The sequence below is a fragment of the Silene latifolia genome, chromosome X (genome assembly GCF_048544455.1).
Source record: "Silene latifolia isolate original U9 population chromosome X, ASM4854445v1, whole genome shotgun sequence".
NCBI lineage: Eukaryota > Viridiplantae > Streptophyta > Magnoliopsida > Caryophyllales > Caryophyllaceae > Silene > Silene latifolia.
This window is the reverse complement of record NC_133537.1, coordinates 92184075-92256163: the sequence shown is the minus strand read 5'-3', so window position 1 is coordinate 92256163 and position 72089 is coordinate 92184075. Positions and strand designations below refer to the sequence as shown.

Genomic DNA, 72089 nt, shown 5'->3' with positions numbered 1-72089 from the left:
CTGATTTCCTTGCCGAAAATCCAATTGAAGAAACCGAGGTAATCAACACTTGGTCATTTCCCGATGAGAACATAATCCATATCGAAGATGCTGTGTGGGACCTATATTTCGATGGAGCATCCAACTACATAGGACATGGAGTCGGAATTCTCCTCATTTCCCCAACAGGTGAACATGTGCCAGTCTCAATGAAATTGGACTTCAATGTCACCAACAATTCCGCGGCATACGAAGCATGTTTGCTCGGTTTGCGTTGCGCTCTAGACCAGGGCGTGAAACGACTTCTAGTGCACGGGGACTCGTCTTTGGTAATCAATCAAGTAGCCGGGTCCTAGAAAATCAAAAGTGAAAGTTTGGCTCCTTATCAAATAAGGATCGAGGAATTGGAAAGATTCTTTGATGATGTCAAATATGTTCATCTTCCGAGAGATGAAAATCAATTTGCCGATGCATTATCAAAATTGGCAACCTTAACCAATATTCCCGAGCATATGGATAGTATGCCCATTTGTATGGAAAGGAGATCCGCACCATCATATGTGAATGCAATCGACAATCCCGAGGAATGTGAAACCGATCTTTGGTATACCGCCATCTTGAAATACAAAGAGACGGGAGAATACCCTTCAGACCTCGACACACGAGGAAAGCGGGCCCTTCGAATGTTGGCGGCCTAATTTATCAAGACCGATGACGGGCAGTTATACAAAAAGACCGCCCAAGGACTTCTTTTTCAATGTATCGATAAATCAACTTCCGAGAAGGTTATGGAAGAAGTCCATGACGGAGAATTTGGGCCACACATGAACGCACACAGGTTAGGCCGGAAAATCATGAGATTGGGTTACTATTGGACCACGATGGAAGCGGACTGTCGGAAATATGTTAGGCACTTTCATAATTGCCAAATTATCGCGAATGTCCAACAAGTACCTCCTTCGATGTTGTACACTATGACATCTCCTTGGCCATTTCAACCTGGGGAATCGACATAATTGGAAAGGTAAACCCTTCCGGAACGGGAGGGCATTGCTACATTCTAGTTGTCATTCACTACTTCATGAAGTGGGTAGAAGCTAAATCTTATAAGGTTCTCAATGTAAAACAAGTGGCAAAATTCATTCAGAATGACATTATTTGCCGATATGGGGTCCCACACAAGTTCATAAGTGACCGTGGTACCCATTTTCAAGCTGAAACCGAACTTATACTTCAGAAGTATAAGATCAAACATCACAAATCATCACCTTATCGTCGACAGACAAATGGTACGGTAGAAGCTGCCAACAAGACTGTTGCAACTATTCTAAGGAAAATGACCGATAATTATCGGGAATGGCCTGAGAAGATACCCTTTGCATTATGGGGGTATATGACTTCAATAAGGACAGCAACGGGGGCAACCCCATATTATTTGGTGTACGGGATGGAAGCGGTTCAACCAGTCGAGTTAGAAATACCGTCTCTAAGAATCCTACTTGAAAGCGAGGTCCCAGAAGCGAATTGGGTCCAAGCCCGATATGATTCTCTAGTAAGCTCGATGAGCGCCATTTAAATGCCTTATATCATGTACAACTCTACCAGAAGAGGATAGAGAGGGCCTTTAACAAAAAGGTCAAACCCCGAGAAATCAAAGAAGGAGATTTGGTCTTGAAATCCATGGGTGCATTGTTGCCGGTAGACCCGAGAGGTAAATTCAAACCAAATTGGGTCGGCCCATATTTGGTCAAGAAGATTTTATCAGGTGGAGCCGTTCGATTGACAGATCTGGATGGGAACGACTTTGCAAACCCAACAAACTTAGATCAATTGAAGAAGTACTACCCTTGAAAAGGGACCTCATTCTCAAATGTTATGAAATAATATTTGAAATTGCAATGCATTTAGAATAAATCATAAGTTGTCGGTATTTGCCGACACTGGATTAAATACCATTGTAACCGGAACTACGGACTCAGTTTTATTCTGCGCAAGCAGATACGTAGGCAACTCTTGAAAAGAGTACAACCGAAACATCAATTTTGTAATACAAAAATGAAATTTTTTTAATGCAGAAATTGGGGATTCTTAATAAATAATAGTTTTATTTATTTATTTTTAATTCCGGGCGAAGCCCATTACAACTTTTATTTCCGAGCGAAGCTCATCACATAAACGAGAAGGAAAACACACAACATAATATAATTAATAATAGTAAAATAGACAAGAGTAAGTATCAAGCCTAGCTACAACCTGGGTCGCGCGGCCCATCACCACGAGACGATGTCTCACTTATCTTCCGTTTGGCCCGTTTCGCCGAAGGACCCACATCTTCTTCCCGCGGGCTTAGTCGGTCTCTCACACTCAGTCGAGGGCTAAGCCTGTCAGCTAGTGTCGGCCCAATTGTGGTCGATGAACCCAATCTTTGCCAAACACTTGAAGTCTTAGGGTCAGTCTTAGAACCCTCACCGGTCTCAGTTTCGGTCTCATCCAGATTCGGAAAAATGTCCTTGAAATAGGCCCGGTTCTCTAGTTTCTTTTAGCGATACTCCCAAGCTCGAACATCATCTTTCTGCAATTTCTTGCGAATCTCGAAGCATTTCTCAGTAGTCCATGCCGAATAAGGATTAGAAACCCATGTTGTCTCTGCGGGTTTCACCATAAGCCAAATGGTCCGTGAATGCCAAGCCCGCAACCAACTTTGACACTTAGAACGGCTAACATCAAAGATTTGGCCTCTAGCAGCTTCAATCTTAGGGACAATCTGTCGACGACCGAATTGGCGAAGTACTCAGTCTGGATAAATATAGGTCGAATGATATAAGCCTAGTAAGGTAGTATACCTAGTCTTATCCATATTAGAGAGCCCCGTAAGAGAGTCCAAAGATAGGCATGGCAAAGTCCAACGAATATGGGACCCAGCTCCGATAGTTATCACATCATGGCAATAGCTTGCGGTCATACCAAATCCACATCTTGGTGTCCGAGATGGAAAGCTACTCACTCGATACTTTTTTGAAGTTGGTTTATCAATCAATCCAAGCCTCTCGAAGAGTCGGGCCTGCCAAAAACCCGACATCAAAAAAATGGAAAGCCCGCTAAAAATAAAGGAGGCGGTGGCAAAAAAAAAAAGAGGAGAAAAAAAGCGAAAGAAAACGGGAAAAAAAGAAGAAAAGAAAAAAAAAAACGCCGAAAAATAAAAGAAAAAAGAAAAAGAGAAAAATCAAACCTAAAGAATTCGGGTTGATCCAGTATATGGCAAGGCAGGATTGCATTTCCGAGCATCCAATCCTCTTATGGTTTTAGCAAGAATAACCCAAGCTGGGTTTAAACCATTTCCCATTTGCTCAACAATCCAAATTAGATGGGCTTGCCCCTGGCCCGATAAGTCATTCATGCTACCTTCAAAACAATAAAGGTGAAGCAAGATAGGCCCAAATGCCCGTCGTCGGTAAACAGTAGCAATTTCGGGATCATTAGTCTCCTTAAACTTGGAAGCTAAGGCAAGTAGGTTAACTCGCCCTCCATCAATGATATTGTCAACCTCATAACGAGATAAGTTGAGGTAGTCACGGAATTTTGTTTTCCATCTTGATAAGAAATCCAGGATAGCAGGCTCTTGAGAAGGGTTCCACCCACCTAAAATGGTAAATTCCTCAGGAAGAGGGAAAATTTCCCCTTCGGGAAAGGTAAAGACATGATGGGTAGGATCCCATCTTTTCAAGCATTCATCTAAGAAGGCAATTTGAGGAGAAATTTGTCTAAAGACAAGGATTTGTTGAATCCCCATCTCCAAAAGTATTTGGGTATCATGTTTTCTAAAATCATTAGCCCAACCCTTCATAATTCCAATTAGTGAACTCATGTTTGAGGATTTTTTTTGTGAAAAAGATTGAGAAAAAAAGTTGCAAAAGATATGCAATTATGAAAGCCGTGATCCCCTTCATATAGAAAACAAGGGGATCTGTTTATGAAAACTCCAAGAGTTACCATTCATGGAGGCCGTATAGGCCTCGGACACGGGCCAAGCCGGGTCAGGCGGGTCGCCGTCCCTCTTCCTCCTCGAGTCGCATGTTTTCGCGAGTTTTTCAATTTATGTTCGGGCGTCGAATCGTCCAATCTACATTTATCAACCCCAGCAAGTCAATATTTAATTATAACCTTGCACATTTTATGAGTCATAAGCACGGGCTAAGCCCATTTCAATATCTTGAGTCGTGTCGGAGTCAAAATCTCATGTTCGACGATAGATCGGGTCAATGACCCAACATTTTCAAAATTACAGGCCTAAGGCCTAAAATCATTTTTTATAAAGATCGGTGATCCAAAAATATTTTTATCCCCAGCAAGTTACCAACTTTCAAATCTCGGGTCGACCGCCCGTAAAATTCAATTTTATTACAACTCCCCACCAGAGTTTCATTTTACAACTCCCCAGCAAAGTTTCATTTCAAACATTTCAAATCTTTCAAATCTTTCAATTTCAAGGATCTAAGATCCAACTACATGCTTTATGTGATTGTTATTGCTGCATGTGCCTTTCCTAATATAGCAGGAAACATTTCAACTGGGGGTTCTAAAGCCGTAGGCTTTAGAGACCTACTTCAAGAAAGTCGGAAGTCTCCGTCAACAGCAGAAGCAACGATTATCTTTTTGGAAATAAATCCGTTCACCCAGGCATACTAGCAAGAAATGTGTGCCCTTCAATGCCGAACTACGATCGCGGGTTTGATTCCGTCACAAACGGATACGTAGGCGCCTGAGAATAAGGCTCAACCCACCATTTATTCAAATATCAAGGTCGAGGACAACCAATCAGAAGCGGGAGAAACAAATCCCCACGGAGTTTCAGGTATGATCCTTCTTATGGCTGACGAGCTTATATACGTGGTCTAATGGACCTTAAATGTGTTGGGAAATGTGTCCTCAACAATAGTGCGATCACATGATTTAATATCATAATTAAATCTGATACTAAGAATACGTGAGGGATGATTCTTAATACAGTCGACTGACCGTCATTAATCGGTAATGATTGGCTAACTAGAGTTTGTCATTACTGTCGTGTGACGGTGGTGGTCAATTGATCCCTTTAGGTCACACCTATAGGATGAGGCCCAAATAGATAATTAATTAATTGTATGAGATACAGATTAATTAATTCCTTAATTATGAGAGTGCAAATTTTGTGTCTAATTGTAATGTGATTAAATAAGATTTAATTTAGTAATTAAGTGTTAAATTACTAAATTAGTTGAGGTTTTAATATAAGTTTTGAGGTAGAGGTAATTAGTTATTTAAAGTTACAAGAAGTTGTAATTTTAACTAACTAGTAATTATGGGACCCATTATATGTTGATATAATGGTAGTATTCTACTCAAAAAGTGGAGTGTATATTATATTAATAATTGTAATATTTAAGTGTTAAATGATTACATTAATAATTAAATATGTAAGATAGTTAAACATATGACTTATAAGCATTTGTGGGACAAATGACAAAAGGCAAAAATGGACCAAAAATGATCCAATATTTCGGCCAAAACAAGAGAGCACAAGATGCTCTTTTGTCTTTGTTTGTTTTGATAAAGCATGATAGTGACTTGTCATATGAAGCTTTTATCATGCTATATCTTACACTAGTGTTCCCTATACACTACTTATTCTAAACAGTAGCTAAAGACAAAAGGAAAAAGATTCCTACACTTGATGATACCACCGGTTTTGGCACATATAATGAGCATTTTTGTTGCTCATTTCTCTTGTTGTAGTCTTTGCTTGTTTTTTCTTATGCTTCTCTCTAACCTTCCTCACATGCAAGTTCATAAAACTCTCTAAATATACTAATACTCATAATCTATTACTAGAGGTAGTAATACAAGAACATTAGTATTATTAAGGTAATATTTCTACTACATATCTAGTTAATATTAGTAGAAATTTTTGGGATTAATCTTGGGTGCAATTTATTGGAGTGGCTTCTATACTTGGAGTCTTAGGAGGAACATCCACAATATTTAGCTCAAGAACAAGTGAAGGAAGGTGACCTTACTTGTGCCCACATATTTTGAAACACCTAACAATGTAAGGAACATTGTTCTTCTTATAAATCTTTCATTTTGTTATGCATGCACTAGATCTAAAGAAAAAATAATTAACAAGTTAATTAGTTCACTATTAGAGGAGTCTAATAATAGGTATATGAACCTAACAAGTGGTATCAGAGCATAAGGATATTGCATGCATAATCGGTTATTGTTTTTTCGAGTTAAAATGTTAACATATAAAACTAAAAATTTGTGATTTATTAGCATAAGCCACGAAATCACCATGTATGTTATATATTCTGGTCCTAAAATGGAAATTTATTGCTCATATTAATGATTTTTAGTGATTTTATTACATTTTTATGACTAAAATGGGAATTAAAATGCTAAAAATAGTTAAACTAAGTTTCTGACCTTGGAAATTTTATATGACCTCACATGCATGTTTTACAAGTTGTGTGTAAAAAGTCGAGTTAATTTGATTAATATTGCATGATTTATGATTTTTATGAAATAAAAATTGATTAAAAGAGGTAAAATGGTTAAAATTAGCTAAATTTCGAATTAAGACATGATATTTTAGTATGATGTCACATGAAATATTTACAGAGTGTATGTAAATTTCTAGATTAAAATATCTTTTTAGCATGATTTATGGGTTTTTGAGTAAAAATGGCATAAATAGTGACTATTTTAGCAAAAATTAGCTAAAACGTATTGCATGGCTTGAGAAAATTATTTTAAGTTGCATTAATATCCCACTTATCAGATATAAGGTTGTAAAAATTATTGGATTAATTTTCGGATGCTTTAAGTATTTTATGAGATAAAACCGATAAAATGCAACTATATTTTCTCAAAATGAATTCAAAAATTTTAACCATGATTTTTGACATTATGAGTGTCATGGAATTATTCCAGAATGTTCAAAAATTTAAAATTCAAATTTTGAAATTTTTACAATTTAATTTGGATTTATTACATATATAATATGATTTTAAGGTAAAAAAAGAACATAAAATTAAATCAAGTTGAATTATTGTCAAAAATTTAGTGATGACTAATTTTTGAGTCCTAAAAAGTGTTAGGATAATTAACTTGAGCTTAGATGTGATTTAATTGTTAATTAGTGATTTTAAAAGGTTATTATCACGCATTTCCATAAAACCGGGTTGTATGTACGACATAAGTTAAATAGGGCGATTTGGCACATGATTTTGCATGATAGGTACATATTATAATGCTGCATATTTAAATTGTTGAATGTCTTTTATTTATATAATTTTGAATTATGTAATTTTATCTTAGTATGGCCTTAGTTTTAATCGATATTACCCGTAATGAAAAGGGAATATTGATTCGGTTGTAATTTAATGTGATCTCGTATCACTTTTATTTTTATTTCATTAGTTTTTCCATTTTACAAATGTATAATAGGAATAGCTTTGTATTTTTATTATTATTTGTAATTATGGAGAATCTTCAAAGACGGTGCCATTCGGAATGGTGATCCGACGAAGACGGTGTCTTGGGAGGCGTGCCACTTGATGATTCAAGGGACCAAAGTAGTTGGTTTCCGAATATGTAATAGATTATTTGATTTTCTATTTTTAGGAAGGCCATACTAGGAATTTTATTTATTGCTTTGCATTTCTTTTAATATGTTGCATGCATTGCCAAATCGCCATAACAACACATGCATATCATATCGAGTCATCGACCGTGTCAATTATAATTATCGTAGTTCACCGCTTTAGTTCACTTAAAACGTGATAGATGATAAATTGACAAGACCTCTCACATATAATAATTGAGATAAAGCCTTACCAAATAGTAGAAACCATGAAGTACCAATTTCATAAGGGAGTTAATCCGGCTTCACCGTAATACAAACCTTGTTACGTTGGCGAAGTGGGGTAGTAAAATGTTATTACATCGAAATTTGGATTGAGCTCAACGGAAGTATTGTTGACCGTAGTCGCATGTGTTCCGGGCTAAAGATGGGAGTTAGAGTAATTTTTATCGACCGAGAGTTCTAAAAGTAGAATCGATTAAAGAGTTAATCCACCGAGTTATATTAATAAGGGATGAATCGGCTCACCGTGCCCGAGTTGATATGAATTTGGATCTCGGAATCATTTATGTAGTTGGGTGGAGGTCACTATATAAATGCAATGCTTGTAGTTAAATTTACGAGTATTATTAAAACGATAGATGTTAATTATTTCCTTCATTTCCGTTTTTGTAGTTAATTATTCGCAATGAATTCATCTAAAACTCCTACACCAATCACCGTTGAAACATGGCTCCAATCATTCGATGAAAAATGCTCCGAGTATGACAATGAAACGATTAGAGAATTACGCATTGGCATTGGTTAGGATGGAAATTTTTGCTTCTTTACCACCTCCACTCCACCCACTCCAATATTATTGCCCACCACCTTGAAAAGAAAGCCTTGTGAAGAAGATCTTATAAAACCCAAGAAATCCTTGTTTGGAAAAACAACGAAAAATATTAAATTCAGTGGGAGTTCTAGCAAGAGTGTCCTTGCAAATGAAAAGAGTATTGGTATTAATAAAGGGAAGGCAAAAATGGGCCAGAAACCCAAACCTGATTATAAATTGGAAATGGATAGTGGGACTACCAAGACCAAGACCAAGAAGGGTGCCAAATCCTATGAGGAATGTCATTATTGTAATGTCATGGGCCATTGGAAGCGAAATTGCCCCAAGTATTTGGAAGATATTAAAGTTGGACTTATTACTCCAAGTGGGACTTGGAAATGTGGAAAAGCTAAACAAGAGTGATATGAATCTCCGACAATGAAATGGAGCTCGGGTAGCCGCCACTTCAAGAGAAATTTATATACTTGTTTTTGCTAATAGCTTTGAGTTATGATTTACATAATTGTTATTATGTACCCACTTAGTCTAAAAGATTATTTCCATTTTTATGTGAGACATGAAAGGATTTATATTTTGTCTTCAAAGACAATTGTTGTATTTTGTTGAACATAGACATGGATGTGAGCCATGTCACTTATCTTTATGATACACAAGTTTTGGACAGTTCCAACTCATGTAAAGATATCTACATAATACATCCAAAAGACTCATAACTAGTAATCCAAATGATTTGTACATTTGATTTTTCAATTAGGTTACGTAAATGAGAAACGCATTAAACGCTAGTGTCGACTAGTATTATTGGACCATTTGATTCTCAATCATATGGAATATGCGAATCTTGTCTCCTTTGCAATATAATTCGTACTTCCTTTAGTAGTTAAGGAACACGAGCAAGTGATTTGTTAGGACTAATACATGCCGATGTATGTGGTCATACGAGCATCACCGCAAGGGGAATTTATGACTACTTCGTCACTTTTACCAATGATTCAAGTAGATAAGGGTATATTTACTTAATCAAATAAAAGGTGAAGCATTTGAGAAATTTGAGAAATTTCTAAAATGACGTAGAGAACCAATTGAATAAAGTTCTAAGCATTACGACCCAATCGTAGTGGCAAAGATCTAAGTAATAAATTTGATTTATTAAAGATGGATTATGACCTAGTGTCACTACCCATAAGATCAAACTAATATGAGTTGGTTTGAGTTGTTGAACTCAATTTTGGGAATTTGCAATCCAATACGGACAAATAATTCTAAACGAATGGTCAACTATGAGATACCTAGAATAGTGAGTCTATTAAACAGATGACATGGATAAGACTCGCACATTATCAAGCTGCCATGTTAGGATGGCCTTTTGAAAGCTAATTCACAGTCTAGATAAACTTCTTATACTCCACCATATAAATGTTTGTAACTCACAAAGCTATCTCTCAAGAAATAGATATATTTATGAGAGATAGAGTGGGAGTAGATTGAATCATCACAAACATCTCTTATACTTGAAATGTTACTTTGTGAAAGTAATAGAATTATAGAGTGGGAGTGTAGATGAACTATTATCTATGAAGATAGAATGAAAACATAGTTTAGTGGGAGTTTATCGCTCATGTCTTATTGTTTAAAAAAATATTGCTTTGTGAAAGTAATGGTATTATGACCTTATTCCAAATCGACCTTGTTACATACGAGTCATTGCATTACAATCCGAAAATTGTTACTCAAGAGTAGATTTACTTTAAGGCGCGGGTCTCCTCAAAAGTAAATAGAGCTCCAGAGTACACAAATGCATAAGATTTACTTGAAGATCTTGATCAAGATAAATTGTGTTAGGAATTGCCGCATTTCATTTTAATGAAGAATGGCAAATAGAATTCGCTTTTCTAAAATGGGAGTTTAGAGAAGGAAGTGTTTGAAACAAAAAATCTTAGATGAAGATCTAAGAATCCTAACATATTATACATAACTTTCTTAAGTGATCTTAGAATGATCATAAGCAAGCATTAAAGGATTATACTTTTCGTTCATGTGATTATAGTGAATTGTTTCATTCACATGATTGAAGAATCATGATATACATGAAGTTAAGTGGGAGCTAGAATTGTTTCTCCATGTCTTATATGTTGATAACATATTACTTATTGAGAATAATGTACCAATGCTCTCTTCTGGCAAGAGTGATTGGGAGACTAGGAAAAGGTGCAATATACTTTAGATTACCGAATTTATGTGAGAGTATATTGGCATAGAGTTGAGAGTCTTATGAGGATAAGATCTTTCGTATCTGTTGTACCATCAACAAGGTTGAATGACTTATTCATGATGATGAAAGTGGAATTACTATGATGGAATCATAGTCGTTCATTGAACCTATTATGTCGTTGATCGCATGAAATCGATTGCTAATGTTTCCGCCATTAGAATGATCATGTATGCCAACAGACGCACATGATATGGTGTGACATATGCTGAGAGCATAATAAGTCAATAACAAGATAATTCTCATGATATGGCTTGCGAAAGCCTTAAAGAACAATTGAGACTTGTTCATACGTTTGGATGATAAACTAAGTTACGTGTTGAAGGGTTGCACAAACTTTAGTTTCCAAACTTAAAGGGATTTGTTGAAATCGTAGGATGTCTTATTGACAAAGGAGTAAAAGACTAAGAAAGGTGTTTTAGTTCGCGCATTGCAAATTCTACAAAAGGATTCTAAGTAAATTGTGATAAAATGGTCAACGTAGGGATTAAGGGTGAATCCCTCTACAAATGACTTTATCACAAGTTATGCGATAACAGTGGGAGCATCTTTCATGATAAAGAGCCCAAATCTAGTAAGAAGTCTAGACATATACTTATATAAATTCAATTTATTAGAGATAACATCGAATTGAAGGAAATAACAATTAATAAAGTTGGAATAAATGGATATCGGGTATATCCACTTGCCAAGCTTGTATTGCATTTTAACTAGTGTTATAATATACTAAATATTATAAAATATGAAGTAGTATAGTGTATTGACTGTTCATAGGTGATAATCACATTTATCGTTTGAGTTTTATTAAACTCACCCGCTACCTTGTCGTATCCGAATGGGTTGTAGAGACAAATTGAACCCCATTAAAGTGAACTGGATTGACATGGTATTCGCCCCTAGTTACTTATATGAGGTGACATCTCGAAGTGACAAGAGTGTGATGCGATTGATGGCAAGTTCAAGTGCCATAGAGTCATATGGGATGACTAGTCGATCACATAGGCAGACTGTATGGGACAATCTGTCGGGCAGTGACCGCTTATAGAGTTCTGGTAATTCATAAAGCCTGGTCGTGGCAAGAGCTACTATAGTATTCTTATGAGTCAATTCTTTTGACTAGAGACTATTCGCCCAAATTGGCACAACTTCTGATTAGCTTTGATTTATACTCTACGGTTTCGTAAATGAGGTCAAACTGGGTATATTTTGGGTTATGATGGACTGTGGCTGAACGAAGGGAATAGGGCGATAGGAATTGTCCACCCCTTGTCAGGGTTGTTTGAAATCTCAAGGCCACTCGAGGAGTAGTTAACTGGAAATGCGTGGCCACGCTCGGAAGGTATCTCTGATAGATAATTCCGGTAAGACAGTTAATCTCCAGATCGAGAAAACCACTCAAGATATGATCAAATGTAAGTACGACCAGCAAGACACCTTGCATTGAGTGGGAGATCGTAATAGGACAAGAGAATTGGTGACGCATACTTGTCGAGGACAAGTGGGAGATTGTTGGGAAATGTGTCCTCAACAATATTGCGATCACATGATTTAATATCATAATTAAATCTCATACTAAGAATACGTGAGGGATTATTCTTAATACAGTCGACTGACCGTCATTAATCGGTAATTATTAGCTAACTACAGTTTGACATTACTGTCGTGTGACGGTGGTGGTCAGTTGATCCCTTTAGGTCACACCTATAGGATGAGGCACAAATAGATAATTAATTAATTGTATGAGATACAGATTAATTAATTCCTTAATTATGAGAGTGCAAATTTTGCATCTTATTGTAATGTGGTTAAATAAGATTTAATTTAGTAATTAAGTGTTAAATTACTAAATTAGTTGAGGTTTTAATATAAGTTTTGAGGTAGAGGTAATTAGTTATTTAAAGTTACAAGAAGTTATAATTTTAACTAACTAGTAATTATGGGACCCATTATATGTTGATATAATGGTAGTATTCTACTCAAAAAGTGGAGTGTATATTATATTAATAATTGTAATATTTAAGTGTTAAATGATTACATTAATAATTAAATATGTAAGATAGTTAAACATATGACTTATAAGCATTTGTGGGACAAATGACAAAAGGGAAAAATGGACCAAAAATAATCCAATATTTCGGCCAAAACAAGAGAGCACAAGATGCTCTTTTGTCTTTGTTTGTTTTGATAAAGCATAATAGTGACTTGTCATATGAAGCTTTTATCGTGCTATATCTTACACTAGTGTTCCCTATACACCACTTATTCTAAACAATAGCTAAAGACAAAAGGAAAAAGATTCCTACACTTGATGATGCCACCGGTTTTGGCACATATAATGAGCATTTTTGTTGCTCATTTTTCTTGTTGTAGTCTTTGCTTGCTTTTGCTTATGCTTCTCTCTAACCTTCCTCACATGCAAGTTCATAAAAATCTCTAAATATACTAATACTCATAATCGATTACTAGAGGTAGTAATACAAGAACATTAGTATTATTAAGGTAATATTTCTACTACATGTCTAGTTAATATTAGTAGAAATTTTTGGGATTAATCTTGGGTGCAATTTATTGGAGTGGCTTCTATACTTGGAGTCTTAGGAGGATCATCCACAATATTTAGCTCAAGAACAAGTGAAGGAAGGTGACCTTACTTGTGCCCACATATTTCGAAACACCTAACAATGTAAGGAACATTGTTCTTCTTATAAATCTTTCATTTTGTTATGCATGCACTAGATCTAAAGAACAAATAATTAACAAGTTAATTAGTTCACTATTAGAGGAGTCTAATAATGGGTATATGAACCTAACAAAACGACCCGTAATTCTCGGGACTTTGGACTTGGGGTATACTTTGACTAGCGCCTTGTCCAAGCCTCGGTCAAAGTGGGTGCTCAGAGATACCCGTATCTATCGATATTGGCATCTATAGAAATCCCGACCAACACCCGATGATGATAGGACGACATGTACACAATTGTTCGACTTAGTCATTATTCCGTGTTCATTTTCGATGTAGAATGGGCGTTATCGACGAGGAATTTAATTAATTTAAATGAAATTTAAATTAGTTTTCACATTTCAAATGAATTCATTTTATTTTACCTTAATTTGAATTTATTTACCCATATTTATTTTTATTGAAAATAAAATAAATATTATTTTTCGTCATTTAGTTTATTTTCATTTGAAAAATCATTTTAAATTGCATTTTAAATCTCGATTAGAAAAACTAGAGTTTCGTTACGATCTCTAGCTCGAAGCAGCTCGATTTTGGGCTCATTTTGATCCGATTTCGTGCCTCAAACCCTAAGCCGACCTGACCTAAATCCCAGATCTGAAAACTAGACTCTCTTAGGTTTCTAAAACATCTTTCGAATCTAAAATCGGATTAGTAACGAATTCACAAAGCTAAAAACATCGGTTTTGCAAACAAACTCGTCGAAGGCGGCCCCTCAAGACAATATCTACAATCGATTACGATACGAAGACTTTGTCAACGATTCATGTAGGTTGAGGGTGCAATAATCCCTTTCTCTTTTTCCTCCTTTATTTCGTTTTCTTCCATTATTATCATATATTGTTTATACCGTTAACTAACTCGTTTGCATGTTGAGTTCGATATTACTGTGATATAATTTATGTATAAAGGAGGATGGGATATCATATGTCGTTGTTAATGCCGATGGATGGATTATATTACATATGGATTTGTTTTATGTTAGGAATTAGAATGATTTCTGACAATCTTTTTGCACATATCGCATGTTTATTTCAATTAAGCATAGGACTTGTTTAATTATGTTCTTTTGTTAGATCTATCTTAGAATTCGTTGAGATCTGATATTTTTGACATGTTAACATATAAAAGATGAAATCTTTTTTTATTAATTCATATGTTTTGCTTTAATTAATTGGATATGATTAATTAGAATTGCATGAAATCGCATGAATAGAATTGTTTGTGTTGATTTGTTTTTCTCATATGTTTGAATCCTTCATAGGTCACGTTTTATTCTAAGACTAAGAATTAGTCTTATTTTCACATGATTACTCACATGTCTAATTTATTTATGAAATAATTAAAGTGAAGATTGCATGTTTGTTTTAACCAGATTAATTATGAAATAACTTAATCTAATTTGATTGTTTATCACATGTCATATGAATGAAACCCGACTTGACTTAGAATAGGTCTTGTACGATCCCAAATTGACCGAATAGGTCTGGACCAACCTCGTTATACATGCCCTCCTTGGTTTGCTCTTTTGCATTCGTTTGTTGTTTGATTTGCAATTGTTATTTTAATTGTTATGCAACTAATGTTCGCTAATATATCTTATGCTAAAGATAAGTAAACCTTCTTCTCTATCTCCTTTTTGTTTGTTTACTAGAATAGTTAATGAACTTCACATGTTAAATAACTCGATGAAGTTTAATTGCATTAAATCGACATAGAATTGACGTCACATGCTAGGGTTTTAAAACAACGATTGCACATATGAGCTCATAGCCAATATAGCCATTGTTTTCTATTAGTAGAGACCGTTATTGCAACGGCGGGGTAGGGTGTTAATTAAAGAATTTAATTAAACTTCCTAACACGTAAACTCAAACGAACCTAAATCTCTACTTGGTTTCTAAATTCCATTTGAAAATTTAGTGCTGACTCTAAATCACATATTCTCGCGTGGATGTAAATTTCCCTTGTCCACATATTCAATGAGTGAATTTTTTAACAATTTCTTGATTTGTTTCTTGACGAATTAAACATTCCTCATCGTCTACTTTTTCAGAATCAGATCCTCATAAGACACATCTCAACATGCTTGTTTCGTTTGTCATCTTTACTATCTGAGAATAGATCAAGGCTATGATTGCTCAAGCACTCAATTGTGACTTCACTACATCTGGATCTTCATCATCTTCTGAATCCAGATCCAGCTAAAAAGACGCTACTATGACTTGTTTATGTCATTCTTTTGTTTTCTCTCTTTTAACCTTATTTTTTATTTCTTTCCAAGTGGGGCGGTCTTTGATCATATGACCAGCTTCCCCACATTTAAAACAGCCTCTATTCGAAAATGATTGTTTTGAATCAATAGGGTTTCTATTGAATGTTGGTTTAGTTTGCTTGTTTCTAAAAAAGCTCAACCAAAAGATCAAGTATATCTGTAACACCCCCATCTACTAAAGAGCCTTACCAAGGCCTACTTTAGCAAATGGAAGCATTACCCTCTCGGTTATCCGAGGTAGTAATTATCATTAGACAATAAAAGAACAAATTAAATAACTTTAATAACTTCTTTATAAAAAAACTGATTACAACTCGTTACAAAACCAACTACCTAACAGCAGAAGAGTACAAACTAATCAAGCTACTGTCATCTGAACTAAGTGAACATCGAGGTGACTCGCTCCCTCCAAGGATCCCAGCCAAAGCTCAACAATCATCAAAACCTGATAAGACTACGTTCTCACCATTTGCCGGCAATACCAAATGGATCACCGCAGACACATAACAAAAGAAAACCACAACACAAAACCACACAAGGTCAGTAACAGTTATACAATGATACAACCACAAACAATTCATACGATAAAAAAAATACAACACCATAAACTACGATCCCCATAGTAACCAATATCTCTCATCGCAATGAGTGGCCGGGTTCCCATCACAATAGGTAACCCACCCCAACCAGTAGTAGACCGCAGCCTTGCCACCTAAAGCCCCGCTGGTCAGACTATCGGAGCTATATTCTATTTTTCGGAACAATTGTCGTTGCAAGTACCTAGACCAAAACACAATTTATAACTTCACAAAAAACTCTACAATTAGTAAAGAGGCAAGTAAAGGTCGAATCCCAAGGGACGGGAATTGAAATGAGATTTCTATTAAAACTAGTGGTGTCTTAGGGGTGTCACAATTTGGGTTGATGTAGAAGGTCACTAAACTAAATAGCAATGAAAGTAAACAAGCAAGATGAATTGAAAAGGGTTGTAAACAATGGATAAAAAGCACTAGGGTGTCATAGGGGATTCATGGGAATTGATCATACAAACATGTTCTCAAATTATAAGCAAGCAATTATTGTTGTGATGGATTGAGTTGGGTTATATCTTACAATCCTAGGAAAGTTTGGGTCCCGGAGCCGAATCGATTAGATTGTACAACACCTACAAGTCGACTTAATCTTCCCTACTCAACAACATGCATGGTCTAATGAGACTCGAGTTGGTTTATCTCTTACAAGTCTCATTGAAAAGATAAGTGATGGTTGTAAATGCAAGGATTCATAGGCTTAGCATTTCATCAAACATAACATGTGCATGAGTTGAGATCAAAACAAGCAAGTAAATAAACCATGAAAGCATATTAATTTAAGCATGAATCATTCCCCATGTTGGTTTCCCCTAATTACCCATTAACCCTAGCTATGGAACTACTCACTCATTATCATGTTGAACATGCTAGCAAGGTTGTCAATCATACCAACAAAGTGAAACATGATGAACAAATGAAAGTAATTAGCAATAATTAAAAAGGGATTAAGAGAATTATACCTACTAATGATTAAAATAATAAAACAAAGAATAATAGAAGTACTTGATGCTTGATTGAGAGGTTGTCAATCTCCCAATAATAACCCAAATAATCTTCAATTACCCAAAATAAAGGATGAACAAGAGAGAGATTAAGGAAATAAAACTTGTATTAAAACTTGATTAATTGTTGATTACAAAACTAAAGAGAGATTTGATTGATATTAACTACTCTAAGAATTGATAAGAAGAACATGCTCTTCTAATTAGACTAATGGGGTATTTATAGTGGAAATTAGGTGGATGCATTAGGGTTAACTAAGGGCTTAAATGACGATTAAGTCCCTACTTAGGGAAACGCCGGTATTTTCTGAAGGAAGGGCATCTTTCTTGGAGCTTGAAGAAACGGATTTGCACTGTCTTGGAATCCGTGCGTCTTAGGCACGGGACGGCCGGATTCCTGAGTCTCTGCCCGAGCGTCTTTTGGAGAAGACGGGCGTCTTCTGGGTGCTGCTGCCCGGGCGTCTTTGATGGAAGACGCACGGATTGTGGTCCTGGGGACGTGCGTCTTCAGGGCAATCCGCACGGGTTGCTGCTCAGCCTTGTTTCTTCTTCTTTTCTTCCCTTTTCTTCATAAAATCCTTGGGGATTTCCTTGGGGATGCAAGGATATTTCCTCATCATTGCCCAACTACTATAATATGTACAAAGGCCTTCTAATCTTGTCTCTCCTTGATGCTTGGTCATTGGATTCAATCAATTTAGTCTCATTTTGCCATGAAAATTCAAGGTTTGCACTCCTTTCCTACCAAGGACACAAAACCTCAAAGAATATGCAAAACAAAGAGCTAAAGACAATAAATGACCCAAATATGCGCTAAAAAGCATGGGAACAAGGCTAATTCGGGGACTAAATTTGCGCTAATTATGGCCACATCAAATATCCCCAAACCGAACCTTTTCTCGTCCCGAGTAGCGAGGTGACAAAGACTAGGACCATTATTTAAACTAACCTAATAGCATAGCCGACATGAGACAATTAGCGGGTCTCACTCCGCCCCTTCAACTCACAACAAGACAACCATGAGGTAGGATGCCTTCTTGCAAGGCAAGGTGGGTCTTGCCAAAATGGCGACACATCCAAACATTAAGCACACAAAATCAAATAAAGGATGCATCTTGTAGATACCTCATTTCTGCACCTCTCGCAAACCACCCGGTGATGATTGGGCCGCATGTTTGGTACGCGGAACGATTTGTGACAGTTCGTAAGTTTATCGTCAATTCATTGCTCAAATACTAATATCTACCTCTTAGTTGTCATCTACGTGCCGATACGGTTGTTTTGACAGTAATTAGAGTACATTTGGAGTCCGGGCCTAAAACCGTCTTCATTTTCTGATAACCGTTAAATCCCGAGTCATAATGTTCTGGAATGTTCCAGATATTTCTATTCCATATTTTATAAATATTTCACAATCTTTATCCTTTGGTAAACAATTTCCCGTAATATTCACAAAAAATATTAAGGAAAACCAAATTATTCCGTCCTACCATAACTTAAACACGAAAATCTTTCATCCGCAGGAGGAAACCACTTAGGAACAGACGCAGCAGGTGCTGCGCCTCTTCCAAGAGACGCAGTGGCTGCTGCGCCTCTTCCTAGGTCCTTTTCTGCGTAATTTTCGTATCTTTTGCATATCTTTCCGAGATTCACTTCCAAAGACTCTCTGAAACCCTATTCCTTCACGTGAGTAGTATAAATAGGAGCCTTCGCTCCTCATATTTCTCACGCGAGTGTCCGCCCTTCTCTTCTCCCTTTGCATTCTAGACCTTTGTTCTTACTTTTTGGCGTCTACGTGCTTGAACATTCGACCACGTAAGCTCGGATCCTTCTGAGTACTAGCCTCGTTTGCATGACCAACCAATTTGACCAACTACACATCAATCAACTTAATTAATCTAATCGTTTTCCTCTTACGAGGGCACTTTCTTTACATTCGCGTCGAGCATCACTAATCTATATCTTAGTTCATCTCGTTTCGTCAACATGTAAGTCTGAGGGTGTAAATCCTTCTTTTATATATTGTTATTTATCTTTTTGTAATCACTCATGTAAGGTTTATGTCGAAAATACCTCTTAAAACCGATTTCTAAAACTCTTTGTTAAAACCCTTTTTTTTTGGATTTCCAGAAGACTAACCGTCGAGAAAGGATGCAGCAACTGTTGCGCCTCTTCGAAGGAGCGCAGTGTCTGCCACGCCTCTTCGTGAGGCTTCCGCAGTTCCTGCTTCCTTTCTTCTTCCTTCGTCCTCTGTAATCCGTATGTTTTTATTTGTTTTCGTTTGTTTTCTCTAATTCTTTGTTATAATAGCATGATAATCTCATATGTATATTGTTCATCATTTATTAGTGTATAATTCATCGTTAAATTCGACTTAAATCCCTTATAATCTCATATTTGCGGGTTTCGTCATTAAATTAATCCGGGTTGTAGAAATTTGATTTGTTCATATTGAGTTTCTGGAATTCGACCTTTGGCATATTTTCATCTGTTTATTGTCATATTCATCGCATGTTCGTCGTCAATTCATCATGTTTAGTTTATTTCGTTCACCCATGTCACTAATCAATCCTTCATTCATGCAATTAATTCGTAATATTCCGTTTCATCCATGTTTTATTGTTTTATGACCCCTTAATCACATGTAATTAACCTATTAATCACTTTCATCCGAGTAAATAATTTAATCAATCATTAAATTTACCGACGAGTATTAACAACACGCAATTCCGGCTTCACATCCAGAATTCAGGTCAGGAACAGACGCAGCAACTGCTGCGCCTATTCCAAAGGACGCAGTTCTGCTGCACTTGTTCCGGGTTGAATTCTGCCTCTGAACTCCATTGTTGCCTTGACTTAGTTTATTAGCTTACGTATAATTGACTATTTTTCGTATTATCACCTTCTGTATTGTTCGTAGATTTATTCCTTTATTCGTTTTTCCAAACTATCCGTTTTAAAGGTATTTTCGACATAAATCGCCTATCCCAATGTAATTATTGTAATTTTCATTAATGTAATTTTCTTATTGTGTTTATCCTTGTATTTTGTATCATTTGTATGTTTTCACATGTAATTGAACATTAAATCCCTACTTCGACCCAATTGTATGTTAAACAAATTGTTCACCGACTTAGTTAATTCTCACATGCTAGGATTAAAACTTGGATGTTGCATTGCATGCATATAGCCGACGATATATCGAGTATAGATGATGTCCCTAATCATTAGTAGAGGCCGCTATCGAGGCGGGCGGGATTAGATGTTCGATCATAAGAGCTTCCTAATACGTACCCTCACCCCTTACTCCAGATCTCCGTGAACACCCGTGTTCATTGGCATCCACGAGAGTCATTCTAGACATAGAATGCTAAGGGTAACGATTGCTTAGTGTTCATGTCTCTACTTTGTGTCTTGACATGGCACGAGGTATTCGAACGGTTCCAATTTCCCATAAAAATTGGTGGCGACTCAAACAAAAATGCAAACGCTTGTTCTCTTCCTCCCAAGTGCCCCCGTGGGCCCCCCCGCTGTCCACAAGTTGGCGACTCCGCTGGGGATAATACACTTACGTGTAGCCAAGGGTGAAACTTGAACAAGGTTAGGGAATAATTTGTACAAGACAATTGTCGGTTTTCATAACTCGGTCTTCCTAGACCGTTTTATTCGGCCTTCCTAGGCCCAACCCAACCCATTCGACCAATCGTCCCGTCTAAACGGTCCTAATTCTTATTTGGGCCAAAGGATGGATAGCGATTGACGTCATCCATACCATGATGCTTACTCTTGTTTGTATCAAGGGCCTTCACTACTTGAGGAAATGGACTAGGAATCGACCTTACTCTTGTTTGGTACGAGCCTCTCCACAGACTTCGGGTTTGATGGTTCGGTATGGCAACCCACCCTTTAAACCAAAACCCTTTTAAATGCACTCAGCATCCCGTTATAATGCTTTTATAAATGTTTGTACCTTACGTGATCACCATTTCTAAACGAAACCATGACGATTTTTGTAAAAATCAAAATCCTTCTTTTTAATCAAAATTTCGAAAAAGGCCATTTGATTAGCGCAAAACCAAGTCAAAACTCTGTCCATTTGTCGAGTCAAAATCCGGGTCACAAGCCCATTTCAAAACCTCACTTCGAGTCCACTCCTACAACTACACTATAGTTGACTAGGATACACATTTTCAAAATCCCTGTCTTTCTTCAAAGCTCAATCAACACAAGTGGCACACACCCACTTTACGAGTCAAAACATTTCTTCTTTTAGCAAGTGTGTTAGGTTGGTCGATCGTGTTTTGATTCGTCATTGGTCTCTTATCCAGTTTTCAAGATGCCTGGATCCAGCGAAACAAACCTCCACCAACTTCAAGATGGTAATGATCGAATCCTAGCCGCGCTAGCCCAAATCCATGTTACCCAAGACCAAGTCCATGATCGCCATGAAATCATCGGGGGCCGGATCTATGCCGTAGAGGGGAGGTTGCCTCCTCATGAAAGTGAAGTAATAGGTGACTCCGCGGATGAATCCAGGGATGAAAATCCTCCCATAGGACTAACTGTAGCCGAGAAAAGACTCCAATACTTAGAGGAGCAATTGATGTACCTTAAAGGGGATGACATTTATAGGGAGAATAATCGTAAGTACGAGGCCGTCAATTCCAAATTGCCAACCAACTTCACCATGACGGATATCCCTAAATTCAAGGGGCACGAAAACCCTTTGAACCACATCCGTGCCTTCAAAGATTACATGTCTATCAAAGGCATCAAACCCGAGATGTTCTTAAGGATCTTTCCTTCATCTCTTGACACCATCCCGAAGCAATGGTTCTACTCCTTAGAGCACAAGAAGGTCGTTACGTGGGAAGATGCCGCGATCGAGTTTTCTAAGCAATATGCGGATAATGCCGAGATCCAAGTTAACATGCGCACTCTAGTGGTTCTTACCCAAAATGACAAAGAAGGATTCACCGACTTCCTAAGTAGGTGGAGGAAGACTAGTACCCAACTAGTTGAGCGCCCGGATGAGGCTACCCTTGTGGAGAAGTTTGTGGATAATCTCAAACCCATCTATGCCAATCATTTGAGATACCAAAAAATCAAGACTTTCAAAAACTTAACTTTACTAGGGACAAGGATTGAAGATGACATCCATAAAGGACTCTTGTCCAAAACGGTAGGCCGAGGATATCAAGGCTCAACAAGTCGTTCATACGGCTCCACTAGCAAGACCGATGAAGTTAACCTTCTCGAGCCATCCAAGAAGAGTACTCCACCAAGGAAATTCACAAATCTTGGGGACACTTACTCCAACGCTCTAAAAAGGTTAATGAAGCAAGGCAAACTTCAATCCATTGGACCTACTCCCGAACCGGAAAGGAAATCCAAATTCTGGGACGAGAACTCGTACTGTGAATACCATAGGGGTAAGGGGCATGACACAGAAAAATGCTACAAGTTGAAAAATATGCTTCAGGATATGATTGAAGATGGTCGACTACCAATACCGCCGGGAGGCAAACCTAACAACACTCAGAATCCTCTTGGAGTTCTAGTGATTACAAGTGATGAATCTACCTTAGATTGTTCACACCTCATTTCTCCAATTGAAGACGAAATCCATGCAATCGAGAGTGAGGGGTTCTACTCTACTATCTCCCCTACCATTGCCGACTTCATCACATGGGGAAGGAGTGTGGATAGGCAAGTTTGGGAATTAGAAAATGTGGTAACAACTTTACGTGATCCCAACGCAACACCCAAGGAGCATGTGCCACTAACCTTCTCTCAAAATGCTACTATGCAAGAAATAGTCGCCGTGGTTGATAAACTAGTCGACCAAATCATACGACTAGAAGATGAAATCATGAGAATGAGGGAACTAGCTACAATCAATGGAGTTTGGGCCGATGACGATGAGGACGAGTATCTCATTGAGAACTCCCTCGTCAAAGAAATAGTCCAAAATGGTGAAGACCAAGATGTGGACCACCTAACTCGTTCGGGACGTCCATATCAAAACACTACTCAAAATGGTCCAACCAATGTTATCACACTAAATGATAACGAAGAAGACTCCACTGACCATTTGCTCAAGAAATTACAAAAGACAAAGGCTGATCTTTCAGTCTGGCAATTAGTAACAAGCTTATTCCCACATCGCCAAGCTTTACTGCAAGCTTTGGCCAAACTAAATGTAGCACATAACTCGATACCCGAAGATGTAGTCAACTTGGTCTTCCAAGAATCACCGAAGCTAGGTAATCCTATTACTTTCTCAGACGAAGATTTGCCGCCTTTTGGCGCTAGTCACAACTTAGCTCTTTACATCACTGTCATTTGTCTAAAGAAAAATGTGCCAATGACCTTGGCAGATGATGGCTCCGCGGTCAACGTCATACCCCTCAAAACGGCATACAAGTTAGGCATGAAAGAATCGGATTGCACCCCTACCAATCAGGGTGTGCGTGCATATGATGGTACACGACGAAAGGTAGTAGGACTTGCTAGCCTAACCATAGCCACAGGGCTAATTTAGCGAAAGGTTAATTTCCAAATAGTGGACATCGAAGCTTCCTTCAACATACTCCTGGGAAGACCTTGGATTCACGCTTCCAAAGCGGTAACATCCACCCTTCATCAGAAGATCAAGATCCCACTAAATGGCAAAGTAGTGACGATCACTTCGTCACCCATCAAGGCAATAATCGAAAAGCAGTCGAACAATCAAGTCCTTGCAGATCTAGTATATGAACTTGGGGGCTTCCAAAGCATAAGTGTCATAGAAAGCGAATTGGCACCCTTATACTATGATCCCTACTCCAACTTGGTGGTCAACCACATACTCATAACCCAGGGATACTTCCCTGGAATGCCTTTGAACCCTACTCGAAGAAACACCTTCGCACCATACAAGGAAGGCAACTAAAAAAGGATACCACTTGGACTAGGGTACAAACCCACCAAAGAAGAGGTTCTCGAAATGCTCGCTCAAGTCCAAAACCGTAAGCATGTAGGAGTCCAAATGCGACCCTATCTCCCTACCCTAAATGGGTACTTTGTCAAGGAAGGAAGTCTAGAACTCTTTCACGGATTTCCCGAGCCTTGGCATTATCTCGAAAAGAAGCTAGCCGGAATCGAGATCTTTCACGATTGCTACTTCATCCCTCCAGAAACGGTTCCTACCGTCAAAACCTGTCAAGCACCTTGCTTAGACGAACAAGCTGTTAGTCTATTGTTCGGAGATGATCGATTTGTTAGGGTCGCGCAGGATGAGATCATTACCATGATACTTCAAGACGATCGCTTCAACCCCACCGCGTTAATCACAGAAACCAACGCAAGTCAGCAAAAAGGATGGAGAAAATCAATCAAGTGGACCAACAATCAAGGAAGACTCTTCAAGCTCACCACTGGAGAAGGAGAGATGTTCAAAGGAGAACCGAAAGACGATGAGTTCGAGTTCGAGTCGGAGTCAGAGTCGGAGTCTAGAGAAGTCATTAGAGAGTCTCCTCCCGTCGTCATCCCCACTCCCTTTGTTTCTCCTAGCTTAGCCTCGAGTAGTCACGAGTTCGGAAATGTCCCAACCACTCGTCCCTTTGCCGCCACTGACCATGGATCAGATGACTTCTTTGTTTCAACTTTACTCAAACCTTAATATGAATAAATCAGGTTCTGCTTACTCTTTGTGTTATCTTGAGTGCAATTATGTTTACGATGATACTGAGGATGACCAGGACCCAGACTCGATCGAAATACCTCCCTACGTATCCAAAGAAATACTACAGGAAGGGGAAGGGGGACCAGTAATAGAGGACACCGAACCCATCAACGTAGGAACCGAACTAGAACCCCAAGAACTTAGGATAGGGACTACCTTGAGCTCTACCGAAAGGGCCGATTTCATAGACCTCCTAAACGAGTTCAAAGACGTTTTCGCTTGGTCCTACAAAGACATGCCAGGGATCGACAGGGATATCGCCGAACATAGAATCCCGATTAAGCCAGGTTTTAAACCTGTAAAACAGAAGCTTCGACGAATGAGGACGGAATGGGCTCTCAAGATTAAAGAAGAAGTTGACAAGCAGTTCAAAGCCGGGTTCATCAAAATTTCCGAGTATTCTTACTGGGTGGCCAACATAGTACCTGTACCCAAAAAGGATGGGAGAATCCGTGTTTGCGTTGATTTTAGGGACTTAAACAAAGCAAGCCCCAAAGATGACTTCCCTCTACCACACATCGACATATTGGTGGACAATACTGCAGACCACGCATTACTATCCTTCATGGATGGGTACGCGGGTTATAACCAAATCAAGATGGCCATAGAAGACATGCATAAGACCGCCTTTGTCACTCAATGGGGAACCTATTGTTATACGGTCATGCCATTTGGATTGATCAACGTCGGAGCTACATATCAACGCACCGCAACTACATTCTTACATGACATGATGCACAATGAAGTTGAGGTATATGTAGATGACATGATTGTCAAATCCAAGGAAAGAGAGGGGCATATTGCGAACCTTCTCAAATTTTTCACAAGGCTAAGAAAGTACAACATGAGGCTCAATCCTTAGAAATGCACATTCAGAGTAACATCTGGCAAACTCCTGGGATACGTCGTTAGCCAACGAGGTATAGAAATAGACCCTTCCAAGATCAAGGCTCTGATCGAGATGCCACAACCTCAAACAGAAAAAGAAGTCAGAGGCTTCCTGGGAAAAGTGCAATATATAAGTCGATTCATATCGAAACTCACCATGATTTACGAGCCTATCTTCAAGAAGCTCAAGAAAACAGACCACACCATGTGGGATGATGATTGTCAAAAGGCATTCAACCGAATCAAAGAAATACTGGCTAAACCACCAATGCTCATGCCACCTCAACGAGATCAACCTCTTAGTTTATATCTCACAGTAACCGAAACAGCCATGGATGCCATGCTAGCTCAGACCGTAGGAAGTGAAGAAAGGGCTATCTACTACCTTAGTAAGAAGTTCTTGGAGTACGAGTGCAAATGCTCACAACTCGAAAAGACGTGCCTCGCTCTTGTGTGGGCGACGAAGAAGCTAGTCCTTTCTATTTGACCTACGGCATGGAAGCTGTACAACCAGTCGAGCTAGAGATACCATCCTTGCGTATTTTACTCGAAAGTCAAATCCCAGAAGCCGATTGGAAGAGGGATAGGTATGAAGAACTCATCCTCCTGGATGAACGTAGGCTACGCGCTTTGCATAATGTCCAAACATATCAAGCACGTATCAAACGAGCTTTCAACAAAAGTGTTAAGCCAAGAAAAATCAAAGAAGGAGACTTAGTACTCAAATCGGTCAGATCTCTTCTACCTATTGACCCACGGGGAAAATTCAAACCTAATTGGGCCGGACCATTTCTAGTCAAATCCATACTTCCAGGGGGTGCGGTTAGAATCACAGACCTAGACGGGAATAAGTTTTCCAACCCAACAAACCTCGACCAACTAAAATGGTACTATGCCTAGAATAGAAACAAAAAACGCGCCTCGCGTAACCTCACGTGTCGCTCTTGTGGCACTAAATAAACGGCCCCTGGTTAAACTGAAATAAGCTAATGTCACTTTGCTCTTGCACTTTGGCAATTTTTGTCATCCTCATATCATCAAATAAACTAAATTCGCACCTTCAGAGTAAGCAAAAAGCTCATGCTTATTTTTCTAAGTTCACTACAAGATCTTGCTTAGAACAATTATTCTTTTACATTTACTCGAACTACGCGCAAGGGTTTGATTTCATTTTTTTTAAAGTGAATACGTAGGCAATCCTTCACAGGATACAACCTACTATTTTTTAAAATGTAAATAGAAGGACATTTGCATTGCATTTGGAATTCGACAAGAATAATAAATAGAAAATCACAACGGTTTCACAACCATTTAACCTTTTTTATTTCATTCATTTTCTAATAGTAATAATACGCTACATAATAAAAATAGGCTAGGATTCTAAAAACCCAACCTTTTTATTACAACAATAATAATAATAATAATAAATAATAAATAAAGACTTGGGCTATTCTTCCATCTTCCCTTTGCCCTTGTCATTCTTGTCATATTTCTTGTCACGACCTCGAGCCGGACGCTGACCTCGAGCAGGACGCTCTTGCGCCACTTCGGACCTAATCACTAACGGTCTTTCTCGAGGCCTAGACTTCCCATTTTTTCCAATCACCATCTCTACGACAGGAGAAGTCTTCGGTTTCTCCGAAGGATGAACAACTCGAAACCCGGCTTCTTCCTCTCCCTCAGTCAAATGCTTTTCTTTCTCTTTCTCCACCTCGCGCACCTTGTAGTCAACGGGCTCGCGCTTTCTCAGTCTCTCGCGCTCTTCCGGAGTAGTAGCTTTCCTCCATCGCAGATAAGAATCTGACACCCATAAGGCATTCGCAGAAGAGTTCAAGAACCATACATTTCTTTGAGCCCATTTAATGGCCCACTCCCTTCGACTCTCTATAGTAAGCGCCACAAAGAACTGGGGACGGTGTCAAGCTTCGGATCGTCTGTTTTAGTCCAACTTGTCTCATCGACCTTTCTCGGGAAAATACACAAAGATAAATTCCAAGCCAGGAATGCGCACGGACCGAGTAGGATCCAAAGAAGACACGCCAAAGGATGTGATTTGAGATGCCACCATGGCACAATCCACCTAATCAACGGGCCATCATCACTCTTCAGTTTGTTCTCCCAATAATTGCAGACTCGGGTGAAATCTACCATGTAAAGCCTGGTCCTCATCGCAATTGAACGAGCATGATAGGAAGGAACATGAACTGGGGGCTCGATCAATCGAAGCCGTTCCATAAGCCAAACCTACCAGAAGCGGGTATTAGACATCGAAAAAAAAAAAGAAAAAAAAAAAGAAAAAAAACGAAAAAAAGAAGAAAAAAACGAACAAAAACAAAAAAACGAAAAACAAAAAAAAGAGAGAAAATGCTCTTTTACCTGTAGAATGACGGGACTTCCCAAATACGGTAGGTCACGGTTGGCTTTCCTATTATCCAAGCCAAAAAGGATCTCTCCTAAGCATAAACAAGCTGCGCTCCTGCGCAGCTCCATTTTCTCAACAAGGCCCAGAAGACGGGGATCACCTCTCAAGTCTTCATCAACATGCCCTTGGAAGACATACACATGCAACAAGCAAAACAAATATTTTTCATTAATCGATGATCTTTCATCATAGTTCTCGAAAAATCAAGTAAAGAAGAAGAGTAAAGATACTCACCACTACCGGCCAGTACGCCAACCTCCCGTAGAGGAACGCCGAGTAGTCCTCGCCAGGAAGAAGGATGGCGTCACCACTAGCGCCAGCCAAGTCCGCCTCCCACTCAGCCTCAGAAGGCTTCCTGAACATCGTCCTGGGAGGATCGACAGGAACCGTCAACACGTCCCGATAGCACTGACAAGCCAAACGATCTCATATAAAGAATACGTAAGGGATGATTCAATTATATAGTCAACTGATCAACATTAATCGGTAACGATTGGCTTGCTAGAGTTTGACGTTACTGTCGTGGGACGGTTGTGGTTAGTTGATCCCTTAAGGTCACACCTAAAGGATGATGCCCTTATCTGTAAAGTTAGTTAATTGTATGTCGATACAAGTTGATTAATTCCTTAAATATGAACAATTTATATCTATAAGAGGAAATATGTATCTTATAATAATGTGATTAAATAAGATCCTATTTAGTGAATTAATATGTTAATTTACTAAATTATGTTGAGGTTTTATAAATGTTTAGAGGTTGAGGTAATTAGTTATTTACATTTACAAGAGGTTGTAAATTTAACTAACTACCTATTATGGGACCCATTATATGTTGATATAATGATAAAATATTACTCAATACGTTGTGTGAATATATGATTATTAATTTGTCACATAATTGTTGTATGATCAAATGAATATTTAATTATGTAAGATAATTAAACATGAGGCTTATAAGCATTTGTGGAACAAATATTATAAGACAAAAATGGACCATAATAAAGAGCATGGCACCGGTTTTGGAGGAGGAGGGACACTTGTCCTAAGTCTTCTATTTTGTCTTAAAAACTTATGACACCAACTACACTTGTCATGTTAACTCTACCATATATGAGACTATCAATTAAGCATTTTGCATGAGATTTTTTGAGAAGAATAATTGCTCTAAAAGAGCATGAGTGGCCGGACCACACATGGGAGAGAGGAAAATTTTTGTTCTCATATTTTTCCACTCATTCTCTCACAAGATGATTTGCATGCAAACTCTCACACATATTCATTTCTTCTCCACCAAAAACATGAGAAATTTGATTCCAATTGTTCAATATGATTACTAATATTATTAGTGTAATATATGAGTATTAGTAATCAATTTTAAGGTAAACTACTAAACAAATATCTAGCACATATTATTTAGTAGAGATAAGGGATAAGCTTGGGTGCAATCAAGAGGAGTGACTTCTATACTTGAAGTCTTTAGAGGATCATCCTATTACTCACCATAGCTCAAGAACAAGTGAAGGTAGGAGACCTTACTTGTGCCCATAAACCGAAATTTACAATGTAAAGGACATTGTTTTCTTATAAATCTCTTATTTTGTTATGCATGCACTAGATCTTAAGAACAAATAATTAAAATGTTAATTAGTTCACTATTAGAGGAGTCTAATAAGAGGTAAATAATCCTAACACTTAGATCCAATGATTCAAGATTCACAAAAATTCAAGAAGCTTTAAGAAAAAAGTTTCAGATCTTCGTACTGTTTTTGTTTTGCTCTAATCAAACAAATGATAATAGATCTAAAAAAATTTCTATTAAAATTCTTGATTTAGACCATCATTCTTTAGATATTATGACTCAAGAAAAGCTCTCCTATGCCAAATTGGATAGCAAAAAGAGTCAAATCTTAGAGAGGTAGAAATCAAGAAATTTGACTCAAGAAATTTCTAAAGAAAAAAGAGGAAGATATTAGAAAAAAGAAAAAAGAGTAGTATTGTACTCTAAGTGTTGAGCACGGTTCTTTGAACCTTTGACGATATTGATATTGAGATTGAGATTGGTTACTAGTATTGAGTTGTGGGGCCTTAGTGCCGAGTTATGTTTATGGTCAAGTGTGACCATGGTTACTGAGTTATATCATTTGAGTTTGATATCGACATTGAGATGGAAATATTGTTTTGCGGTTTATCCCGCCAGTTCACTCACCCCTTGTCATGGTCTTAGGGTCAACGATGAGAATACGATACTTGGTTAGTTTGAAGTATTATATTATGAGATAGAGTAATGAGTGAGATGGAGTAATGAGATTAGACTTGGTTAACTATTGGAATAAGAGAGTGTGTTATATTATGGAATTATAACGGAGTTAGTTTGAGGTACTGATTAGTTAACGGGGGAGTATTTTTATTATATTCTGTGTTTATTTTTCTTTTTAGGTGTGTATGGTTCTACGCCAGGACCAAAACTATTCTGCTTATATTGAGGTATTATTTGTTACTCAGCTTTATGGCTTACGTGTTTTCTCCCTTCGGGGCTACTCGTCATGGGGGTAGTTCCTTTCTGTCTTCTGGTTTTATTTTCAGGTTACTTCCACTGCAGTTCAAAATGGATTTTATTTCAAGTGAAGATTTTATTTAAAGGCTTTGTAAAAGTTTGTCTTATTTTATATTTCATTTTGTATATAGAGAGTTCATTTTGTAATAAGAGACTTTGTATATTAATTATAATATCCCGTATTTTGCCGAGTTTTATATGTAAAAGTTAGTTTTAAATTTAGTCAAAAATATGGGGTGTTATATGGGGGTTGTGCGGTTCTGAGTCTAAATCGAACAAAGTAAAATAATAACAGATTGGAGTAAATCAAATTATAGAAAGGTCTCGGATCTTACAATTTCAACAAATGATATAGGTTTGATTATTGACTTCTTTAGAATATAGTTACTCTTAAATACTTGGTTGTGAACAACATAGTTTTCTACTTCTCCTTACTTTTAGTTATTCACAGCGAAAAGCTCACATAAAAAACCCTTATTGTGATGAAAATTTAGTCCAAGCGTATATAAATCCAATCATGCCATAAATTAAAACTAGAGAAGCCAACAAAGCTGAACAAATGCATACACAAGCGGTTCTACACTTTAATTCATATGATTAATATTCTATTACAATTCAACAATGATGAAAAACATAAATTTGATGCACAATAGTTGTTGCTAATGTCTAGGCAAGTGAACAAAAGATTCAAATTCCTAAACTAGCAATAGATTAGTGATAAGACAAACCAGGTGATTAAACTCGTAAGAACTATCAATAATCATAATATTGAATTGAGAATAGAAATTAATGATCAAGAGATAAAAATATTGAGTAAAGCATTTTACAAAATACTAATTCATTTGCTTCAATTGTTTGACCCAAGATGAGGAACTTAGTCTTCCATACAAAAGTAGTCACTAAAATAAACTATAAATTGGAAATTAATTTGTGTTTCTAATGATTTAAAAGTAGAAGAAGTATATTGAAGATGATCCACAACATCTCCTTATATAGGTATTTAATGAGTATCTCCATAAAGCTTCATAAAGTATGAGCATAATTGCCGAAATAAAAGAGAAGTATAAAAGTGGTCGGAATCCAATACTGAGCCCCAGGGCCGTCTCGGGATTTTGGGGCCCCCCGTGCAAACATTAAATATGGGGCTGTATAAAACATTTTAAGAAACCAATTTTTAAAATAGAAGGGAATAAAAAAAAGACATAAATGTAACTGCCAAGTCTTAAACCTAAGATCTAGTGTTTGAAACTTAATTGTTATCCAACAAGACACTATCTTTCATTGAACATTTAGAGTACTACATTTATTTATTCATACAATTACTATGATTTCTAGCCCAAAAATTTGGGGATCCTGTGCAACCGTGCGGCCCACACAGGCCCAAAGACGGCCCGGCTAAGCCCTTCCAAACGGTTAGAAGATCAGGAGATTTTGCCGCTCCAAGCGGCTTTTTCTTGTGTCGTTTTCTCTTCTTCACTTGTTTCCGTGCTTTGACTTTGATGTTTTGGACCTTGACTTGTCTTTAATCCACAAGCATTTGATTCTTATTCGCCCATTAGTTGGCATGTGTTTGGTCCAAGACATAAGTCTAAAAATGTCCAAGTCACTTTTCAAACTCATAACGCGATCCTCGATCACGACACCTACACATTAAAGCGAAATTGCGTTGAAACACATCCAAACAACGCAGGTACTACCAAAATGCATCATTGAGCTAAAATAATAATTATTAACAATAATCGGGGCTAAAGTAACTAAGAATTGGGTTGGTAAAGACGGTATAAAATAATTGTATCACACCTCAACATAATGTTGTTTCTTGATATTAATCAATTCGAACTTCAAATCTTTCAATTGATGTGTGAGAAAATTAGTTTTCTCCTTTAGTTCTATAGTTACAGCTTCATGAGCTATAACCTCGGATTTTAGAAGGTTGTTTTTCTCTTTTAGATCTGAAGTTATAACATCATTAACTATAACCATAGATTCCAGAAAATCATTTTTCTCTTTTAGATCTGAAGTTATAACATCATTAGCTATAACCATAGATTTTGAAATAACTTTTTGAGATTGAACTGATTCTAAGGTTATAGCTGAATCAGTTGTAACCTTAAAATTCAACTTCTTAACCTTCGATTTTAAAACTTGATTTTTTTTGCAATATCAAGAATTTGTTCTTTCAAATCAGTTAATTCAAGATTTTGTTCATGACATGATCAAGAGTATTCTCAAAATATTCTGTAGATACCCGTATCTGTCGATATTGCCATCTATAGAAATCCCGACCAACACCCGATGATGATAAGACGACATGTACACAACTACTCGACTTAGTCATTATTCCGTGCTTATTTTCGATGTAGAATGGGCGTTATCGACGAGGAATTTAATTAATTTAAATGAAATTTAAATTAGTTTTCACATTTCAAATGAATTCATTTTATTTTACCTTAATTTGAATTTATTTACCCATATTTATTTTTATTGAAAATAAAATAAATATTATTTTTCGTCATTTAGTTTATTCTGAATTGAAAAATCATTTTAAATTCCATTTTAAATCTCGATTAGAAAAACTCGAGTTTTGTTACGATCTCTAGCTCGAAGCAGCTTGATTTGGAGCTCGATTTTGGGCTCATTTTGATCCGATTTTCAGAAAGATTTCTAACCCATTTTCATCTATAGTGAGTCTAGTATTCAAATATCCTTGCTCGAAACCCAACCGACCATTTTTAGCCCACCTTATACCTCCCATCGACACAACTACCCAAATCAAGCCCGAGCACGACCTTTGCTCACTTACGGTCAGATCGACCTACCCTAGGCCTCGAAGCTCGAGCTCGAACCAACACCTATCCAAAATAGACACTCAAGCCTACCCATTAAGCCATATCCAGTTAAAAATATCAGTCAAATATTGCTCCTAATTCGTTGCCAAAACCGTGAATTACAACCTCTTAAGATGACCTCTTAAGATGTTGTTATTCTTCCTTCCATAAATTCAATCCAAATCTTCCAATTCTAGTAGGAATTCTATCTATAATATTAATAAGACTAATTAATATTATTTTAGGAGCTTCCAACTCCGAAAATAACCATAAAAAGCCTCCAAAATTTTGGACAACACAAACTGCCAAAAAAGAGTTTATTTCGCTTTTCTAATTTCGATCCAATCTTTCTTTAAGGTAAAATATTTGTCGGTATCTTTTCCATACCTGATAAATTTGTCTTTTAGAAAGTTATAACTCATTAAAATAAGCTCGTAAATCTCGTTCACGTTGCTTATTCCAAACGTGTGAGAGTAAGACTTCCTTACTTTCCATAATTCAATCAATATCTTTTCTTTTGTTAAGAGAATGTATCTGAATCTGGAAGGAGTTAAAAAATTTGAAAATACTCTTTATTTTTTTGTGTGAACCATCCAACCCACCGAAAACCTTCCCCAATCAAGCCTTTCACTATAAATACCCTTCATTTATCCTTCATTCAAGGGGATTGAAAGCTAATACAATTAAAAGTTTAAAACCCTCATCAAATCACGAGACACCGAGACACAAACCCTCAAATTTCATGCCTCAAAACCTAAAAAAACCGGACCTAAATCCCAGATCTGAAAATTAGACTCTCTTAGGTTTCTAAAACATCTTTCGGATCTAAAATCTGATTAGGAACGAATTCACAAAGCTAAAAACAAAATCAACCTTTATTTTCAAAGAAGATTTCGGTTTTGCAAACAAACTCGTCGAAGGCGGCCCCTCAAGACAATATCTACAATCGATTATGACACGAAGACTTTGTCAAAGATACATGTAGGTTGAGGATGCAATAATCCCTTTCTCTTTTTCCTCCTTTATTTCGTTTTCTTCAATTATGATCATATATTGTTTATATCGTTAACTAACTCGTTTCCATGTGGAGTTCGATATTATTGTGATATAATTTATGTATGAAGGAGGATGGGATATCATATGTCGTTGTTAATGCCAATGGATGGCTTATATTACATATGAATTTGTTTTCTGTTAGGAATTAGAATGATTTCTGACAATCTTGTTGCACATATCGCATGTTTAATTCAATTAAGCATAGGACTTGTTTAATTATGTTCTTTTGTTAGATCTATCTTAGAATTCATTGAGATCTGATATTTTTGGCATGTTAACATATAAAAGATGAAATCTTTTTTATTAATTCACATGTTTTGCTTTAACTAATTGGATATGATTAATTAGAATTGCATGAAATCGCATGAATAGCATTGTTTGTGTTGATTTGTTTTTCTCATATGTTTGAATCCTTCATAGGTCACGTTTTATTCTAAGACTAAGAATTAGTCTTATTTTCACATGATTACTCACATGTCTAATTTAGTTATGAAATAATTAAAGTGAAGATTGCATGTTTGTTTTAACCAGATTAATTATGAAATAACTTAATCTAATTTGATTGTTTATCACATGTCACATGAATGAAACCCGACTTGACTTAGAATAGGTCTTGTACGATCCCAAATTGACCGTAAAGGTCTCGGCCAACCTCGTTATGCATGCCCTCCTTGGTTTGCTCTTTTGCATTCGTTTGTTGTTTGATTTGCGATTGTTATTGTAATTGTTATGCAACTAATGTTCGCTAATCTATCTTATGCTAAAGATAAGTAAACCTTCTTCTCTATCTCCTTTTTGTTTGTTTACTAGAATAGTTAATGAACTTCACATGCTAAATAACTCGACGAAGTTTAATTGCATTAAATCGGCAGAGAATTGATGTCACATACTAGGGTTTTAAAACAACGATTGCACATATGAGCTCGTAGCCAATATAGCCATTGTTTTCTATTAGTAGAGACCGTTATTCCAACGGGCGGGGTTGGGTGTTAATTAAAGAATTTAATCAAACTTCCTAACACGTAAATTCAAACGAACCTAAATCTCTACTTGGTTTCTAAATCCCATTTAAAAATTTAGTGGTGACTCTAAATCACATATTTTCGCGTGGATGTAAATTTCCCTTGTCCACAATTTGGCGACTCCGCTGGGGACTTAAAGCTTGAAAATAGAAAATAATGGCTATTAGTTTTACCTAGTTTATATTTTATTTTTGTTTATCATGCATAAACCCTAATTGAGACTTTAGGAGGACCATCAAGCCCGTGTATCGATTGCATTGTTACTTGATGACGTCCACTATTCCGGTTTAAAGACCAAGGTGGTTTCGTGGAGGTTAGCAAGTGGATTCCCGACCATTTTGTACAATACTTATGGCGGGTCTACTCTTCCCTAATGAAGCGGAATCATTGACATAGACCCACTTTAGAAGACCGACCGAGACTTAGAAGAGTTTAGGCCATGCATAGCATCCATAATATGTGAATGACTACGTGATTGCTTGATCCCGAGTCATGTTTTTCAAACCTATTTTCGAAAATCGATTGTCTAGAATAGGCTTCGTTTTCGAAAATTCAAATTAATTTCAATCGTGCAAAAATTTTGGTCTGCCTTGTTTGCCCAAATTTCAAAAAATTACATACCCTATTTCAATCCCGAGTCTTTAAACTCATCAGCTTTTGAAATAAAAAAGATCCATTTTCCAAGGCGAAATAATGCCCAAATAGAGTTAAGATTTCATCCATATTTTAACTCTATTTACCAATCCCGAACTTTCGAAAGAATCACTTCCTAAGCGAAGTAATAGAGTTAAGATTCTTACCCATATTTTAACTCTATTTTCGATCCGGAGTTTTGAAAATAGCATTTTCAATATTTCGATTTTCAAAAACGATCTAAAAAGGACATTTTTAGGCCGTTATAATGCCCAATTTGATACAACTTTTTTTTTTTCAAATTAATCCGACCCATGTAAATTCCCGATTCTTAATCAAGCATGAGATTGAGTCGAGTCTAAGGTAGTATCTTAACTATACAAGGTCATCTCCCCCATATCCTAAAGAATCTAGGATATGACACATTTGGATCACACAAGTTCAAATCTTGGGTCCAAATCACATGAGTCCAAGTCAAACCACAAGGAACGCTTCAACTAGCCCACATAGACGTCCCTCCATCGAACCCATGGGCCGTACACGGTCCAATCACGGGTTTGGTGATACCTAGCCCAGTCTAAAATTGAGTCGCTATGCCGTCGAATCTCGTTAAAATCCCAAGTTTGGGTCAAACCGATGTCTAAAGTCAACCATAAGTCTAACCCATGTCAAAATGAACCTAGGGGTCGAACCTATAGTCTTGTTCAAGTCCGAGTCTTCTCATATGGGTCATGTTTTTGGGTCAAGTCCAAGGTGTGCAGGTTTTATCCAAAATATTGATTGGTGCGGGTTTTCTTGTAGAAAGGCCGCCGAATACCTGACTTAAAGTAATGGAAGACGCAATCAACAAGCTTAGTGCGACAATGGAACTTATGATGACTCGGATGGAGAATATCGAGTCCAAGCTCACCGACTCATCCGTCCCATCTCAATCCAATTTGGAGAAATGGTTTCAGTTTATCGAATATAGATTGAAATTAGACCAAGGGAAAAGTATCCATTTCTAAAATGCAAGGACCTATACTCTAGTTCTAGACAAGCTATCCACAAACTTTGCACTTACTGATATTCCAATGTTTGAGGGCACTGAGGATCCGGTCCATCATGTTAAGTCATACAAGGATTACCTAGCTTTGAAGGGAGTACCTGCTGAAATGCTCTCTAAAATATTTGCTCAATCCTTGGGTACTCACCTAAAAGCATGGTTCTACAACTTAGACCTAAAGAATTTTCCCACTTTTGAAGACGTCACAGTTGAATTCTGCAGACACTATGCTGATAATATGGAAATCCAAACCCTTATGGGAACATTAGAGGTGATGACCCAAAAAGAAAAGGAAGGTTTCACCGAGTTCTATTCAAGGTGGCGTGGTGAAAGCGTGAAGCTAGCTAAGAAGCCCGGTGAGGTTGAAATGGTGGATATGTTCATAAATAATTTACCACCCGTCTACCGAAATGCTCTCAAGTACCATAACTTCAATTATTTTAAAGAATTGGCCCGAAGTGGAAGGAAAGTCAAAGACGATCTTAGAGCCACTGAAGTCGAAAAACCTAAGGGATACCCGGGATCATCTTCTAAGAGTAAGGCTCTCACAACTACTAACTTTGTGGAAGCCATTAATGCACTCGAAAATGGGTCCAAAAGGCCACAACGCCAAAGCCCAAGAGTATTTACTGATATTGGGTGTACCTATGCTTATGCTCTTCAAAGACTAATGGCCTAAGGAAAGCTAAAGCCCATTGGTCCAATCCCCGATATACCGGTTGAACAACGAAAGAAATTGTAAAAACCCGATGCTTATTGTGCCTACCATCAAGGAAAGGGTCATGACATCGAGAATTGCTTTAAGCTAAAGCATGAAATCCAAGATATGATTGAGAACGGAACGCTCCCAATCCCGACTACAAAGCCCAACAACGTCACTAACCCATTTGGTGACCATGTCAATTTCATCACTGTCGAAGACAATGTTGATCATTTCCGTCCCACTCGCTCGTGTTATCTAAAGGGGTGTACATCGGGAATATATTTGTGGATTTCTCTAAGTACCTACCAAGCCCAAAGAATGAAATTCATATTGGAAATTTTGCTATAGATTGAACTCCTTATCTCTCCGAAAATACTAACGAAGTTAACGGTATTTGAGCCGATGATGAGGATGATATATACCTTACTAAGGGTGCTACTGTTCCTCACACACAAGCAGAAATCCAACGACTAAGGAAATAAGCCCATGAGTCTAATCATTTGACTCGATTTGGGCGCCCATTTCGCGTCGAGAAGGCAAGCCATGCCTCTAGTTCTAAGGACATCCCTGAAAAAGTATTTTCCAAAGACCCTGCAACAGTCGAGGTTCTTGGTGAAGGGACGACCTCCGAGGCTTCCCTAATCAAGCAACTCCAAAATACTAAGACCGATGTATCCATTTGGTAACTCATGTTGAGTTCATTTGAACACCGACAAGCTTTACTTCAAGCTCTTATGAATATGATCGTGTCAAAAATGTCACTCCCGACAACATGGTTACTTCCATTGTCCAACCAAGGCTCACCAATGCCGTGACATTTTCAGATGGGGATCTTCCCCCGTTTGGGCCTCAACACAACTTTGCCCTTTATATTGCTATTATATGTCGGAACAAACACATTCCGATGACTTTAGGGGATGACGGGTCCGTTGTAAATGTCCTTCCTTTAAAGACCGCTCACATTTTTGGCCTTGAAAAGAATGATTTCATACCAACCAATCAAACGGTTTGGGGTTTCGATGGTACAGTACGTCGAGTGTCCGGACTAGTCAACATAATGATTCGGGTTGGATTTACGGAACGAGAAATAACATGTCAAGTGATAGATGTCACTTCATCCTTCAATTTTCTATTAGGTAGGCCTTGGATCTATGCGGCAGGGGCCGTATCTTTAACATTACATCGAAAAATCAAAATCCCGTTCAAGGGTGAGGTCATTACCATCAATGATACACCAATTGTAGTGGCCGGAGGGGATATATCTTCCGCAGTGAGGGACGATCCCCCCCCCCCCCAACGATCCGTGTGGGTTCGAAGTAGCCAAAACCATCAAGCTCAATCCCGAGTTGGAGAATATGGACCTATACACAAATAGTCGCGTTTGCGAGGTCGTTTTCAAAACCGGAAAATACTTTGGTTTATCATTATACCCTCGAAGAGAAGATACATTCGAAGTCAAACTACCCATGGACAAAGGGATGACATTTGGGCTTGGATATAAACCCACCGGGAAAGATTATCTCAAGAAGAGTAAGAAACCGATCGAAGACCGGGAAATCGAAATGGAATCGTATCTTCTTACTTTAAATGGATACTTTACGAGGGCCGGCGAAGCCGATCCTTGTTTGGATTTTCCCGAACCCATTTATGATTGGAAGCGTAGGAGACTACTTCCCGGGATTGAAATATTCCAAGATTGTTACTACATCCCTGAGGACATCCTAACCGTAATGCCTGTTAAGACAAAACCGGCCCCAATCACTCATAATAGGGCTTTGGGCCTTCTCTTCGGAGAAGAAATGAAAATTGAGATACCGAACGAAGGTTTGGTAAACATGATCCTTAGAAGTGAAAGGTTCGATCTATCTACCCTCATTTCCGAGGTAGATCCTTAGAGGACTAGCTGGGGATGGCGGAAAACCATTAAATGGACCGACAACAAAGGGCTTTTATTCAAATTAACTACTGGAGAGGGCAAGATTTTCAACCCAGATGATGAAACTGATTCCGAGTCTGAGTCCGAGTCGAGTCCTAAGTCTGAGTCTATGGTGTCAAGTGTTGAAAACACCCCCTCCCCAGTCTTTCCTTCCCATGCTGGTATTCCGGGGCCTGTCCCGAATACCCCTATTCCACAACTGAATTCTGATCAGTTGGCCCAAATGTTATCGCATTTCGCGAATTTTCAAATTAATAATAAAAAGAACCAGTTTGCTTATGACTTGTTTTATTTACATTGCAATTCAATTTTTGAAAATGATTTTTTTAGTAATGACATTGAGAATGAGGCCGAAGGCGAATTAATTGAAGATGATGATGAGGTAAAACCGCCTCCACAATTGGTTAAAGGGTTGGAAGAATACGACCAAAGAAGCTCGGTAATCGAAGATACCGAAACCATTAATATGGGAACCTTAGTTGAACCGAAGGAACTTAAGATAGGAACTACCTTAGATCCCGAAGAAAGGCAAGGGTTTATGATGTGACCAATATTTGAGCATATTTAGTCCTCGAATTAGCCTCGTTCCTATGCTTTTTAGTGCATAATTGGGTCATTTACTATCTTTAGTCTTTCGTTTTGCATATTCTTTGAGGTATGGTTTCCTTGGTAAGAGAGGACAGCAAACCTTGCATTTTCATGGCAAAATGGAGCTAAATTGATCGAATCTAATAACCAAGCATCAAAGTGAAGACAAGACTAGAAGGCCTATGTAAATAATGGAGTAGATGGGCAATGATGAGAAGATCCTTGCATCCCCAACAAAATCCTTGAGGATTGTTGGAAGAAGAAAAGAAGAAATGAAGAAGAAGCTTGCTGAGCTACTATCCGCTCGTCGCAGCCTCGGGATAATCGTCCTAGCCCTCAAGAATCCGAGCGTCCCACCGCCCAGTCCACTCGTCCTGGACCTCCACAATCCGCTCGTCCCGACCATCTGGCGCCGTTGCTGGGGACGGTGTTAAGTTGATTTGATTTTCTTTGATTGTTCTTAGTTGTGTCTTTCTTTGCCTTGGGGAAGTAAAACTCCTCAAGGTCTGTTCAAATTATTTTCAAGTTGTTTGATATTTTGCATTTCTAGAAGATTACAAGGTAACTTGTTACCCATTGATCACGAAATTGAAAGAACTTTGACAAACAATAGAAGACTTGCTAGAAATACTTTGAGAGGTATTGGTGAAATTGTGGATATTCAACCAAATAAGATTGAGTTCATCAACCCTTTTGCAAGAGAAGGAGAGGAGAACCCAACACAAAATCCACCACAAAATCAACCCACAATGCCTAAATTTTCATCACATTCCCTACCAACTGAGGAGAACCTACCCAATGGTACTCCCACACCACAACATTTGACCGGTAATTTCATTGCAAAATCCGCATTTATCCAATTAGTCGAAAGAAGCCAATTTGGGGGAATGCCTAGTGAAGACCCTCATTCTCATATGGAGACTATTTGTGACTATTGTGATGCGATTTCTCAAACCGGAGTAACTCAAGGCCAAATTCGGTGGGTCTTATTTCCTTTTTCTTTGATTGGTACTGCGAAACAATGGCTAAAGAGCCTTGATAAGGCTACTCTTGGTATTGACTCTTGGAAGAAATTGGCTCTTGCTTTCTACAAAAAGTTCTACCCTCCGGAAAAGACTAACATGCTAAGAGCCCAAATCACGGGGTTTAAACAAAGGGGCGAAGAATCTTTGTATGAAGCTTGGGAGCGATTCAAAGGAACTTGTCGCTCATGTCCTCATCATGCACTTAGCGAGTGGTTCCTGGTACAACAATTTTGGAATGGCCTTTATGAAGACTCCCGAAACATTCTCAACATGGGATCAAATGGTATGTTCACCAAAGTTGACGATAATCAAACATGGAACAAGATTGAGGAAATGGCGGTCCATAACTCACAATATATTAGACCTCGGAATGCTACTAGAGGAGGAAAGCATGAAGTGGACTCCATTACTCAATTGGGTGCTCAACTTAGTGCTCATATTGATACCATCAATTTGAAGTTTGAGAAGGCTATGATGAAACTTGAAGAAGCCTCCAAATTACCAAAGCAACATGTTAATGCCATGGTGGCATCTTCATCCATTCCCAGTGGAATATGTGGGAATTGTGGAACTTTGGGACATGACCAAAGTGAATGTAGGGGAACAAGTGAACAAGTGAATGCTTTTCAAGCATACAAGAGTGGTACCCCTTATTCCAACTATTACAATGAAAACACCAAATTCCATCCAAATCTCTCATACAAAAGCCAAAATGTTCAAAACCCTCAACCAACATACACCCCACCTCCAATGAGAAACCAAAATCAACGACCCTTTTACAACCAAAACCAAGGTTACCAAAATCAAACTCCATACACTCAATCAAATGACCAAGGTTTTGATGTTCAAAAAGCGGTCCTCCAAATGCAAAAGAACCAACAAGAGTTTTTTCACTCAAATGCAAAAGGATAGCCAAGCAAAAGACATCACCATTAACAACATACTAGCTCACACAAAGATGTTGGAGACCCAAATGTCTCAATTAGCATCTTCAAGTTCACAAAGACAAAAGGGGTGATTACCACCTCAAGGTAATCCCCCAAGACAAGAATCGGTGAGTGCCATCCATTTGAGGAGTGGTACAAGGTATGAGGGGCCGAAAGGCCCGTTGATGAAGATGTTGTGAATGCTAGTGACAAGGAAAGAGTTGTTGAAAACTCTAAAGAAGAAGAACCCACCATTCAAGAGGTTTCAAAGAAAAATGAATAAAAGGCCAAAGAAAAGGAGCCTATTGTGATTAGACTTCCATTCCCGAGTCGTCAAGCTAAGCCTATGTTTGATGACCAACTTGGGAAATTCATGGAGATTGTGAAGAATTTAGAAGTCTCGCCCATTTACGGAATTAATCAATCATGTTCCGGCCTATGCAAAGTATATGAAACATATCCTTACAAAGAAGAAATCAATCTGGAAGCTTCAGACTATTGCTTTCACTAAAGTGAGTAGTGGCATTCTATATGGAAGTTCACCTCCAAAGCTCAAGGATCCGAGAAGTTTCTCCATTCCATGCACTATTGGTGACACTACAATCAACAAAGCTTTATGTGACCTTGGGGCAAGTGTTAGTGTCATGCCATATTCGGTGGGTCTTATTTCCTTTTTCTTTGATTGGTACCGCGAAACAATGGCTAAAGAGCCTTGATAAGGCTACTCTTGGTATTGACTCTTGGAAGAAATTGGCTCTTGCTTTCTACAAAAAGTTCTACCCTCCGGAAAAGACTAACATGCTAAGAGCCCAAATCACGGGGTTTAAACAAAGGGGTGAAGAATCTTTGTATGAAGCTTGGGAGCGATTCAAAGGAACTTGTCGCTCATGTCCTCATCATGCACTTAGCGAGTGGTTCCTGGTACAACAATTTTGGAATGGTCTTTATGAAGACTCCCGAAACATTCTCAACATGGGATCAAATGGTATGTTCACCAAAGTTGACGATAATCAAACATGGAACAAGATTGAGGAAATGGCGGTCCATAACTCACAATATATTAGACCTCGGAATGCTACTAGAGGAGGAAAGCATGAAGTGGACTCCATTACTCAATTGGGTGCTCAACTTAGTGCTCATATTGATACCATCAATTTGAAGTTTGAGAAGGCTATGATGAAACTTGAAGAAGCCTCCAAATTACCAAAGCAACATGTTAATGCCATGGTGGCATCTTCATCCATTCCAAGTGGAATATGTGGGAATTGTGGAACTTTGGGACATGACCAAAGTGAATGTAGGGGAACAAGTGAACAAGTGAATGCTTTTCAAGCATACAAGAGTGGTACCCCTTATTCCAACTATTACAATGAAAACACCAAATTCCATCCAAATCTCTCATACAAAAGCCAAAATGTTCAAAACCCTCAACCAACATACACCCCACCTCCAATGAGAAACCAAAATCAACGACCCTTTTACAACCAAAACCAAGGTTACCAAAATCAAACTCCATACACTCAATCAAATGACCAAGGTTTTGATGTTCAAAAAGCGGTCCTCCAAATGCAAAAGAACCAACAAGAGTTTTTTCACTCAAATGCAAAAGGATAGCCAAGCAAAAGACATCACCATTAACAACATACTAGCTCACACAAAGATGTTGGAGACCCAAATGTCTCAATTAGCATCTTCAAGTTCACAAAGACAAAAGGGGCAATTACCACCTCAAGGTAATCCCCCAAGACAAGAATCGGTGAGTGCCATCCATTTGAGGAGTGGTACAAGGTATGAGGGGCCAAAAGGCCCGTTGATGAAGATGTTGTGAATGCTAGTGACAAGGAAAGAGTTGTTGAAAACTCTAAAGAAGAAGAACCCACCATTCAAGAGGTTTCAAAGAAAAATGAATAAAAGGCCAAAGAAAAGGAGCCTATTGTGATTAGACTTCCATTCCCGAGTCGTCAAGCTAAGCCTATGTTTGATGACCAACTTGGGAAATTCATGGAGATTGTGAAGAATTTAGAAGTCTCAGTTCCATTTACGGAATTAATCAATCATGTTCCGGCCTATGCAAAGTATATGAAACATATCCTTACAAAGAAGAAATCAATCTGGAAGCTTCAGACTATTGCTTTCACTAAAGTGAGTAGTGGCATTCTATATGGAAGTTCACCTCCAAAGCTCAAGGATCCGGGAAGTTTCTCCATTCCATGCACTATTGGTGACACTACAATCAACAAAACTTTATGTGACCTTGGGGCAAGTGTTAGTGTCATGCCATATTCGGTAAGCAAGATGCTAGGAATGGGAGAGCTCAAATGCACCAATATCACGCTTCAAATGGCGGATAGATCCAAAAAGACACCTTTAGGGGTGTGGGAAGATGTTCCCGTAAGAATTGGCAAATTCTTCATCCCGGTGGATTTCGTTATTGTTGACATGGAAGAAGACTCCAACATTCCTATTATTTTAGGAAGACCTTTCTTCCACACCGCGGGAGCGGTGATCGATGTAAAACATGGAGAGCTCACCCTTGAAGTGGGATATGAAACCATTACTTTCAATCTTGAAAAGACTATGAGAGCTCCACGATTACATGAGCCATGTTTTATGGTTGATCACTATAGCCGGAAAGATGATAGGAAGAAGTTGGCATTTCAATGGAAGAAGAAAGTGGATGATGCTCCATCAAAAGAGCAAGGAAATTGCAACAATGAGAGCTTGAAAAGCTCACCCATGACAAGTGAAGAAGAAGGCCTCATTGGCCAAGAAAAGAAAGAAGGAGAGTTGTCTTCATCAACTCAAGACATTTTTAGTGATCAAGTAGACGCAGTATGCGGTCTTTGCGATGATGAGTTTGAAGGGATATTCAATCCCTATATCGGTAATGCTATAGCCCAAGACCATCATTCAGAACAAAAAGTATAAAGGTCTATTGAAGATCTTTATCATGACAATGAACAAGCTTTCGACTACTTCTTCAAGGTGTTGAGTAACATCAACAACACCTTGAACATGCCCCCTTGACATCTCATTATTGGATGAGAGTTTGGTGGAGTCCTCCCTAGACCACAATTTGTAAATATTCTAACTCTCTAACCTGCATTTTAATTATCGTATTGCATTTTTGTCATTTTTGGATTTGCATTTCTATGCCTTGATCAAGATTTCATCATTTTGAGAGAAGTGAGGGAGGGACTTATGAGTTTGTTAATGTGTAGTGTTTTGCCTTAGTGTGGGGATAGCAATTTCCTAGGCTATCTATGCCTTTGTAGTGCCCCCAGAATGAAGAACACAAGAATTGAAGAATGAAATGACACGAGTTATGAAGCACCCACAGATAGACCTGAATCCGTGTGGAAGAGGCAGAATCCGAGCGTCCCGAGGCAAATCCGCTTGTCTTGAAATGAACCCGAGCATCCAGTGCATAAGACGCTTGTCTTGTGAAGCTGCAGAATTAATTTTTGGGTCTGACTGAGAATCCAAGCGTCCCAGCAAGGAATCCGCTCGTCTCAGCCAGGACGGTCGTTCCAGAGGGAAGACGCTCGTCTTTGCACTGTCAATTTTTGCGATTTCTCCCTGGAAAGGAATCCGAGCATCTCCAGCATAGGACGCTCGTCCTAGCTCAAGAATCCGCTCGTCTTACCTTTGAGACGCTCGTCCCCAGGCGCTTTTCCTGAACCCAGAAATTGTAGAATCCGAGCGTCCCTACCCTGAAGCCGCTCGTCTCCCTCTGCTTTTCAAAAATTCAACGGGTCTTTTAAACCCTCCTTCCCAACTCATTTTCATTATTTCAAACACAAACACTACCCAAAGCCCCAAAACCCTCATCCTCTCCATCAACAAAAATTAAATTTCTCAACCAAAATCAACCAAATCAAATCCAAACTTCCTCAAAACAAAAATTAATCACTCCTTTAGCAACAACAAGTGATTAAAACACCAAAATCTTCAAGTTTTGAGTCGATTTTTGGGATACAAGGCAACATTCATCTATCCTAAACCGATTTGGGCATTACTAGAAATTGAAGATTTCAAGCTTTCATTGGTGTTACTAAGTAAAGGAGTATGGGCAAGAACTAAAGGAGGAAGCAAGGCACCCCAAAAGAAGAACCTTTCTAAGAGACAACAAGCTCTTCAAGACAAACAAGCATCAAAGGCATTGGTAGTTCATAATACAAGGTTGGAGATTCAAGAACAAAATCCTCCTATGGAAGCTACTACTTCTACTACTCCGGTCATTGAACAATTAGCCGATTATCCAAAGGTAATTTTCACTTCCGACTCCCATAGGAAGAAATTTATTCTCTTTGCTAAGAAAACCATCATGCCTACCAAGTTCATTTGTCAAGATGCATTGTCAAAATTGGGTGTTCTTGAGCAAACAAAGACCTTTTTCGAGTCTATGGGATTGAGTAAATTGTTTAAAATACAAGAATTGACCTACTCCTCCCTCACCTTAGAGTTTTTGAGCTCTTTGAAAGTCACCAAGGTGGAGACCCTAACCAATATTGAGTTTCATCTCGAGAATGTTGATAGAAAATTGTCTTATGGCGAAATTGGTAAGATATTTGGCCTTAGTGATAGCCCTAAATACACAAACAAGCCTACCAAGTATGACCCCACTCCTCTATGGAAGGCCATTTCCGGAAAAGAATTTACATCTTATCATGATTTTCGTGCTCTCTTAGTCCATCATCCGGGCATAAGAGTATGGCATAAGGTTGTTGGGAATACCTTGATAGCTAGGAAAGGTACAAATCATCTTACCGAACTTGATTTTGTTCTTCTTGAGTCGGCTTAGAACATTGGGAGAGAATTCACAAAGCCATACAATGCTTTTTGACTTTTAATTGATAGATGGCTTAATGTTGATTGTGCCAAAGAAGGCACGGCCTTTATTGTCAATGGAGGATTAGTGACTTATTTGGCTACGCACTTTAACCGTGATTTCAACAAGAATGACACTTATACACCGGTAAAGGGAGGCCCTACCATTGATCTAGCCACCATGATTCTAAAGTTCAAATGGGTCAAGAATGATACTCTTGATAACAAATTTGGGTGGTTGACAAATGAAGCTAAATCCTTCACATTGCCTAGCAAGATTTGCCGCTTGAATGTTCATAGACCGAATTACCTTCTCCCACTCTCCGAAGAAGCCGAATACATCATTCAACACCAAGGGGAAGAAGTTGTTGAGCCCTCCTCCTCCATTGTCACCCCACCTTATCCATTTGTCTACCACGAGTTCAACCCCGAAAATGCCAAGGCGGGAAACGATTACTTGACTCTATTGATGAAGGAAATGCATAAACAAGCTTATAATGATAGAGTTGATGCTTACAAAGCACAATATCCGCCCTCCTACATCTTGCTAGGCAAGGACTTCTCGATCCATCTTGTCCTTTGCCTAGTTGGGCGGATAAGGAGGTATTCTTACCTAGCACTTCTATGGGTGGTAGACCTGGTGAAGAGGAGATGGTTGTTGATGAGAGTGATGAGCAAGAAGGTGAAGATAAAGAAGTTCAAGAAGAAGTGGAAAGTGAGGATGAACAAGAAAGTGCAAGTCAGAGTGGAAATAACTCCACATCCATGGAGGTTGATAATGCCCCAAGTGAGGAAGATGATGATGATGGTGATGACACAATGGGCGAGGATTAGAAAACACTTGGAGAATCCTACATGCTTACACCTCCTTTATGGTTTGTTTACTTCTCTTGTTTTTATTTTATCTTGATCATTTTGTGGTGTCCTAGCAACATTAGATGACTAACACCTTGGTTCCATTATTAAGGTGTTCATTTTTATTGCTCCCAACTTTCAAAATACAAAATGACAAATTGTAGTTTCATGCATTGCATTTTTATGCATGAACTCCCTTAATTTTTGACATTAGAAATAGTGTCTATATTTGTTTGGGGAAGTTTATGCATATGCATTGGGAGCTAATCTAAGTTATGCTCTCCACCAAAACCAAAAACCATGCATCATATAGCATAGCTTAGTTTGCATTCACTCTTGTTTATATATCATATAATTTGCATTTAGCTTAGAAATCACGCATTTTCATATAAATTGCATAATTTCTTATCATATTGGTCATTGAGGACAATGCCCCTACTAGTGTGGGGATAGGAAATTATAACTTGACTTTTTAAAACAAAAACCAAAAAAAATTAAAAAATTTCGAAAATACAAAAAAATTTGAAAATTTGAAAAATACAAAAACAAGTTCATTTCCTTTGTAGTGTAGTCTTGTATATATAGTTTTGTATATAATGTGTTTGTCCATCCTTTTTCACATTGATCGACTACGCCACATCCGAGACATGAGGATATTGAAGACCGCATGGTATGGTCTTTCCTATCTCCCTTTTCCTATTTATGTTAATGACTATGTGGCTCTATTTTGATTGATGCGGTAAAAACAATGTGAAATAAGGATTGCATTTAGATTATTTAGCATACTAGTTGGTAGAAGCATATGCATTAGAGATGTATATATGTTAGTTGCATCATGGCTTATAGTTGCATGTTAGGAAAAATTTTGTGAAACCGTCTATTTGGGAAGCTTGATAAGTGTATATAAGACCCTTGTAGATACTTTTTCTTCTTAAGACTTTGCTTGTTAGAATACTTGTAAAACACCCTAGGATGTGTCATGCTAGTATCCTTTGACCCATGGATTAAGGCCTAGTCAAGAGTACCTTGTGGTGTGATAACTCCTTGGCTACCATTTATTCCAAGGTGACCCATGAAACCATGCGACCATCATCCATATTCTACCACATTTTTGTCATCAAAGGGAATGGGCACAAAAATTGTTCAAAAATTTGAGTTCAAGAAATGAAAAGAAAAGAAAAAGTTTGCAATTGCATCAAAGAAAAGAGGAGTAACAAAAATGAAAAATACTATGCTTGAAATAAAAGCACCCTCACTACAAATGGGGTAGCTTTGAAAATGTTCAAAAAGAAATGCAAAAAGTTGAAAAATTGTCAAGTGTTGAAAATGCCAAACATCAAAAGAAATGGCAAAGAAAGTGTTCTCAAAATGTTAATGCCACAAGAAATTGGGTGGAAAAATAACAACAAAAGCAAACTCCCAAAGGAAACTCAAATTCTATTGATCCCTTTTCCATCGTATCCACTTTTGTACATGGTAGAGAGGGGACGACCCTTCTTCTTGTCTAGGCAAGAAGGGGAATTCCGCGATCCTCCAGTGTTTCTAACACCATAGGGAGTCTATTCTTGACAAAAGCATTTAACAATTGAGGACAAAGGTACCCTAACTTGACACAACTTGGAGGTGATTTATTGGTATCCTTCTAGGCTTAATAATTTGAAGAAACTACATCTATAATGGAATGTGTACCCTTGAATTGCTTACCTTTTAGATAATTTTCGCCACTTAGATGAGGAAAGTGGCTATTATTTTGAAGATGCATCCATTACTTGGTTTATGTGCTTTAATGATTGGATGTGTCGCCATTTTGGCAAGACCCGCCTTGCCTTGCAAGAAGGCATCCTACCTCATAATTGTCTTGTTGTGAGGTGAAGGGGCGGAGTGAGACCCGCTAATTGTCTCATATCGGTTATATTAGTAGGTTAGTTTAAATAAGGGTCCTAGTTTTGTCACCTCTTTACTCGAGACGAGCAAAGGTACGGTTAGGGGATATTTTATGTGACCAATATTTGAGCATATTTAGTCCCCGAATTAGCCTCGTTGCTATGCTTTTTAGTGCATAATTGGGTCATTTACTATCTTTAGTCTTTCTGTTTGTATATTCTTTGAGGTATTGTTTCCTTGGTAGGAGAGGAGTGCAAACCATGCATTTTCATGGCAAAATGGAGCAAAATTGATCGAATCTAATGACCATGCATCAAAGTGAAGACAAGACTAGAAGGCCTATGTAAATAATGTAGTAGATGGGCAATGATGAGAAGATCCATGCATCCCCAACAAAATCCTTGAGGATTGTTGGAAGAAGAAAAGAAGAAATGAAGAAGAAGCTTGCTGAGCTACTATCCGCTCGTCGCAGCCTCGGGATGCTCGTCCTAGCTCTTCAGAATCCGAGCGTCCCACCGCCCAGTCCGCTCGTCCTGGACCTCCACAATCCGCTCGTCCCGACCATCTGGCTTGCTTGTTGTGATCTCAACTTATGCACATGTTATGTTTGATGAAATGCGAGCCTATGAATCCTTGAATTTTTTACCCATCACTTACCTTTTCAATAAGACTTGTAAGACATAAACCAAGTCGAGTCTCATTAGACCATGTATATAGTTGAGTATAGAGGATTAAGTCGACTTGTAGGTGTTGTACAATCTAATCGATTCGGCTCCGAGACCCAAACCATCTTACAATTGTAAGATATAAACCAACTCGATCCTATCACAACAATAATTGCTTGCTTATAATTTCAGAATATGTTTGTATGATCGATTTCCATGAATCCCCTATGAACCCATGACACCCGAGTGCTTTTAATCAATTGTTTACATCTCATTTTGATCATCTTGCTTGTTTATTTATATTGTTATTTAGTTTAGTGATCTTCTTATCTCAACCGAAATTGTGACACCCTTAGACACCACTACTTGCAATCGAAAATCCTACATCAATACCCGTCCCTTGGGATCCGACCTTTACTTACCTCTAAATGGTAGAATGTCAAGATGGACCCTTATGCTATCCGAATTCGATCTCAAATACATACCCTTAAAATCTATAAAAGGAAGGGTAGTGGCTGATTTCCTTGCCGAAAATCCAATTGAAGAAACCGAGGTAATCAACACTTGGTCATTTCCCGATGAGAACATAATCCATATCGAAGATGCTGTGTGGGACCTATATTTCGATGGAGCATCCAACTACATAGGACATGGAGTCGGAATTCTCCTCATTTCCCCAACAGGTGAACATGTGCCAGTCTCAATGAAATTGGACTTCAATGTCACCAACAATGCCGCGGCATACGAAGCATGTTTGCTCGGTTTGCGTTGCGCTCTAGACCAGGGCGTGAAACGACTTCTAGTGCACGGGGACTCGTCTTTGGTAATCAATCAAGTAGCCGGGTCCTAGAAAATCAAAAGTGAAAGTTTGGCTCCTTATCAAATAAGGATCGAGGAATTGGAAAGATTCTTTGATGATGTCAAATATGTTCATCTTCCGAGAGATGAAAATCAATTTGCCGATGCATTATCAAAATTGGTAGCCTTAACCAATATTCCCGAGCATATGGATAGTATGCCCATTTGTATGGAAAGGAGATCCGCACCATCATATGTGAATGCAATCGACAATCCCGAGGAATGTGAAACCGATCTTTGGTATACCGCCATCTTGAAATACAAAGAGACGGGAGAATACCCTTCAGACCTCGACACACGAGGAAAGCGGGCCCTTCGAATGTTGGCGGCCTAATTTATCAAGACCGATGACGGGCAGTTATACAAAAAGACCGCCCAAGGACTTCTTTTTCAATGTATCGATAAATCAACTTCCGAGAAGGTTATGGAAGAAGTCCGTGACGGAGAATTTGGGCCACACATGAACGCACACATGTTAGGCCGGAAAATCATGAGATTGGGTTACTATTGGACCACGATGGAAGCGGACTGTCGGAAATATGTTAGGCACTTTCATAATTGCCAAATTTTCGCGAATGTCCAACATGTACCTCCTTCGATGTTGTACACTATGACATCTCCTTGGCCATTTCAACCTGGGGAATCGACATAATTGGAAAGGTAAACCCTTCCGGAACGGGAGGGCATTGCTATATTCTAGTTGTCATTCACTACTTCATGAAGTGGGTAGAAGCTAAATCTTATAAGGTTCTCAATGTAAAACAAGTGGCAAAATTCATTCAGAATGACATTATTTGCCGATATGGGGTCCCACACGAGTTCATAAGTGATCGTGGTACCCATCTTCAAGCTGAAACCGAACTTATACTTCAGAAGTATAAGATCAAACATCACAAATCATCACCTTATCGTCGACAGACAAATGGTGCGGTAGAAGCTGCCAACAAGACTATTGCAACTATTCTAAGGAAAATGACCGATAATTATCGGGAATGGCCTGAGAAGATACCCTTTGCATTATGGGGGTATATGACTTCAATAAGGACAGCAACGGGGGCAACCCCATATTATTTGGTGTACGGGATGGAAGCGGTTCAACCAGTCGAGTTAGAAATACCGTCTCTAAGAATCCTACTTGAAAGCGAGGTCCCAGAAGCGGATTGGGTCCAAGCCCGATATGATTCTCTAGTAAGCTCGATGAGCGCCATTTAAATGCCTTATATCATGTACAACTCTACCAGAAGAGGATAGAGAGGGCCTTTAACAAAAAGGTCAAACCCCGAGAAATCAAAGAAGGAGATTTGGTCTTGAAATCCATGGGTGCATTGTTCCCGGTAGACCCGAGAGGTAAATTAAAACCAAATTGGGTCGGCCCATATTTGGTCAAGAAGATTTTATCAGGTGGAGCCGTTCGATTGACAGATCTGGATGGGAACGACTTTGCAAACCCAACAAACTTAGATCAATTGAAGAAGTACTACCCTTGAAAAGGGACCTCATTCTCAAATGTTATGAAATAATATTTGAAATTGCAATGCATTTAGAATAAATCATAAGTTGTCGGTATTTGCCGACACTGGATTAAATACCTTTGTAACTAGAACTACGGACTCGGTTTTATTCTGCGCAAGCAGATACGTAGGCAACTCTTGAAAAGAGTACAACCGAAACATCAATTTTGTAATACAAAAATGAAATTTTTTGAATGCAGAAATTGGGGATTCTTAATAAATAGTAGTTTTATTTATTTATTTTTAATTCCGGGCGAAGCCCATTACAACTTTTATTTCCGAGCGAAGCTCATCACATAAACGAGAAGGAAAACACACAACATAATATAAATAATAATAGTAAAATAGACAAGAGTAAGTATCAAGCCTAGCTACAACCTGGGTCGCGCGGCCCATCACCACGAGACGATGTCTCACCCATCTTCAGTTTGGCCCGTTTCGCCGGAGGACCCACATCTTCTTCCCGCGGGCTTAGTCGGTCTCTCACACTCAGTCGAGGGCCAAGCCTGTCAGCTAGTGTCGGCCCAATTGTGGTCGATGAACCCAATCTTTGCCAAACACTTGAAGTCTTAGGGTCAGTCTTAGAACCCTCACCGGTCTCAGTTTCGTTCTCATCCAGATTCGGAAAAATGTCCTTGAAATAGGCCCGGTTCTCTAGTTTCTTTTGGCGATACTCCCAAGCTCGAACATCATCTTTCTGCAATTTCTTGCGAATCTCGAAGCATTTCTCAGTAGTCCATGCCGAATAAGGATTAGAAACCCATGTTGTCTCTGCGGGTTTCACCATAAGCCAAATGGTCCGTGAATGCCAAGCCCGCAACCAACTTTGACACTTAGAACGGCTAACATCAAAGATTGGGCCTCTAGCAGCTTCAATCTTAGGGACAATCTGTCGACGACGGAATTGACGAAGTACTCAGTCCGGATAAATATAGGTCGAATGATATAAGCCTAGTAAGGTAGTAACCTAGTCTTATCCATATTAGAGAGCCCCGTAAGAGAGTCCAAAGATAGCCATGGCAAAGTCCAACGAATATGGGACCCAGCTCCGATAGTTATCACATCATGGCAATAGCTTGCGGTCATACCAAATCCACATCTTGGTGTCCGAGATGGAAAGCTACTCACTCGATACTTTTTTGAAGTTGGTTTATCAATCAATCCAAGCCTCTCGAAGAGTCGGGCCTGCCAAAAACCCGACATCAAAAAAATGGAAAGCCCGCTGAAAATAAAGGAGACGGTGGCAAATAAAAAAGAGGAGAAAAAAAGCGAAAGAAAACGGGAAAAAAAGAAGAAAAGAAAAAAAAACGCCGAAAAATAAAAGAAAAATGAAAAAGAGAAAAATCAAACCTAAAGAATTCGGGTTGATCCGGTATATGGCAAGGCAGGATTGCATTTCCGAGCATCCAATCCTCTTATGGTTTTAGCAAGAATAACCCAAGCTGGGTTTAAAACATTTCCCATTTGCTCAACAATCCAAATTAGATGGGCTTGCCCCTGGCCCGATAAGTCATTCATGCTACCTTCAAAACAATAAAGGTGAAGCAAGATAGGCCCAAATGCCCGTCGTCGGTAAACAGTAGCAATTTCGGGATCATTAGTCTCCTTAAACTTGGAAGCTAAGGCAAGTAGGTTAACTCGCCCTCCATCAATGATATTGTCAACCTCATAACGAGATAAGTTGAGGTAGTCACGGAATTTTGTTTTCCATCTTGATAAGAAATCCAGGATAGCAGGCTCTTGAGAAGGGTTCCACCCACCTAAAATGGTAAATTCCTCAGGAAGAGGGAAAATTTCCCCTTCGGGAAAGGTAAAGACATGATGGGTAGGATCCCATCTTTTCAAGCATTCATCTAAGAAGGCAATTTGAGGAGAAATTTGTCTAAAGACAAGGATTTGTTGAATCCCCATCTCCAAAAGTATTTGGGTATCATGTTTTCTAAAATCATTAGCCTAACCCTTCATAATTCCAATTAGTGAACTCATGTTTGAGGATTTTTTTTGTGAAAAAGATTGAGAAAAAAAGTTGCAAAAGATATGCAATTATGAAAGCCTTGATCCCCTTCATATAGGAAACAAGGGGATCTGTTTATGAAAACTCTAAGAGTTACCATTCATGGAGGCCGTATGGGCCTCGGACACGGGCCAAGCCGGGTCAGGCGGGTCGCCGCCCCTCTTCCTCCTCGAGTCGCATGTTTTCGCGAGTTTTTCAATTTATGTTCGGGCGTCGAATCGTCCAATCTACATTTACCAACCCCAGCAAGTCAATATTTAATTATAACCTTGCACATTTTATGAGTCATAAGCACGGGCTAAGCCCATTTCAATATCTTGAGTCGTGTCGGAGTCAAAATCTCATGTTCGACGATAGATCGGGTCAATGACCCAACATTTTCAAAATTACAGGCCTAAGGCCTAAAATCATTTTTTATAAAGATCGGTGATCCAAAAATATTTTTATCCCCAGCAGGTTACCAACTTTCAAATCTCGGGTCGACCGCCCGTAAAAATCAATTTTATTACAACTCCCCACCAGAGTTTCATTTTACAACTCCCCAGCAAAGTTTCATTTCAAACATTTCAAACATTTGAAATCTTTCAAATCTTTCAATTTCAAGGATCTAAGATCCAACTACATGCTTTATGTGATTGTTATTGCTGCATGTGCCTTTCCTAATATAGAAGGAAACATTTCAACTGGGGGTTCTAAAGCCATAGGCTTTAGAGACCTACTTCAAGAAAGTCGGAAGTCTCCGTCAACAGCAGAAGCAACGATTATCTTTTTGGAAATAAATCCGTTCACCCAGGCATACTAGCAAGAAATGTGTGCCCTTCAATGCCGAACTACGATCGCGGGTTTGATTCCGTCACAAACGGATACGTAGGCGCCTGAGAATAAGGCTCAACCCACCATTTATTCAAATATCAAAGTCGAGGACAACCAATTAGAAGCGGGAGAAACAAATCCCCACGGAGTTTCAGGTATGATCCTTCTTATGGCTGACGAGCTTATATACGTGGTCTAATGGACCTTAAACGTGTTGGGAAATGTGTCCTCAACAATAGTGCGATCACATGATTTAATATCATAATTAAATCTGAAACTAAGAATACGTGAGGGATGATTCTTAATACAGTAGACTGACCGTCATTAATCGGTAATGATTGGCTAACTAGAGTTTGTCATTACTGTCTTGTGACGGTGGTGGTCAGTTGATCCCTTTAGGTCACACCTATAGGATGAGGCCCAAATAGATAATTAATTAATTGTATGAGATACAGATTAATTAATTCCTTAATTATGAGAGTGCAAATTTTGTATCTAATTGTAATGTGATTAAATAAGATTTAATTTAGTAATTAAGTGTTAAATTACTAAATTAGTTGAGGTTTTAATATAAGTTTTGAGGTAGAGGTAATTAGTTATTTAAAGTTACAAGAAGTTGTAATTTTAACTAACTAGTAATTATGGGACCCATTATATGTTGATATAATGGTAGTATTCTACTCAAAAAGTGGAGTGTATATTATATTATTAATTGTAATATTTAAGTGTTAAATGATTACATTAATAATTAAATATGTAAGATAGTTAAACATATGACTTATAAGCATTTGTGGGACAAATGACAAAAGGCAAAAATGGACCAAAAATGATCCAATATTTCGGCCAAAACAAGAGAGCACAAGATGCTCTTTTGTCTTTGTTTGTTTTGATAAAGCATGATAGTGACTTGTCATATGAAGCTTTTATCATGCTATATCTTACACTAGTGTTCCCTATACACTACTTATTCTAAACAGTAGCTAAAGACAAAAGGAAAAAGATTCCTACACTTGATGATACCACCGGTTTTGGCACATATAATGAGCATTTTTGTTGCTCATTTTTCTTGTTGTAGTCTTTGCTTGTTTTTTCTTATGCTTCTCTCTAACCTTCCTCACATGCAAGTTCATAAAACTCTCTAAATATACTAATACTCATAATCTATTACTAGAGGTAGTAATACAAGAACATTAGTATTATTAAGGTAATATTTCAACTACATATCTAGTTAATATTAGTAGAAATTTTTGGGATTAATCTTGGGTTCAATTTATTGGAGTGGCTTCTATACTTGGAGTCTTAGGAGGATCATCCACAATATTTAGATCAAGAACAAGTGAAGGAAGGTGACCTTACTTGTGCCCACATATTTTGAAACACCTAACAATGTAAGGAACATTGTTCTTCTTATAAATCTTTCATTTTGTTATGCATGCACTAGATCTAAAGAACAAATAATTAACAAGTTAATTAGTTCACTATTAGAGGAGTCTAATAATAGGTATATGAACCTAACAAGTGGTATCAGAGCATAAGGATATTGCATGCATAATCGGTTATTGTTTTTTCGAGTTAAAATGTTAACATATAAAACTAAAAATTTGTGATTTATTAGCATAAGCCACGAAAGCACCATGTATGTTATATATTCTGGTCCTAAAATGGAAATTTATTGCTCATATTAATGATTTTTAGTGATTTTATTACATTTTTATGACTAAAATGGGAATTAAAATGCTAAAAATAGTTAAACTAAGTTTCTGACGTTGGAAATTTTATATGACCTCACATGCATGTTTTACAAGTTGTGTGTAAAAAGTCGAGTTAATTTGATTAATATTGCATGATTTATGATTTTTATGAAATAAAAATGGATTAAAAGAGGTAAAATGGTTAAAATTAGCTAAATTTCGAATTAAGCCATGATATTTTAGTATGATGTCACATGAAATATTTACAGAGTGTATGTAAATTTCTAGATTAAAATATCTTTTTAGCATGATTTATGGATTTTTGAGTAAAAATGGCATAAATAGTGACTATTTTAGCAAAAATTAGCTAAAACGTATTGCATGGCTTGAGAAAATTATTTTAAGTTGCATTAATATCCCACTTATCAGATATAAGGTTGTAAAAATTATTGGATTAATTTTCGGATGCTTTAAGTATTTTATGAGATAAAACCGATAAAATGCAACTATATTTTCTCAAAATGAATTCAAAAATTTTAACCATGATTTTTGACATTATGAGTGTCATGGAATTATTCCAGAATGTTCAAAAATTTAAAATTCAAATTTTGAAATTTTTACAATTTAATTTGGATTTTTTACATATATAATATGATTTTAAGGTAAAAAATGAACATAAAATTAAATCAAGTTGAATTATTGTCAAAAATTTAGTGATGACTAATTTTTGAGTCCTAAAAAGTGTTAGGATAATTAACTTGAGCTTAGATGTTATTTAAGTGTTAATTAGTGATTTTAAAAGGTTATTATCACGCATTTCCATAAAACCGGGTTGTATGTACGACATAAGTTAAATAGGGCGATTTGGCACATGATTTTGCATGATAGGTACATATTATAATGCTGCATATTTAAATTGTTGAATGTCTTTTATTTATATAATTTTGAATTATGTAATTTTATCTTAGTATGGCCTTAGTTTTAATCGATATTACCCGTAATGAAAAGGGAATATTGATTCGGTTGTAATTTAATGTGATCTCGTATCACTTTTATTTTTATTTCATTAGTTTTTCCATTTTACAAATGTATAATAGGAATAGCTTTGTATTTTTATTATTATTTGTAATTATGGAGACTCTTCAAAGACGGTGCCATTCGGAATGGTGATCCGACGAAGACGGTGTCTTGGGAGGCGTGCCACTTGATGATTCAAGGGACCAAAGTAGTTGGTTTCCGAATATGTAATAGATTATTTGATTTTCTATTTTTAGGAAGGCCATACTAGGAATTTTATTTATTGCTTTGCATTTCTTTTAATATGTTGCATGCATTGCCAAATCGCCATAACAACACATGCATATCATATCGAGTCATCGACCGTGTCAATTATAATTATCGTAGTTCACCGCTTTAGTTCACTTAAAACGTGATAGATGATAAATTGACAAGACCTCTCACATATAATAATTGAGATAAAGCCTTACCAAATAGTAGAAACCATGAAGTACCAATTTCATAAGGGAGTTAATCCGGCTTCACCGTAATACAAACCTTGTTACGTTGGCGAAGTGGGGTAGTAAAATATTATTACATCGAAATTTGGATTGAGCTCAACGGAAGTATTGTTGACCGTAGTCGCATGTGTTCCGGGCTAAAGATGAGAGTTAGAGTAATTTTTATCGACCGAGAGTTCTAAAAGTAGAATCGATTAAAGAGTTAATCCACCGAGTTATATTAATAAGGGATGAATCGGCTCACCGTGCTCGAGTTGATATGAATTTGGATCTCGGAATCATTTATGTAGTTGGGTGGAGGTCACTATATAAATGCAATGCTTGTAGTTAAATTTACGAGTATTATTAAAACGATAGATGTTAATTATTTCCTTCATTTCCGTTTTTGTAGTTAATTATTCGCAATGAATTCATCTAAAACTCCTACACCAATCACCGTTGAAACATGGCTCCAATCATTCGAAGGAAAATGCTCCGAGTATGACAATGAAACGATTAGAGAATTACGCATTGGCATTGGTCAGGATGGAAATTTTTGCTTCTTTACCACCTCCACCCACTCCAATATTATTGCCCACCACCTTGAAAAGAAAGCATTGTGAAGAAGATCTTATAAAACCCAAGGAATCCTTGTTTGGAGAAACAACGAAAAATATTAAATTCAGTGGGAGTTCTAGCAAGAGTGTCCTTGCAAATGAAAAGAGTATTGGTATTAATAAAGGGAAGGCAAAAATGGGCTAGAAACCCAAACCTGATTATAAATTGGAAATGGATAGTGGGACTACCAAGACCAAGACCAAGAAGGGTGCCAAATCCTATGAGGAATGTCATTATTATAATGTCATGGGCCATTGGAAGCGAAATTGCCCCAAGTATTTGGAAGATATTAAAGTTGGACTTATTACTCCAAGTGGGACTTGGAAATGTGGAAAAGCTAAACAAGAGTGATATGAATCTCCGACAATGAAATGGAGCTCGGGTAGCCGCCACTTCAAGAGAAATTTATATACTTGTTTTTGCTAATAGCTTTGAGTTATGATTTACATAATTGTTATTATGTACCCACTTAGTCTAAAAGATTATTTCCATTTTTATGTGAGACATGAAAGGATTTATATTTTGTCTTCAAAGACAATTGTTGTATTTTGTTGAACATAGACATGGATGTGAGCCATGTCACTTATCTTTATGATACACAAGTTTTGGACAGTTCCAACTCATGTAAACATATCTACATAATACATCCAAAAGACTCATAACTAGTAATCCAAATGATTTGTACATTTGATTTTTCAATTAGGTTACGTAAATTAGAAACGCATTAAACGCTAGTGTCGACTAGTATTATTGGACCATTTGATTCTCAATCATATGGAATATGCGAATCTTGTCTCCTTTGCAATATAATTCGTACTTCCTTTAGTGGTTAAGGAACACGAGCAAGTGATTTGTTAGGACTAATACATGCCGATGTATGTGGTCATACGAGCATCACCGCAAGGGGAATTTATGACTACTTCGTCACTTTTACCAATGATTCAAGTAGATAAGGGTATATTTACTTAATCAAATAAAAGGTGAAGCATTTGAGAAATTTGATAAATTTCTAAAATGACGTAGAGAACCAATTGAATAAAGTTCTAAGCATTACGACCCAATCGTAGTGGCAAAGATCTAAGTAATAAATTTGATTTATTAAAGATGGATTATGACCTAGTGTCACTACCCATAAGATCAAACTAATATGAGTTGGTTTGAGTTGTTGAACTCAATTTTGGGAATTTGCAATCCAATACGGACAAATAATTCTAAACGAATGGTCAACTATGAGATACCTATAATAGTGAGTCTATTAAACAGATGACATGGATAAGACTCGCACATTATCAAGCTGCCATGTTAGGATGGCCTTTTGAAAGCTAATTCACAGTCTAGATAAACTTCTTATACTCCACCATATAAATGTTTGTAACGCACAAAGCTATCTCTCAAGAAATAGATATATTTCTGAGAGATAGAGTGGGAGTAGATTGAATCGTCACAAACATCTCTTATACTTGAAATGTTACTTTGTGAAAGTAATAGAATTATAGAGTGGGAGTGTAGATGAACTATTATCTATGAAGATAGAATGAAAACATAGTTCAGTGGGAGTTTATCGCTCATGTTTTATTGTTTAAAAAAATATTGCTTTGTGAAAGTAATGGTATTATGACCTTATTCCAAATCGACCTTGTTACATACGAGTCATTGCATTACAATCCGAAAATTGTTACTCAAGAGTAGATTTACTTTAAGGCGCGGGTCTCCTCAAAAGTAAATAGAGCTCCAGAGTACACAAATGCATAAGATTTACTTGAAGATCTTGATCAAGATAAATTGTGTTAGGAATTGCCGCATTTCATTTTAATGAAGAATGGCAAATAGAATTCGCTTTTCTAAAATGGGAGTTTAGAGAAGGAAGTGTTTGAAACACAAAATCTTAGATGAAGATCTAAGAATCCTAACATATTATACATAGCTTTCTTAAGTGATCTTAGAATGATCATAAGCAAGCATTAAAGGATTATACTTTTCGTTCATGTGATTATAGTGAATTGTTTCATTCACATGATTGAAGAATCATGATATACATGAAGTTAAGTGGGAGCTAGAATTGTTTCTCCATGTCTTATATGTTGATAACATATTACTTATTGAGAATAATGTACCAATGCTCTCTTCTGGCAAGAGTGATTGGGAGACTAGGAAAAGGTGCAATATACTTTAGATTACCGAATTTATGTGAGAGTATATTGGCATAGAGTTGAGAGTCTTATGAGGATAAGATCTTTCGTATCTGTTGTAACATCAACAAGGTTGAATGACTTATTCATGATGATGAAAGTGGAATTACTATGATGGAATCATAGTCGTTCATTGAACCTATTATGTCGTTGATCGCATGAAATCGATTGCTAATGTTGTAACACCCCGATTTATAAAAGAGCCTCTAGCAAGACATTCCCTAATAAACCAGACTGTTACCATCTCGGTTTCCCGAGGTAGTGAATAACAAATTAAACTCCAAGGCAAATTACATAATTTCTTTAACTTAACTTTTTTACAAAACCTCATTTACATCAATTTACAAAGAACTAACATAAATAAAAGTGAAAGTCTTCTAAATGATGATCTAGCTACTAAGTCTTCTGATCTAGTGTCTCACGCCCATCAAGCTCCCATCCTATCTCATAAACCTGTCAAGTCTGCTCGCCAATATTTGGGTCATCACAGGTGTTCACGAATACACAGGGTCAACCACGAGGTTGAGTAGGGAATACAATGAAACAACAAAATATGATATGCATGCTCCTCGGTCACCTCCACCTCCATCTCAACTCACATCTCATAACCCGTACAACCCAGCCATACCGATCCCCGGTAGACTATATATCGACCGTAGCCGATCTGCCAGCTCGCAGCTGAGGACACCAGGGCAAGTCCTGCAGAACCCGCCTGGGCCTTATCACAACATCATCATCACCACACCACGCCACCACAACATCCTCCATCTCCAATGCATATGAATGCTCAAGAAATTAATGCAACACAATATGTATATCATTGAACTGGTAAATCATAGAATCATGCCTTTTACAATGTTGTGATAATATACTCAATACGATCAATTCAGTCAAGCACATTCCAGGATATGAATCATAACATGAATCAACAACCACGAATCACGTCAACGTTCACAGTTTGGTCATATGAAACACAAACAAGTCAACACAATTCAACAACAACGATAATAAGTCAAGTGTATTTCCCTACCTTTTCGCAATCCAAGCACACAAGCAATCAATTATGATCCTTCACATATCCATCACCTACATAACAAAATTATGTATAATTACCACCTACTCAATCAAATAATCATGCACATAACCTAGACTCATCATAACTTAATAGGAATATCAACTTAAAGAACAAACACGATTTTTCCTGATTTTCCAGCACATGACAGACTCGGAATAAAATACATAACTAATTCCAGAAAAATCAAATTGATACAAAGGCAATTGGATTGGAACTCCATGAGTCTTAGATACAAATTATATCTAACGTGTTTTTTTTTTAAATTCCAAACTTATCAAGAGTTTTCGATGATTTCCAAAACCGACGTAAACCGTCGCATAAAAAGTATTGATTCATAAAACGAGTTTAAAACATTATTTTGCAGTAATTCCAAATCCTATTATCATCTAGACTATACAAAGATGATGTATGAAGAAGTCTCATAACTGAATTGACATAAAAATTAGGGTTTCAAATCATTTTCCACAACCAAATCAGATTCGCGGACTTTTCAAATGACATGTTCATAAATAAATCACCTAAGACAAACCATAAAGAATTTGACTACGAGATTTTATATGCATAAACTAGACATCAAATAAACAGGACTCTCTTTTCAAACTTTTTGAAGACGAACACTTTAAAATAGTATAAACAATGGAATGAAATCGACTTACAAACAGGGAAATCGAATTAGGTTGGAATCGATGAGAAATCTTCAATCAAATGAAAGGCTCGACAATTCTTCTTCCTCTCCCTTTCTCTAGGTTTAGAAATGGTTTAATGAATGATAAAATGAAAAGAGGGGAGAGGGAGAGCGGCTCTTTGATTAGGTTTAGGGTAAATGGTGGTTACATGTTCCGGGTAGGGCAAATGGGTTAAACGAGTATGGTCGTTGGGTAAATGTAGATGGGTAATGCTTGACCCAAAAGACAAAATGTGATGTAGCCCGACTCAACATATACGATATAAACCCGACTTAATAACATTCACGATATTACGATGCAACCAATATAAAATGTATAATACTAATATATAATAATATCCGTTTAATCGATTATATAAAATACGGGGTATTACAGTCTACCCTCCTTAAAAGAAACTTCGTCCCGAAGTTTACCCTCTCTACCAACCAACGCAAACGAATTATGAAACGCATATACAAAAGTATGTAAGGCACCCACCAAATTGAATATTAAACGCAGTATTACATTCCACTCTCCTTAAAATAAACTTCGTCCCCGAAGTTTAACCATAATAGAAACACATCATGTAACACTCCAACATAACCCACACAACGCATAACCAATATAGCCAAACTGAGAAATCACACATGAAAGTATAAAGATTTTACAATCCTACCCTCCTTAAACATGGTTACGTCCCCGTAACCTTCATTATTATAACAAAAGTTCTCAAACTACTGCTAACAACTGAAAGAGGATAAAAGATTCACAACTCACGCTCAAGTTACTAATCCCTACTAAAGACAATCAATATACAAGCTCTCTCAAGATGCCTAGGTGCTCACATATGGTTCATGTCAAATAACATCGTTTCATCAAGGTTACTAAGCAAGATCACTAACGTAACATACCACGATAATCCTATCCGGCGTATTCTCGTGGCAGCATATTTTCCATGAAATATTGGTAACATTTATTCATGTGAATAATCAAATTATGAATGGAACAATGCTTTACAAGGTTACCAGTAAAAATCATTAGTAATTATTCATTTCACTAATCATTGTAATCTCATACCTTAGGAACATAGGGAATCAATCAACATAAGAAAAGAATTAGGGTCAAAACTTAATAAATCGATTTATGAAAATTTGTAACCTAATAGGTCCAGCCTGACTTTCCTTTACATAATCGTATGATTTAGGTCAAGACACGAATCACCAATAAAATGAAGACAACCAGTTTAAGACTTATCATCCTAGAAATATTTTTAATCCTCATAACAAAGGGTTTGGGATTTATTCACGAATGACGAACGCACATTGATTGGCAAATTTTACAAACTTATTGGTCGAGTCAATCAAGCGAGTAAACAAATGATATTGGAAAGTTAACATACAAGACTATCATACATAAAATTTCGTTCTTGGTGTTAAATATATTTAAACTGCACCCAACACAATGACATAAAAGATTAAATGTATTTAACTACACCAATTTTACAAATATTCATTACATATTATGCTAATATCAACATACCATGTTAACACGTAACTCACTTAAATCACCACATTACATTTCCCGTTTTGACATTCGTAACTAACCACAACCCACCAATTCACTACATGAACGAACAACATGACCAAATTAACCCACTAATTTGTGACTCCGTTCTAGCTTCATTCCTCCAGACTAGCAAATATCATGAAACCATACAACCAGACACTAGCTGGAAATCTCATTCCGAATTTATACTCACACGACAAAATTTAACTTCATTTTCAAAACTTTTACTTTCATACTGGACGGTGAATAACTTGACATAAATCTTATAACAGAGCCATCCATAGAATCCATTTACAGCTTACTACGAAACTCAAAATCAGATAAACTTAATTCAATTCCTTCAAACAATACAAGCTTAGGTGTCGACTCATATTTCATAATTTACAGGTTCATCTTATTCATTTCAGTCCTATCTTTACTAATGAACGACTATTACCTCAACATCAGGGTTCTAGTCACACTTCTTTACTCAGTTATATACACGGCTAACACGACTACATCATTTAATCGAAGACCTTTTAGATAGTACACATTCCCTGGTGACGTCTCATCAAAGCATACGATTCGTACCATAAAGTAAAGCAAGTAACTACAATTTAACTGTGTTCAATCAAATTTTTACCTCTTTATTATAGATCTATTTATCACAGGTTGCATGGTCACAGAAAGTATAAGTACTAACTCAATTACATGTTAAATTTTAAAACGATTTATCACGTCATAAGAACTAGACAAGAGTTTAACCATATAGTCAATATAAGAAGATTATTAGTTTAGATCGGAGGCACACTATAAAATTCCCAGTTAAACTCCTTACGGAACCATCGACTGTGCGTCATGAGTAATTAACTTAATAATGTAGAAGTCAAACAACTGAAATTACAATTGAGTATTAATAGTTATATGATTCACAATAACAACAAAATTACTTCCATATCACACATATGTTTAACATTTTAGCAACTATACCATTCAATTGTATCCATCAACTCAGTATAATTCATTTTCAGCAAAAATAAAAGATATCGCATAAACAACTTAAACATGTACATATACCATCATATAACTTGTAAAACATTATCTATGACAAAAGATTAGTAAGGTGAACAAGTTCTCTGGTTTGCACGGTTTGAACAAATAGGCAACTCGCGGCTCAATTAAACGTAACTGTAACGACTATCATTTAAACATACGCATGACATGTGAATCATCAAAGGGTTATCTCATTCTAATTCGACGGTTCGAGAATATATTTCAAATATCGTAACTATATCGTAACTATATCAACTATATTTCAAATATCGTGACAATTGCAACAATCACCTTAGCATTTCATGACAATACAACTATGAACATATCCAATAAGGAACAACAACACTATTTTATTATCATATCATAAGTTTAGGTTCAACTGAAATAAATTAATGCAATGAAAGTAATAAGTATAACTATAGGCACACATACTCACATAAAAGACATGAGAACTCAGATGACATCCTACATGTGTGAACATTTAGACATACTCATTACTACCATCCATGTGTAAACATTTAAACATAATTATTATAAATATTCACGCGAGTATATTAGAACAATCAAGTTAACATTTAACGCCACCAACTTTACCAAGATATGACAATATAGTTTTATATTTATATATATCGGACCACTATACAAATATGATGATCACACCAGAGATATTACAACATGCCAAACATATATAAAATATGCAACAACTGGACTCGTATAAAATATTTCACCCTCGATTAAGGATCAGATTAAGCTATTCAATTTCACACATACTATCATGCCAACAATGTTACAAACTAAACTTTAATTTTTTTATCAGTTGTTAAGATACATAACCAATGAATATGTGTGCTACTATCATCATATAAGGACACTATAATTTCACATTAATAAGGCTCATGAAATAATCGAACAACTGTATGAAAACTCAACATAGAATTCACATTTTAAAAGTTATGATTCACGTTGTAAATTCCAAAAATCACGAATAAATAACCGTTCAACGAAAACTTGAGTTATATTACTTTTTATAACATACATAGAGTTAATAATTCGTGAGAAAAAGAATGAGGTCCAAAGCTCAAGAATTCAATTTTTAAAGGATTTTACAACTCAGTTGGTCCAAACAAGTATGTGACAGCAATTGGTCCGAAACTTGGGTCAGTTTGCCAAACTTACCATTTAATATAGAAACATCAAGAATTTTCGTGACTTAGCAATTTGAAAACATATGCGAATATTCTGATCGATGGAGTTGGAATTATGCAAAAATTATTAATACAATTTAAATGAGGATTTTTACAAAATCGTTGGTCAAAACATCACTGCACATGAACTTCCTGACCACAGCCCACTAAAATATTTATTATTCCTAATCCGTATATCCTATAAGCATGAAACCAACGCCAAATGAACACTAACTCCCGAGGCTATCTCCCATAAAATTTTCATCCATAGGCAATATACAAAAAAGAAATGGCAGTAAGGTCAATTAAAGAGTATAATCAAACAAAACGAGTTTCAGCACTAGGTCATTCTTTACTATGTTACAAGCTCTTATGAACATACTATGTATACTAACCCATCCCAACTTAAATCTCACACTTTGTACTTACGTAAACATCTATCCCATAGAATCCCTTCGCATCTCGATCTACACCTTACATCTAAATCACGATTGCTATGACTAGAAACATGCAATTCAATAGTGTTTCTAATTACTATCACATTACTATACTAGCATGGCTTCGGGATCACATAACCGCATATCATTAGACATAATAGCACTATCAACACGTCATTCAACATCCATCCAGATAAATATCATCAATTCGCAATTATTTCTACGCTCACGATTACCACAATCCAACACTTCATTGATTATCAACCTGAACACGAAAATTTATTTCTCATCTCCACAACATCATATGATCACGTCATCATTCATACAAAATACTTACCGTAACGTTGTCCTGTAGAGTGGTTAGAATATATAGGTCTTAAGGTGTACACCCACTCAATTATATCCAAGGTTTTCCTTCTAACTACCCCATTCACTCGATTTCTCTCGGGTTACCTGGTTCAAAACTGAGAGGGCAAAAGAGCACGCATTAAGGGCGCCTTCTTAACCGCACTGTGAGATCCTAACAGTTTATTCCCAGGGGTTCATTTTATTTAGACACATCCTACGTTCATTGGGTTCATTGGTTTAGGCCTGAGGATCGTTCGCTCTGATACCACTTTGTAACACCCCGATTTATAAAGGAGCCTCTAGCAAGACATTCCCTAATAAACCGGACTGTTACCATCTCGGTTTCCCGAGGTAGTGAATAACAAATTAAACTCCAAGGCAAATTACATAATTTCTTTAACTTAACTTTTTTACAAAACCTCATTTACATCAATTTACAAAGAACTAACATAAATAAAAGTGAAAGTCTTCTAAATGATGATCTAGCTACTAAGTCTTCTGATCCAGTGTCTCACGCCCATCAAGCTCCCATCCTATCTCATAAACCCGTCAAGTCCGCTCGCCAATATTTGGGTCATCACAAAGTTCACGAATACACAGGTCAACCACGAGGTTGAGTAGGGAATACAATGAAACAACAAAATATGATATGCATGCTCCTCCGTCACCTCCACCTCCATCTCAACTCACATCTCATAACCCGTACAACCCACCATACCGATCCTCAGAGACTATATATCGACCGTAGCCGATCCGCCCACCGCACCGAGGACACCAGGGCAAGTCCCGCAGAACCCGCCTGGGCCTTATCACAACATCATCATCACCACACCACGTCACCACAACATCCTCCATCTCCAATGCATATGAATGCTCAAGAAATTAATGCAACACAATATGTATATCATTGAACCGGTAAATCATAGAATCATGCGATTCTAAATGTTGTGATAATATACTCAATACGATCAATTCAAATAAGCACATTCCAGGATATGAATCATAACATGAATCAACAACCACGAATCACGTCAACGTTCACAGTTTGGTCATATGAAACACAAACAAGTCAACACAATTCAACAACAACGATAATAAGTCAAGTGTATTTCCCTACCTTTTCGCAATCCAAGCACACAAGCAATCAATTATGATCCTTCACATATCCATCACCTACATAACAAAATTATGTATAATTACCACCTACTCAATCAAATAATCATGCACATAACCCAGACTCATCATAACTTAATAGGAATATCAACTTAAAGAACAAACACGATTTTTCCTGATTTTCCAGCACATGACAGACTCAGAATAAAATACATAACTAATTCCAGAAAAATCAAATTGATACAAAGGCAATTGGATTGGAACCCCATGAGTCTTAGCTACAAATTATATCTAACGTGTTTTTCTGAAATTCCAAACTTATCAAGTGTTTTCAGACTGATTTCCAAAAACTGACAGAAACCGTCGCATAAAAAGTATTGATTCCTAAAACGAGTTTAAAACATTATTTTGCAGTAATTCCAAATCCTATTATCATCTAGACTATACAAAGATGATGTATGAAGAAGCCTCATAACTGAATTGACATAAAAATTAGGGTTTCAAATCATTTTCCACAACCAAATCAGATTCGCGGACTTTTCAGCGACATGTTCATAAATAAATCACCTAAGACAAACCATAAATAATTTGACTACGAGATTTTATATGCATAAACTAGACATCAAATAAACAGGACTCTCTTTTCAAACTTTTTGAAGACGAACACTTTAAAACAGTATAAACAATGGAATGAAATCGACTTACAAACAGGAAAATCGAATTAGGTTGGAATCGATGAGAAATCTTCAATCAAATGAAAGGCTCGACAATTCTTCTTCCTCTCCCTTTCTCTAGGTTTAGAAATGGTTTAATGAATGATAAAATGAAAAGAGGGGAGAGGGAGAGCGGCTCTTTGATTAGGTTTAGGGTAAATGGTGGTTACATGTTCCGGGTAGGGCAAATGGGTTAAACGAGTATGGTCGTTGGGTAAATGTAGATGGGTAATTCTTGACCCAAAAGACAAAATGTGATGTAGCCCGACTCAACATATACGATATAAACCCGACTTAATAACATTCACGATATTACGATGCAACCAATATAAAATGTATAATACTAATATATAATAATATCCGTTTAATCGATTATATAAAATACGGGGTATTACAAATGTTTCCGCCATTAGAATGATCATGTATGCCAACAGACGCACATGATATGGTGTGACATATGCTGAGAGCATAATAAGTCAATAACAAGATAATTCTCATGATATGGCTTGCGAAAGCCTTAAAGAACAATTGAGACTTGTTCATACGTTTGGATGATAAACTAAGTTATGTGTTGAAGGGTTGCACAAACTTTAGTTTCCAAACTTAAAGGGATTTGTTGAAATCCTAGGATGTCTTATTGACAAAGGAGTAAAAGACTAAGAAAGGTGTTTTAGTTCGCGCATTGCAAATTCTACAAAAGGATTCTAAGTAAATTGTGATAAAATGGTCAACGTAGGGATTAAGGGTGAATCCCTCTACAAATGACTTTATCACAAGTTATGCGATAACAGTGGGAGCATCTTTCATGATAAAGAGCCCAAATCTAGTAAGAAGTCTAGACATATACTTATATAAATTCAAGTTATTAGAGATAACATCGAATTGAAGGAAATAACAATTAATAAAGTTGGAATATATGGATATCGGGTATATCCACTTGCCAAGCTTGTATTGCATTTTAACCAGTGTTATAATATACTAAATATTATAAAATATGAAGTTGTATAGTGTATTGACTGTTCATAGGTGATAATCACATTTATCGTTTGAGTTTTATTAAACTCACCCGCTACCTTTTCGTATCCGAATGGGTTGTAGAGACAAATTGAACCCCATTAAAGTGAACTGGATTGACATGGTATTCGCCCCTAGTTACTTATATGAGGTGACATCTCGAAGTGACAAGAGTGTGATGCGATTGATGGCAAGTTCAAGTGCCATAGAGTCATATGGGATGACTAGTCGATCACATAGGCAGATCGTATGGGACAATCTGGTCGGGCGATGACCGCTTATAGAGTTCCGGTAATTCATAAAGCCTGGTCGTGGCAAGAGCTACTATAGTATTCTTATGAGTCAATTCTTTTGACTAGAGACTATTCGCCCAAATTGGCACAACTTCTGATTAGCTTTGATTTATACTCTACGATTTTGTAAATGAGGTCAAACTGGGTATATTTTGGGTTATGATGGACTGTGGCTGAACGAAGGGAATAGGGCGATAGGAATTGTCCACCCCTTGTCAGGGTTGTTTGAAATCTCAAGGCCACTCGAGGAGTAGTTAATCGAAATGCGTGGCCACGCTCGGAAGGTATCTCGATAGATAATTCCGGTAAGACGCTTAATCTCCGTTGAGAAAACCACTCAAGATATGATCAAATGTAAGTACGACCTGCAAGACACCTTGCATTGAGTAGGAGATTGTAATAGGACAAGAGAATTGGTGACGCATACTTGTCGAGGACAAGTGGGAGATTGTTGGGAAATGTGTCCTCAACAATATTGCGATCACATGATTTAATATCATAATTAAATCTCATACTAAGAATACGTGAGGGATGATTCTTAATACAGTCGACTGACCGTC

At 37.4% G+C, this 72089-nt stretch overlaps 1 protein-coding gene and 2 non-coding genes across 3 annotated transcripts; 1 reads left to right on the top strand and 2 right to left on the bottom strand.

Annotated features, from left to right (window-relative positions):
• Positions 1 to 37515: 37515 nt before the first annotated feature.
• LOC141617856 (uncharacterized) lies at positions 37516 to 38166 on the top strand. Its single transcript, XM_074434992.1, has one exon. The coding sequence runs from the start codon at positions 37516 to 37518 to the stop codon at positions 38164 to 38166; it is 651 nt and encodes a 216-aa protein (XP_074291093.1).
• Positions 38167 to 41835: 3669 nt separating this feature from the next.
• LOC141624804 (small nucleolar RNA R71) lies at positions 41836 to 41941 on the bottom strand. Its single transcript, XR_012534608.1, has one exon. It is a non-coding gene; the product is annotated as a small nucleolar RNA R71 (small nucleolar RNA).
• Positions 41942 to 43463: 1522 nt separating this feature from the next.
• LOC141624654 (small nucleolar RNA R71) lies at positions 43464 to 43569 on the bottom strand. The gene has a single exon (XR_012534460.1). It is a non-coding gene; the product is annotated as a small nucleolar RNA R71 (small nucleolar RNA).
• Positions 43570 to 72089: the final 28520 nt, after the last annotated feature.

Coding starts and splice junctions, on each gene's coding strand:
- LOC141617856 (XM_074434992.1), top strand. CDS start 37,516: ATGTTTGAGGGCACTGAGGATCCGGTCCATCATGTTAAGTCATACAAG.